Source organism: Poecile atricapillus, chromosome Z (assembly GCF_030490865.1).
Source record: "Poecile atricapillus isolate bPoeAtr1 chromosome Z, bPoeAtr1.hap1, whole genome shotgun sequence".
Taxonomy (NCBI): Eukaryota; Metazoa; Chordata; class Aves; order Passeriformes; family Paridae; genus Poecile; species Poecile atricapillus.
Window position 1 is genome coordinate 95,148,517 of NC_081289.1, and position 62,873 is coordinate 95,211,389.

At 39.4% G+C, this 62,873-nt stretch overlaps 1 protein-coding gene across 3 annotated transcripts; it reads right to left on the minus strand.

Annotated features, from left to right (window-relative positions):
• Positions 1–33,563: 33,563 nt before the first annotated feature.
• Positions 33,564–53,276, minus strand: CAAP1 (caspase activity and apoptosis inhibitor 1). Of its 3 annotated transcripts, none has more exons than XM_058827347.1 (6): positions 53,091–53,276; positions 52,059–52,259; positions 50,417–50,501; positions 49,741–49,816; positions 40,210–40,283; positions 33,564–36,383 (listed from the first exon to the last, which is right to left on the minus strand). In XM_058827347.1, the coding sequence occupies exons 1-6, from the start codon at positions 53,220–53,222 to the stop codon at positions 36,040–36,042; spliced, it is 912 nt and encodes a 303-aa protein (XP_058683330.1). In that variant the 5' UTR covers positions 53,223–53,276; the 3' UTR covers positions 33,564–36,039. The 3 variants fall into 3 exon arrangements, with proteins under 3 accessions (XP_058683330.1, XP_058683332.1, XP_058683331.1); XM_058827349.1 differs by lacking the exon at positions 53,091–53,276 and adding an exon at positions 52,848–53,074; XM_058827348.1 differs by lacking the exon at positions 53,091–53,276 and adding an exon at positions 52,795–53,074.
• Between the last annotated feature and the right edge of the window lie 9,597 nt (positions 53,277–62,873).

Genomic DNA, 62,873 nt, shown 5'->3' on the forward strand with positions numbered 1-62,873 from the left:
CAACTGTATGGAATGAAAACTTAAGAAACTGCATCATAATAATATCAATTCATTTGCAGCTTCAGTTGCTCTCACCTGTTTTTATATTAAAGAAATAAAATAGCATTTCAAAAGTAATTTTTCTATATTTCAATGCAGCCAGCCTGATGAGGAAGGACAAACACTTGAAAAATGAAGTTGCACAAGGTGCTTGAAGATAGAAATTGTTTCTTTAAAGTGTTTAATCATGCTTTTCAAAAGCACTTCCTCTGGTGACCTAATCACATAAATCATAGTAAAAGGTTAAAGACAAAGTTCAATTGCACAAAATTATATGTGATAGTTTCCCTGACACAGATTACTTTCCATTAAAGAGTGCAGTTATTCCACTAAACAATCATACTCTTTGCGTGGCCTCTGGAATGAAAGCTTTTTCACTTGTATGGATGGACTTCTTGGCTGCTTAAAATTCTGCTACATGGGAAAATAACAACGAATCATATAGCTGTGGTGTTCTGCAAAATAATCACTTAACTCATGACTTACTCCATGCAATGAAAACATTATATGTGACTTATGATTTCTGCAGAAACTCCTTGTAACTTGCTTGATTTACAACAGGGCAAACCAAAGCATAGAATTAAGGTGGAGAGCATGGATCTGGGAGATGTCCCACCCCGAGACCTGTGCCCCAAAGTAGGCAGAAAGAGATTTGAACAACATCTTCAAGTTAGGGTCTTAGCATGTAACTGACAATTTGTCTGCTAAAAAGCAGACACTTCGGTAAAACTCCATGTGTTTGAAAGATTTTAAAGTATTAGGTTTAGACTAGTGCAAGTACAGGGGATGGCAGAGGAGAGGTAAAAATGCCTGGGACATATTTGGTTGATTAACTTGGATCATTTTTTTAAATTTGAGTCTCTCTTACTCTGTCATCAAAACTAATAGATTGACCAGTCTTTTATGCTAGTAAAAGTCAGGATTAAATTCATTAGCTGCGCCAAACACATGTTAATACCAGCATGCCTCTTGGTAAAGTGGCAAATAAAGTCTTTTCCTTCTCTGTTTAACATTATCCAGTATAACTACAACAAGGAGATTTAACGAGTCACAAGCCTGCTTTTCTTTAATGAAGATGTGCTCTTCAAGAACTTGATCTTCAAGATCTTTCTGTTTCTTTTCTCCTTCTTTCTGCTTGGCATTTTCAATGTCCTTCTCAAGCATTTTATACTGAATTCATGTACGTATTTTAAAGTAAAGAACAGTCAACACCTTCTGGAAGCAGTTCTGCTGTTGTGTCTGGCTGGGGAGATAACTTTGCATGTACTGTTAGTTGCCTACAGGCAGACCCACCTTCTAACATAGCCCTTAAGAGGTCCACATCATTTTCCAGGTGGGGTTCCCAACTTGGAAATTATAGCAAGACCCTTTGACATAACTTCTGTAAGAACTCATTTTGGCCATAGAGGTATTACTTCAAGAGTCAAGAGATGAACTCTGGTATAAGAGAGCATATTGGAACTGGTGGTAGGACCACCACAAAGGTTGTTTCCACAGATGGGTTTCTTGGCAGCATTTTCCAAACTGCACACATAAGCCACGTTTCCTTGGTGGTTGTGCTAAAGCACATTTGACATGACCTTGGCCTATCTTGTCGTGGTTTTGAACCAGTAATTAACAAAAAAAAGGGGAAAAAAGAATTATTTCTCTCTTGCTGTGAGATATGGATTAAAATGAGAGCAAACCAGGCATAAAACTTAAAAGGAATAAAGAAAGTTTATTGACAAACTATAAGAACACCAGAATAAACCTTTAGAAAAAAACCTTTTCATTTCTCACTGTTCACCATTCTTTTGTTCACATGACAACAGAGACAAAAACTTTATAATTTTGATGGTTTAAATAATCTCAATTCTCTTTACAGTCTTTCCATCAGTTTCTGTAAAGAAACAGAAGTTCCTTTCTGTTAATTTATGGAGTTTGTCACAAGAAAACTATTTTTGTTATAGTTTCTCGTTTCTCTGATATCAGCTGCTCAGAGCTACTGTTATTAAAGCCCACCCCTCCCATTCCACATCACTCTGAAATGTGTTATGGGCCATGAGTTTGAGGATAGCATTTTTAAGGATAAGTTAGTCAAAGGCAAAAAAGTATTTTTCATCTGTTTCGGTATGCTTCACTAGAAAACAGTTTTCTCATTGCCTCTCAAGGCTTCAAATCTCCCAGCACTTCACTATACCACAATTACTCCACTTTTTACTCAAATTTACACTTTGAACACTCTATTCCTCCCCATACTCTATTATGAATTAAAGGAGTTCTTTTCAGGACTTCATTGTCCATCTCCATAGTTTTAACAGAAAGATATTTCAGCTTAATTAAAGCATCTTCTTAATTCTCTACCTTTCTTGAAGTCTCTTTTCTTTCTTGCCACTAGTAGTTTATAAAGTCTCTTTTCATGTTGATCACTCTCCTTTTCTCTCTCTGGATGAAAAGATTAATCCGCAAGTCTCATCTGGATAAGAAAGAGTTAAAATCTTGCCCAAGCTTTTGTAGATGGTTCGGTGATCTCTGCTGAACAGGAGCTGGAGCCGTCTGCGATGGAAAGTTCTTTATAGCTGCTTCAGAGAGCGTGGTCTCCGTCTCTGCTTGCAGCAGGCTCAGAGCTCCTCTCCTTCTTCACTCAGCAGTTTTCTAGTGAATGTAGCTACAGCAAAACCTGCAGCCGAGCCAGAGATCGGGCCGGGCCCGGCCCAGCCCGACCTGGCTCAGGGCAAGCCTCATCTCCCGGCCGGGAGACGAGAGACGCAGCGGGCCCGGCCCGGCCCCCGCCCAGCCGCATGGCTTGGGCAGGGAACCGGAGGCCAGCCGGAGCTCCGCCACCCTTCACAGTCAAGAAACAAAGAAGCACCACAGACTTCTGGTTGTACACTTTAAGGTGGGGTTCACAAGTTGATTCTACTTTTCAATGGCTAAAACTGCTGTCAATTCTCAGCAATGACCAATAATTGGTCAGGAGAAAAGACTCCCAGGAGTCCCCAGCAACTTTAACTTTTTTTAAGGTAAAGGAACCTCATGACATATCTGAAAAAGGGAAACTTGTGATACCTGCAAGGAAAGCCAAGAGGTCATGACTAACTATTTACATCATAAGAATTTTTAAGTAAAATTTGCATCCAGTGATATTTCAGCTGCTGAACAGCCTAACCTTTTTGGTCCCTAATTAAAAGGAACCTCCCCACAAGTATTTAACTTGGGGTGCCTTCTTCTTGCTTATCTGTGAAAATATTTATCCAGCTGTAGTCAGGAGTAACAGGTTGAATATAGGCTCTTTTCCCAATGTTCCTCTTCATATTAACCAAGTGAAAATATTGTATCTTCTTTTCAGTTTAGCTGAGCAGGCTCCAGAACACCTAACTGGTGATTTTCTGGCACAGAACAGATAAAAAAATGGTCAAGATTTGTTTAGAGAACACTCTTGGCTGACTGTTGTTAAAATTAAACTTAGGGCCAACATCAATTAAGCTATAACTAAGGACTTTTCCAATCCTACTAGCCAAGAATCTTGGATCTCCCAAACCAGACAGCTGCAAGTTTCTACAAAAATTCCATGGCCACACACATTGAATCCTAGTCCTATTAAAACAATATGAACCTGTGAACATTTCAGTGAGACCTGAATTTCTCTGTTGAGTTCAGGTATTTTAAGATTATATTTTATTCTGGAATGTCCTATATTGACAGCCATTAAGCTGCAGCTAAGCAGAGTAGACATCACTTTTAAGAGAGTGTCCTTTTCCTCCCTGGTTAATGAGACAGGTTTTTTCAGTGACAGCCTTCAACAGAAGGTCACTGATCAGTTTGACAACTGGTACTGTAAAACAAGTAATAACACAGCATGCTGTAAATATTGCATTTGATCCAACTAGAGCTGCCTTCACATAAGGGTCACAGCCCTGATTTTTCTACCCACTGCAGCAAAAAATGTAGAAAGTATCAGCTCATATTGAGCAGTCAGGCTTCCATGCAAATGTTGCACATCTAATATATTTGCACGACCCTTGCAGAGAAGCCTGCACTTACATTTTTCAGAGACATTTGCGCCCATTATGCTCCAATACTGTTAGGTTCTGAAAATATCAAGTTTAAGGTAATGAAGAGAACCCTGCTGAGAGCACTATGTCAGGATAATAAAGTAGCATGGTTTTCAAACTGATGTTTCCTCCCATTACTTGTCTTTGAAAGTAACTACAGAGAGAGCACAAGAGAGACTGCAACTTCCAGACTGTCTTACAGGAAGCACACCTTCACCTTCAGGTTTGAAACTGACTTTAAACAAGTCAACAGGGCAGACATCAGTCTTCCACAGCATGTGCATTCCCGTGATTATCAGTGAGAATCTTCTGATTGAATTCAGATCCCTCTTTTGCAACCAAAAGCTTTCAGGAACATTAGAGGAGACCACCTGGAAATATATCTAAACATTGTCTTCTACAAACAGCCTCTACCTCCAGTCCTCTACCTCTAATTCAAAATGAATCAAGGAGATAGTGACGTGCACGATATGCACTCAGCACACTTCTCTTAAAACAATTATGAGATTAAGAAGAGACAAAATAAATTAACAAATCTCAGAAAAAATTATTCAGAAGGTCATTAATTGTAGGTAGCAAGCTACCTACACTCTGTATTATTTTATGCTGCCTGGTCTGTTTTTGTTATTATTTCCCATATAATAAAAGTGTGGCTCAGGCAGTACCATAAAGATACCATAAAGTTAAAATTTCTGGTCCTGACAGGAACACTTTTGACTTCAATTCCCTCTACTCCATTTACATGTGAGTAAATTACCTGGAGTATTTAGAAATATTTCACAACCTCAGAAGAACTGTATGTAGGGCTCAAAGACTGAAAATTCACACACTACACACGTGTGGGCACTCAAATACTTCAATCATGCAAGGGGACAATGTGCATCCTCCATCCACACTCCTCTAGTCCTATATTGTCAGGTCCTGCTTTCTGATTTTCCCATGTACACTGAATTTCAGCCCTTTAAATGGCATCATGTCCCTGTGGAGCAGATTTTGCTTTAAATGGGTCATGTTCCATTCAAAAAGAAAGGAAAAGCACCTCTCTGCTCACCTCTCTGTTAAGTTCTTGTTTACCAGTTTTTCCTGAGGAGGTAATTCTCCACACTTCAACAGCATTGGCAGCAGAACATAATTTTTGACTCTTGGTTCATTTCTATGTTGCCACTGTGGTGTGGTGGATGAATACTTCAGGTTTTTGTATGTTAGGCGGAGTACTCCACATGTAAGAGCTCTTCTGTAATATTCTGCCCTAGTTTATGCATTATGATGTATCCCATAAAGGCCCAGGGTTCTCTGGGCTCATCTGAGCAGCTTGCAGTGCCAAAGGGATTCACACATGCTACCAATCAGTTGTATACATGCATATTTAGTAGGTCCTGTGGTGGGACTATACAGAGCCTATTGCTTTCAAATCATACAGGCAGACCGGTCTTTACACTGCGTGTCAAAAACTGTGATGTGCTCGGAATCTAAAAACACAAGAGGTACCAAAAGTAGTCTACAAAATCTGGCACAACAGGAAAAAGGACCTCTTGGGAGGAGTCCTTGTGGGTACAGCTCCTTGAGAGTATAATGCTTTCAAGTTCTGCCAAACCCCATTTTATTATCCAGTGAGAATTTTTGTACTATGTCCTTTCTGATGCTGTCTCATCTTTGCTTGGCTTGCAAGCCCTTCACAAAAGAATTTTCACTTTTTCTTCTGAGTCATCATGAACACCTAACACAATAAATAGATGTTCACTAAGCTGGCAAGACATAATTTGTTTTAACACTAAGTGACAATTGGCTGCTAGGTTTAATACATGCTGAGCCTCAAAACAAAGTGCAACCCTATGTGTTACTCCAGTTCATCACTGATTTATAGCAGCATAGAGTCAGCTTGCAAACACTGGGCCCATTTATATCACCTCAGGAAAAAAGGCTTAAGACAATATTTTATATTTTTCCCAGTGTTGTCTAACCTGGCAGTTCAGCATGTTGTGTAAGATTTTTGCTCCAATATCTCTGCTGTGGTTGCATCTGAATTTTTTTTTTCTCTGTTATACACATCTGTCAGCTCTAACTCTCATACAGCTGAGACAATGTTCTCGGTGATGCAGGAGAGCAGGAAAAGATCTATGTATCTTGTAAATAATCACAACAGTTCTTCATACATCACGATTACATTGAGAAAATACTCATCTTTAATTCAGATTGACCACAATTAAGGGAAAGGCCACTTAGCACTAGTTTGAGACAGCTGATAGGTGAAACGATTGTTCCCTACAGGTTTCACCTTTCTACAGGACTAAAGGACAATGTACATCAGTAAGTCCAGTGGGAAATGTATCAAGCTTCAACCAACCTGACATCATCTAGAACAGGAAATCATTTATTTCATATCTCTGCTTCCAAATGTAACCAACTTTAAAAAAGAAAGCCCTGTAATCCAGTGAAAAGATCTCTACATAAAATGAATTTAAAGTATAACACTGTAACACCTGAAGCACCTGGGAATAAAATAGGCCAAAACATAAAACAAATAACACAGCTTGTTTCCACACCACCCAGAAGATTTCAACAAAATGTTTTCTGTTTAGAGATAAACTGTTGCTAGTATTTGAGCAGGAGTAACAATAAGTATGAGCATAATTTTTGGTCATTATGTGCTGCTTCAGAAACTAAAATTCTCTATGCAATTGAGGGTAATAATTTTGTTAGTATCTGTTTTTCTACTACATTTTAAAAAGAATGAAAGAAAAGGTATGAGATAACCCTATAGGTTTTAGGTATATAGGTACACCCTAGATGCAAAGAAGAATGTCATGCCAACTTATTCCTCCTGATGAGGTCTGGTTTTATTCACTTCTGGAGTGAGTTGAACAATGAATAGCATTTCTTTAACAAGAAAAAATATTCCTTGCCTCTTCAGCTAAAAGCAAAATGTACATGCCGTATTCTTACACAAGCATAAATCAGAACACCTTCATTAATATCCAATAGAGTGTGACTATTTATAACTAAGAATACTATGCACCAAAACATAGAAAAAACTTGCACAATCACAGAGTTTCTACTTGCTGTATTAAAAATGTCAAGTAGCATTTTTTCCTATGGAAAACATAATTGATCTTCAACTTCTGGTATTGGAAAAGACCTACTCTAGGCTATATCTTATAAAGAAAAGAACCAATTTGCAAATTTGTACATTTATGGAATCAATGTGTGGCTCAAAGAGTTTTACTGATACTTTTGAACCAAAAGTACAAAAATGATACCAGAACAAAAATATTATTGACTGTATCTTCTAACCCGATTAAATTAGCTGTGTGGCTTAATTGAGAAAAGTTCACCTCCACTAATTCTGTACCCTGAATCCTAGAGAAGTTTTTTTTTATTTTTGGCATTATCTCTGTGGCCTAAACTTATCTATACTTTTAAGCACAACTTTTAAAAGTCTTTTTCTTCCATGGACAGTTAAATTCATTACTAAACCTGCTTTCCACCTACTTTCAATTTTATAACAGCACATTGCTCTCTACCTGCCTTCTCTAGTAATATTCAGTTTAAATATAAACAGATATACCAGATATTGCAATTTTAATGTTTTAAAACATTAAACAGAGTCTCATGTTTTTCTAATTTTGTTAAAATATATTTCAGAACCAAATGTAAGAGACTTTTCAGATTGCCTTCCCATTCCTGCAATGGGATTACCCTAGAGCGGGACTGAAGTTCCTAATACTTTGGTCATTCTATCACCCTTCAGCTGAAAATAACCTTCCAACATTAGCAAAAAATCCAGTGGCAGGGCTCACTGACATAATTCCACTACTTGATATACCAATATAAACTATGTTAAGTGGAATATTTTGTATATACGCACATATGTAGGAAAGCCAGTAGGTAAGTAGGAATACAGATATATTGAACAATGGATAAATAAATATATATAGTCTGCTTCTGAACTTTTGACCAGAACCATTCCAGCACTTCTTTTTCATCAAATCAGATGTGACTTTTCTGCATTTAACACTTTAATGCATCTTGTACTTACTTATGTAGAAAAAATATAAATGAAAATTAATTGTTCATTATGCCCAGCAGAAAAAGCACCTCAGATTATATATCTCATCTAAATCATTACTCCAAGCAGAGTGCAACTTTAATGTTCAAATCCTACACTTTGATGAGGGGATGTGGGATTTTCAGTTTTCTCCCTCACAACATGTGCCCTCCAAATACTCTTTCAGTAAAACACCATTATCTTTGATGGTTTCAGAAGCAAAAGTTTAAAGAAACTGCTTCTTAATTTGTAATGTTTGAGACATCATTTTCTATTATCATTGAGTCAGGCCCACCACATCTTTCTTTTCTCATCTGTTATTGTTTGCTAGAAAAGCTGCCACTGCTGAGGGGGAGGGTAAATGTAGACATTCACCAGAGGAGAAAATGCAGTTTTCTTGAAATTGATCTGATTTTTGCATTCTTTGGTCCTTTCCTTTCCTTTCTTTCCTTTCCTTTCCTTTCCTTTCCTTTCCTTTCCTTTCCTTTCCTTTCCTTTCCTTTCCTTTCCTTTCCTTTCCTTTCCTTTCCTTTCCTTTCCTTTCCTTTCCTTTCCTTTCCTTTCCTTTCCTTTCCTTTCCTTTCCTTTCCTTTCCTTTCCTTTCCTTTCCTTTCCTTTCCTTTCCTTTCCTTTCCTTTCCTTTCCTTTCCTTTCCTTTCCTTTCCTTTCCTTTCCTTTCCTTTCCTTTCCTTTCCTTTCCTTTCCTTTCCTTTCCTTTCCTTTCCTTTCCTCTCCTCTCCTCTCCTCTCCTCTCCTCTCCTCTCCTCTCCTCTCCTCTCCTCTCCTTTCCTTTCCGCACCTTTCCGCACCTTTCCTTTCCGCACCTTTCCTTTCCGCACCTTTCCGCACCTTTCCGCACCTTTCCTTTCCGCACCTTTCCGCACCTTTCCGCACCTTTCCTTTCCGCACCTTTCCGCACCTTTCCGCACCTTTCCTTTCCGCACCTTTCCGCACCTTTCCTTTCCGCACCTTTCCTTTCCGCACCTTTCCGCACCTTTCCTTTCCGCACCTTTCCGCACCTTTCCGCACCTTTCCACACCTTTCCGCACCTTTCTGCACCTTTCCGCACCTTTCCTATTTTTTTCCTCTTTTCCCTCTTTTTCCTCTTTTTCCTCTTTCCGTTTTCCTTACGGTGTTCTCCCATCTAAAAGCACAAGTTCAACTTCACCTCAATTCAATACTGGTAGCATGACCCTTAGTAGAATTAATAAATCCACCTATAATTTACTAAAGTCATTCACAGTTGTCCTCTCAGACAGCTCCCAAGGCCTATACTTTTAAGGAATGTTTCTGTCACCTGGTAAGAGAGGATACAAATAATGGACAGAGCAGGATAAGAGTGACTGTGTTTCATGACTGAACTCCCAAGAAGCTTTATGGCAGGCATCACCAGTGCCATCCTATTTCACCACAGCAGAAATAAAGCATTGACGTATTGGACTGCTGACCCTCACTTTAATCAGAAACAAGCTCAAATCAGAAAAAATGCGTAAAACAAGGGGACCGCATCTTGCTGAACTAAAGGGCATGGCTCTTGAGAGAAATCACAATGAATCCAAATCTTTCAAAGGGGTGAGAAAAGGAGGAGAAGCAAAAATGGTTTCATGCTACTTCCTATGACCATATCACAAGTCTATTATGGATTTCATTCTTAGGGCACATATTCTTCCATGGCACTTTGTTTAGACCAGCAACAATCTCCTTGGAGAGATTGTCACTCCTAGTCACATGGCAATATGAGGAATAAGAATGCAGCCTCCAACTTATTGGCTGTTACACTGCCAAAGGGGAAATAAATAAATCAATCAATATGTGGTTGAATGCATAGGATATTCATTCAGGACCACATGCTATTCCCATGGCAAGGCATGAGAGGAAGCACTGAAAAAAGGGAAAGAAAGGAAAAAAGGGAAAGACTTTTACAGAGTTACACCAGAAATAAGCAGAATTACCTCATAATCCAGTGATTAATTCACAGTGATGGTAAGGTTATTGATTATTCAGTGTCTGCATGTCACATTTTGCATAGTGGTCCTGGTGATCTTTGTGATTTATGCTGTAAAAAATTACAAACAACAACAACCAAAACACAAAAAACCCCAAAAATCTACCAAAAAAAAGCCCCAACAACAGCAACAACAAAAGGCCTTACAGCAGAAAGAAAGGTGTTGCACTGCTTGTTTCAACAGGGGCAATATCCTTAAGGATGAAGCACAGTGTTTTGTGCCTTCTGAATCTGACAGATTCAGAAGAAAGAAGATAAATCAAAAGATTTCTTTTCGAATAAACCTTCTATCATACCTGATTTTAAGTCAGTAGTATTGAAAACTGAAATAAATTAGAACCAAGAAAATTACAGAGGTGTCCATTGTGTTCCTGCAACCAAAATGTGTTGACAACAAACCTTAGGGTTGAATTGGTTCTCAAAAGAATTAAATATGTCCACCATTCCTACAATAAAAACAGTAATAAGATAAAAAAATAAGAACAGTAATTTTTTTTTTTAAATAAAAAATAAGAACGGTAGTGCTAAAAAGTGAAAACTTAAGCTTCCTTCTTAAATAACTGAATGATTTGACAGATACATCACATCATTCATGTTTGCTTAAACCATTCCGAGTGAAAGCTAAAATTAACTTTAACTTCAAACTCTCCCTGAAATCTCCATACGAAGTAAACACAAGCTTCTTGCATCTGGTTAAAAATAGATGCTGCTTTGAACATGTTCATTAAAGCTAATTATTTGCATATGTGTTTAATCTCTATTTATAATGGAAATTTCAGGAGCATATATATATATATATATATACATATATATATATATATATATACATATATCCCTTTTTAGAATTTTTTTTTTCCATTCAGAAATTATAAAATTTTAAATTTAATTTTCTTCAACTTCTTACTGTAGGTCTCCAAAATTAACTAAAATATTTACACCCCTCTGAACATTCTTGTTATGTGTTGAGAGGAGCAGCTTGAAGAAGGCAGATACACACAGGCAATATGGAAGTCAAAATAAATAGCTTCACAATTTCTATGGATTATGTGAATGGGGTTTTTTCCCCCACTTGCACATACTTTTCTATTGTGACGCCACAATACACATCTTGAATTAGGGATACAAAAACACTCAGGAACTTCTAAATTTGAACATTTCCTTATGCTCAATTCATAACAGAAAATTAAAGAAATTTGGGATAGATGGCTTTGACTTCAACCTATCTGTTTCCTCTTTCCATGTGTTACTGTACACTACATCATCCCCAGGGTTTGCAGCTTTATAAACCCGAGTGCTAATTTATATTTTTCATTTCTCTATGTTTGGCTGTGCCTATCAGCCTATTAAGAAATTAATAGGGTCTCAGAATCTGTCATTGCTATCTTTAAGCAGGAAGAAGGACATGCTGAGCCATAACTCTGATGCATTTGTAAATATGTTAATTGTGCCTTTCTCGTTATTTAGCTTACTTAACTACTTGCCAATATCACTTTACTAAATACAAGTCATGAGAGATTACTTCAATATTTTAAAAATTATATCTGAATTCCTTTGAAATGCCAGACATTTCTATTAATTGAAAAACAGTTTTCATGAGGATTACTGTAGAGAGATCACCAAACAGAGATAAAAGCTAATGTAAAACTGGTACACACTACTGACTGCTTTTTAACCTCAAATACTAATGGAAGTTAGGTTTCTGAACTCAGCAGAGTGGTAACTAGCTTTCAGTACCAGCAGTTCTCAGCCTGGGTGTAGAGCAGCTGCCAACAGTTCAATCACGCTTTTGTGGCAAAGTATCTGGGATAGTTGTAAAATGGGATGCAAGTAAGGGAGTATATTTTTCTCCCCAGCACATCTGGGTGACACCTACTAATGCTAACACAAGACTCTACAATCCCTTCAGACTGTAAAAGGATGGTGTTACTCCGTAACAGTGTGCATGAGGAAGCATAACAAATACTAGTGATGATTTAGTACATAATTTTCCCCTTTCTATATGGAAACCTGTGATCCTATGGAGGGTCCTACTCCATTTTAACTTTTGAGAGGACACTAGATGCAGATTTTTTGGATGTGCAGGGAGTAATAGCTCTTTTAACATTTAAATGTCAAGTTTCCCATTCCGATATTTCATGAATGGGCTGCAATATCTTATGGGTTGACTGAGGTCTTATCTACACAAAATTTTAAAAATCCCCTTCCCTTTCAAGAGATGAAGTGAGATGGCAGCCTTTCGAGCAAGAAATCAGGAAATGTCTCCCTGACAGTGAATGTGAGCAAGAGAGGCAAAGAGTTGTGAGGGGGAAGAAGGGGGAAGAGCACATGCCTCTAAGAGCAAGCTAGTAATTTTCACCACTGGTATGCGCTTAAAAATAAGTGATAACCATCTTATGGGTTACAACTTTTTTGTCTCTATTGCTTGCCATGTTTCTGTACCTCTCTCTTCCCTGAGACAGAAAGAAATTACTTTTCCAAGGGGTGCAGAAAAATTTCACTCCTTAGCACACCAAACAACACTCATGTTATATGTATCCATGCACATAAGATCACAAGCTGAAGAAGAAGAAAAAAGAAGGAAAAAGGAAGAATCAACCAAGATATAGATGGAAGAGGAGGATACGGGTTCAAAATGTGAAGAGGGGAGGAATTATGTTTGTTCAAGTTTAAAGAAAAACAATCCCAGACCTAGAAATTCTCTATAACTTAAGTATCTAGTCTCTCATATTCAAAAAAACCTTTGCATGATCTGACACTCAAATTCTCCCAAGCTGCACATAAGATGTTTGATTCTTTGCACATCTGCTAAAATAATCCTAAATATCAACATTATTTTTGATATTATGTATCAAATAATATTATTTATATCATTATGTATCAAATATTATTTATAATACTGCATTCCATGCATTCTCACAACAGTGCTATGAAGGAAGGAAAAAATTCCTAAAAAGCCAAATTGACCATTCTACCTGTGATCTTAGATTAGCAGCCATCCAAGGAGTCCATTTGATTTGAGGCCATGACAGAGCTGATGAATTTACAGCTTCTGGACAGCAGAGAATTCAGGGGCATGTCCAAGCCCAACCAGACAGTGCTGGTAACTTATACTTCAAAAGTTTCAGCATCTTTTTGTTGATTGCTAATTTATATGCCTTAGCGTGGAAAAGAAAGTGTGATAGAGTTTCTTATACAGATGAATTGTAAATGAGTGTAAGTTGCATATTGACTCCTGTTGACAAGAGCTGAACCATTCATACTCCATGTGGAATTTAAACAGGATTTTTGTGTCGTGACGGTGAGCATCCAACACCAGATAAAGCATGAGGCTTTTATCAGATGGTGCAAGAAGGTCTGCCATGTTCCATGTCTTTGGAAACTTGTGCCTAGATTCCTTCATGGGACTTTTGTCCATGAGTGGTCTTGCTGGACCCCTAAATCAACCTTAAATCCAGACCTAAATCTAGCCCCAAGTTATGTGCCAAACCAAACACATACTTAATGTTTTCAGCCTATAAAGGAAAAGCAAAAGAGAAAGTCACAGATCCACAGAATTCACTAGGTTGGAAAAGACCTTGGAGATCATCAAGTCCAGCCTACGGTTAAACACCACCTTGTGAACTAGACCATAGAACTGAGTGCTACATCATTCTTTTCTTAATTACCTCCAGAGTCAGTAATTCCACCATTTCCCTGGGCAGCCCATTCCAATGCCTAATGACTCTTTCTGTAAAGATTTTTTTTTCTAATGTCTAGCTTAAACTGGTGCAGTTAAGACTGTGTCCTCTTGTCTTTTCATGGGTTGCCTGAGAGAAGAGGCCCATCCCCAGCTGGCTACAACCTCCAATCCCTTTCAGGCAGCTGGAGAGAGTGATAAGGCCTCCCCCGAGCCTTCTCTTCTCCAGGCTAAAAAACCCTAAATCCCAAAGCTGTTCTTCATCGGGCTTTTGTTCCAGGCTCTTCACCAGCCTTGTTGTCCTCCTCTGGGTGTGTTCAATCATCTCAATGTCCATCCTCAATAGAGGGGACCAGAACTGGACAGAGTATTTAAGGTGCAGTCTAACTAGTGTTGACTACAGGGAAAAATTATCTTGTGAAAGGGGAGAAATTAGACATATATGCCTTAGAAATAGAAAAAATGTTGCTAGAGTTTGACTCTATCCAATTCCCTTTCCATCCTTTAAACCAAAAAATAGTGTGAATGTTATGAATACAGAATGTTCCACTAGTTAGAACTTTTTCCAGTGAAAAAGTGAAAGATTTGTGTCTTATTTCATTGCAGCCCAGGCTTCATACTCTTTATTTTGGTAGGCCATGGCTAAAGACACTTAGTGTTCTGGTTGGTATTAGTAATTTTTTAAGCAATGGTAACATATTCTTGTATCAAAGAACAAGCTGTGGCCAGTCGCAGCAGTAACTTCATATTGGGTCCCCCAAAACTGATTCCCCTGCAGTCCAGGGCAGGTATAATGCAGTCAACAGCACTGACCTGTGAAATACAAAGTCCTTGTAACCAAACACTGCAAACCAAAGGAACATCAAAATATACGGGTACAATGAAACTTGAATCAGAAGCATTAAGGGATGGAACACAGAATAAACACAGACTATATCTCAACTCTGTGGCACACGTCTTCTAATACAAAGAAAGAATTTATGACAAATCCTCCTTCATCTATTTTCCTTGTACACAATGGACGCCTATTTGGTGATTTCCTTGTACACAATGGATGCCAATTTGGTGATTGATCCACTGTAGTAAGGAAGCAGTACAAGAATATACTGTCCTGACAGCGAATTCACTGTCAGGACTACATTGAGTGTCCTTCTCCAAACTTAAGAAATCCATGTTTTTTAAAAATTAAGTTAAAAATATGCCTATATATGTGTTTCACAAAGTTTAAACATATGACAGGAAGCAGTACAACATTTTAACTTCTTTTCTTTGCTCTGCTATTTGTTTGTGGTGGCACTTTGGTCATACCTTCCATGCGTGTTTATCTTTTTTTGCCCATAGTTGAAATGGGTTTGTATAAGATAAATAAAGTTTTATGTGTTCCAGGTCTTTGAACTTCCTGATCACTGGTTCAGCTCTGTTATCCCTTCCTCTCTGATGGTGTAAGTGTACACCATCAGCCAAGGAAGACAGTAGAGCCTCATCCCCACTCCTTGTCTGTTCACTCTTCAGGAGGCAGCAGGTAACAAAATGCTGCATCTAAAAAGGTGAGGGAATCATAGGGGAAAAATTTTACAGGAAGAGCTATGTTAGGTCTAAGCTGTAAATGGGAGTCTAAGATCTCTTTTTTTTCACCCTTAACTCAGAAAGCAGGAAAGGACAAGAAATAGTCCTTTTCTAGTTCTGCAGTTATTGGTGAGGATCATGTGTTCTTATTTCATATGTGCCAGTTCATGGGAGACAAAATGGTGCTCGGACTGCATCTCATGAAAAGAAGCCTCAATGTTATTGAAGAGCAATGAGTAAAATGACCACTTAAACTGTGTTAACATAAAAACTGCCTTGTCATTAATAGGATAATGTTGCTCTCCAAGGTGCACATCTCTCCTTCAAAATCTTTTATTCTAGAGTTGGTGCACCTTACTATTAACCATGTACATGGGGAATGGCACCATTTGTTTTCAGGTTTTACATTTACAAAGAACGCTGATCTCTGATTGTAGAATCTCTCTCATAGTTACATGCAAAATATCTGAGGTGTGGTCAAAATAACCTCAGGTGTGGTCAAGGGGGAAAAAACATAGCTGTGGAATATTCCCTTTCTTCCTCATAAGAATGCCTCTATTGTTGCGTGGTTTTAGCCATAGTAAAAGGTTTTCTGCTGCCACAGTAAGCACAGTCCTGTGATGTAAAAGAAAAGAGGGGGTGGGGGAAGGTTTGCATGACATTTTGTTCAGGGGCGAGCATGTGGCTCCCAATATACTCTGGAGACAGAGTCAACCAATTTGTTCTATGCAAAGTCCAATCACAAGCTCATTAATCAGAAGCAAATGAGCTCCCTATACCCAAGAGGTGAGGCAAGTGATGTGATTCCTGGAAGTAGCACTGCCTGGGATGCAAAATCAGAAATAAGAAATTCAAGCAGCTCCTCATCACTGATGCCTGCATTAAAGCAAGATGTGAAAGAGAAGGAGAGGGTAAGGAATAGAGATAGGCGATGGGATAGGGAAAGGGAGGAGAAAGAGAGGAGAACATGCATCCTAACATGATTTTGGCTGCTGCCACAGCACCTGCATTAACAGCAAAGACTTGCAATTGACAGATGCATAGAAATAGAGGACAGGCAGTATCCCAGTCCTATAGAGCACCATCTTTACTCTGATGTTGCTTGAATTGTATTGTTTGTATTTCTGAATCTGCAGGATGTCCTAAAGGGCATCAGGGTGCCACTGAGTGCAGTTGAATGCACAGATAAAGTCTTCCACAAGTCACTCATCCAGAGATTGCCAAACACAAAAAAGTTTCTAGTAGTTCTCCGCTACATATGATGGATCCCAAAGCCCTGGCAGCAGCTGCAGAGGACATAGATTGATGTGTGACTGCATGACTACTGCAGAAGGGCTTGGCTCTATTTACTACAACCAGCCAGGGCAGCAGGGCACCTTCCTCCTCTCCTTTAATTTGATGTTGTTTTCTCATTCTGGAAAAAAAGAGGTAAAAACCAAGTGGTTTTCCACTAAAAGAGGCACAGCACAGGAAGAGTTAAAATAAGAAAGCCTGAATGTTTAATCTGCCAGAAACATATGAGAAGAGCAATCAAATCTGGGATAAGTAGCTCTGAATGAGGTATGCCTGATTGCTTTAGACCATGCTGTTTGTCAGCCTTTTAAAATTCAAGTCATTACCAGATGCTGATCTGCTCTAATATTGTGATATTTTATCTGATTACACTTATGTGATTGTGCTATATCTGCTATTTGCCTTCCCATTTTTCCATGTATATTAAATGCAGGTGGTTTTATTATTCAAAGAGATAGAAAGTGTTGACTGCTCTGAATATAAATGGGGATATTTTATCATTACCTTGCTCTGAAAGCAGATTCATTCAGTGTGTTAATCATATGCAAGGTACCTAGTGGAGACACAATAAACCATAATGTCTTGAGAGAGAGAGAGCAATGAGAAAGAGATAAGGAGATAAAAATTTAAGGCATTGTTAAAGAAGGATAATCTTCATAATCCTATTTAGTTCTTTCAAACCACCATTTGATAATATAACCTTTATATTAAAAACTTTTTTTAAGTTCATTGAGTATCTGTTGGTGAAGTTATTGTTACATGGAACATTATCAATATTGAGACTGAATAAAAACAAGATCACCAACCAACCAGGCATCTTAGCCAATTTCAAAAAATGCAGAAGAGGCCCACACATTTCTGCAAAGGCTTTGTGGACCCTTTTTCTAAAATAATGTCTTACTGTGGGTACAGGGATTTGGGATACCTTGGAAAAATATTCAGGAATCACTTACAGAATATCTGAAAAGCAGTTCAGGATAACAGGGCAATCTGGGAATCCCTTTTTCTTGCAAGCAAGAAAATTCCCTTCAACATTTCACAGTGATAAATTGAAAGCATGATAAATCCCACTGTGAGGATGTTTAGAAAAGTTACTGGATCGTAGAAAGGCTGAGACTAGAGACACCTCTGAAGAAGAGCTAGCCTAGCTCCCTTGATGAGCTAGAGTAGGTTGATGAAGACAGTGTGAAGCTGCATATTGGATTCAGGGATGCAGACTCCACAACCACTCTGAGAAACCTGTCCAATTTCTCAAAATCCCACACAGGAAAAAAGGGTTTTCTTATGTTTAAATGAGTACTCCTGGTTTTCAGTTTGTTCCCATTACATTATGTCCTGTCACTAGGCACATCTTCTTTATCTCCCCACGAGGTACATCTTGATGAGGTCAGCCCCAGCCTCCTCCTCTTCAGGCTGAACAGCCTCAGCTCTCTCAGTTCTAAGAAGAGGTGCTCCAGCCCTCTGATAATCTTTGTGGTGCTTCTCTGGACTTGTTCCAGTGTGTCCATGCTACTCTGGCAGGGGGAGCCCAGGACCAGGCATTCCAGGTGTGATCATCTCCAGATGTTGCTCCTCCCCTTTGGCTGTTGTCACATAACCTCTTGTAATCTTGCTCAACCTCCAACAGCTGTGACAGATGGATCAAAGTAAATGCACAACAGACAAGTGAAAAAGTAAAATAGCTAATGCCTCCCCATCACTGCCCCCATCAGTTCTGCTTGCATCTGCTTCTGCATCAGTTCTGCTTCAGGACGACACCAGGGCTGCCAAATCCCCTAAAAAGGTTACAGTACAGAGCCCCACCTCCTCTGTGTTACAGGAATGATTTCAGAGATTACAGGAATGATTTCTAGGAGTCCAGAGAGACATAGAGTTGGCCAAATGAGCAGTGTCTCTAAGTAAAGCAGGATAACCTTATGTAGATGCTGGTGGGGAAAAATGTAGAGAAGGCAGACAAGGGGAGGCTATACAATTAACACATATCAGACATCAACTTTTCTGAAAAATAAGAATACGAAAAAAAAGAAAAATATAAGGAGAAGGGGCAGCCAGTGCAAAAGCCATGGATGAACAGTTCAGAGACACAGAAGCTTAAGAAGAAAAGCTAGCAAATAAAGAAAAACAAACAGGAGAGAGCCATAACTATCACAGGTTGGTTTAAGCTTGCAGGGTAAAGCATAACTGCAACAAAAGAAAAGTAAACTCTAGTGTAAGGTGACAGAATTTAAAGTAAAGGTGGCTTGAAATCCAAACTGAGGAAACAGAAATGCTCTCCAGTCTGTAAAGTGAACTTTCAGAAAGCAGAAACCAAGAAAACTTGGGAAAAAAAAAATAGACATAGTCCTCCAAATAATGGCAAGAGTCAGATGGGCAAACCACTGGCTAAATACCTCTCTCATGAATCTTTACTGGCAGATTTTATCTGCCTGGAAAATTTTAAGTAACATCCTATTGAGATTGATATACAAATCTGGGCACTAAAGGAACTAACTGCCAAGCTTGAAGAAAAATGTGTGATTTTATCACAAATATCACAGAATCTTATGTTGATAAAGCCTCTGCTACTGCAGCCATGTGGCACAGGGAAATCCTTGTTTTGAGTTTGTATTTCCAAAGTAAGTTTTTAGTCCCATCTGTGAGAAGGATATTAAAGATATCAGCTCAACATTAAAAGTGCATAAAACAAATAAAAAGTACTTCATGTTTAAGCAACTATGTTTTTTTAACATTTTCCAGAATATAATTTTCAAGAATTTTGAAATCTTGATTCATCATGCTTGAGCTCAGTTTCACTTCTTTCTCAAATCTCCTGCACAGAAAAGCTAACAAGTGTCATACTGTTTTTCCCTGATAAGCTGTCTTGCTAATCACCATCTCATACATACAAAGCTGACCAATAGTGGGAAAAAATGGAGGACGAAAATATGAAGACAGTTCAAAAACCTCAAGAGCTAATGGTTGAAGTGCAGTGTCAGTTCAAAGTATAGAGATTTCTGCAGGCAAAACACTTGCTGAACTGAACTAGGGCATTTTTAGAACTTTTTATCTCCTTCTGTTAGCAGTTCTTCAGAGGAGGAGCACTGGTTTTACTCAGTCTTCAGAAGGCAACTGCTTGAGCTAGCACAGAGGTTCATTCCCATATCTGCTTGGCTGCAGCACCAGACCAAGCATTTAAAGAATAAAACATGACCAAATGGAACCATTTTTTCCTGCTATTTGACTTCTAAGATTGGAAAATAAAGGGAACATGGGACTAGAGGGACTGTATTTGAATGTTGATAATGCATTTTTGTGTTTTCAGGTTTCAGGATTTTTAAGGAAACTTACCTCAAAACTCACTCAACTTTGTTTGGACAAAAACCAATCTTTTACAGAATCTGAATGGAAGAGTTAGGAGTGAAAGACAGTGCTGTAAATTTTCAAAGGTACCCAGATACTCACGGAAAAGGAACTGTCAGTCTTGGCTCTATTTAAAGCCTTTCTTGTATTCCATTTTAGAGTGAATAAATATTACATTTGTGAAAGGTGCAAATTATACTAAATGTAGAGGGTCTGTAAACATCAATTAAGTCAGAATGAGGTCAAATCTCTTTTTAGGAGATTAGAAAGGCAGACTGATAAAATTTACTACAACGGTCCGTATATGTTATTCTGAGGTGGTGCACTCAAGGTTAGAGGCTTTCCCGAGGTGCAAATGTGCCACCACAAAGACCTAAGAAACCATAACAGGTAATCCTGGGTGGACTTACATCAGACTTATTGGTCAAAAGGAGACATTTGAAACCTGTGGGTTTCAGATCCCTCTCTCAACTATTTTTCCTCTTGGTATAAAAGAAGATGGGAAGAGCAAGCTGGGCATTTCTCAAATGACTGTGACAGGCACAGAAGAGTTTGTCAATTCTTATTCACATTCATATGCAATAATTTGCCTTCCCCTAGAGAAAAGTCAACTCATTTGAGAAAATAATATCAGAAGCAAAACAGCTTGAACAGTTTCTTGTCTTTCTCTTGCATTTTTTATATGCTAATTCCTGTAATATCTCTGCTAAAAACACAACTTTGTTTTGATTATTAAAGAGCAAGAAGCATCACTACAAACAGAGCCTACAAAGTTGTGCAGTTCATTCTTCCGCCTTACAGAAAAGCCCTTCAGGCACAGTGTTGCAAAGCCTGAACAAGCTCTCCATCAAATCCACCAAAAGCACACGTTTTCCAGCTACACACTGTGAATTCTCTAAGTACTGTCTTCCACTGCTGTGGCCAGGAGTGACTCTAGGCTGTATAGTATCCATTTTTATTTGATGAGAAAGCTCAGTCAGCTTCTTCAAGAGACCTGTTCAGACTGCTGTGGGAATTTTACAAAGACTTAATCTGGTTAATACATGTCCAGGAGTGTCATTTTCCAAAGGCCTCAATGACCTCTGAGTAGTGACAAAAGCGACTTTTTGGCTTTTATCACTCAGGTCATTCCTAGCAAGAAATTACTTCTGGAACTTTATAATTCAGCAGCTTGATATGTTATAGAAATGGTGCATGCAGGAAATGGACTAACAATTCCTCTGCTAAAAATTGTCATTGGGATAAACAGATGAATGTACAGTTCCATGAGGCAATGTGTATTAGAATTAGAGAATCGTGGAATATGCTGGGTTGAACGGGACCCATCAGGATCATCAAGTCCTGCTCCTGGCCCTGCACAGGACATCCCCAAGAGTCACACTATGTGCCTGAGAACATTGTAAAAATGCTTCTCAAGCTCTGTCAGCATTGGTGCTGTGACCACTTCCCTGGGGACTCCTTTCCAGTGCCCAACCTCCCCTCTGAGTGAAGAACCTTTTCCTAATATCCAGCCTAAATCTCCCATGATACAACTTCAGGCCATCCCCTCAGGTCCTGTCACTGTCATCACAGAGAAAAGAACAGTGCTGCCCCTCCTCTTCCTCTCATGAGGAAGCTGTAACTGCAATGAGGTCTCCCCTCAGTGTCCTCCAGGCTGAACCAGACCAAGTGACCTCAGCCACTCCTCATATGGCTTCACCTCAAGGCCATTCACCATCCTCATGCCCTCCTTTGGACACTCTCTAATAGCTCAATGTCTTTTTTGTGTTGTGGCACCCAGACCTGTCCCCAGCACTCAAGGTGCTCAGCTCAGAGCAGAGCAAGACAATCCCCTCCCTTGCCCGGCTGTGATGCTGGGCCTGATGCACCCCAGGTATGGGTGGCACTCCTGGCTGCCAGGGCACTGCTGACTTGTGTTCAGCTTGAAATCAACCAGGTCCCTTTCCATGGAGATGCTCTTCAGCTTCTCATTCCCCAGTCTATACACACAACCAGAGCTGCCCCATCCCAGATGTGGAATCTGGTACCTGGACTTGTTAAATTTCAGAGCTTTGCAAATGTTAAGATACCATGCCACAGACTGTTGTTCCAAGGGAAATGTCAGTTTAAGGAGTACCAGATGCTGGGGCATTATTCCCTGTGCTGTCCCACAGTTACAGTGACACAACTTTCAGTAAAGAATTTCCTTGTAATATCTAATTCAAACCTACTCTCAGTTTGAAGCCATTGCCTCTTGTCCTATTTCTACGGTTCCTGATGAAGATTCCCTTTCTGGCTTCCTTGTAGGCTACCCTGGGATACTGGAATGATGCTATGAGATCTCCAGGCAACCTTCTCTTCTCCAGGCTGAACAGTGTCAACTTCCTCAATCTGTCTTCACAGAAGAGGTGTTCTACTCATGTTTTAATGTTCCATTAGCTCTTAAAAAATTATGAATGCATTGGTGTAACACCAAATCATTTTATTAAGAAAGAAATACATCCTGCTTTGCTCACATCCTACCATCAAAATACATAAGCCAACCTTATTTCTCCCATTACTTAAAATGTTTTTATTTACAGATGGAGAAATTAAAATGTACACCAAATCTCTTGCAATGTCTTGACTATTATTCCCTCTACAGCTATAGAGAAACTCATATTAAGCAGCTACTAAAATAAACGAATTTTTGTGGAATCTATGATTCTCCCTGACCCTCTCAGCAAAATGCAAGGATTCAGAAGAGAATCCTGCCTAAAGAATATTTAGTTCAAGCATATTCATCAAATGAGTCCACTCAGCTTTCATATACTATGGCAGTGGGTTTTCATGGAATGAAAACATTGGCAGCCACTAAATTTATCAATCCTGGCCATGAGTTGTTTCTGATTTTTCTTTCAAGAACTTTTGTGCAGTGAACTCATCCATCCAGCATCCCATATTGTTTTCTAGTCATTCCTTTCCCAAGGGCAATCTTTGCTACCTCCATCTGCTGGTAAAAAGAGAGGCTTATTGTTTATGTACTTATGAACATATATGCTGAGCATATTTGAACACATGGGAACCAGTAGTAGTGTGCTTTTATTCCACTTTAGCCACATGGAAACAGGCTTTTGTAGCTGTTAAAACCTTCACAAGCCAACACTTCTGCTGCATTTCTGAGCCACAAAAAAATTTGCAGACCTGAAATAACAGCATGCCTAAAATTTGACAAAAGAAATCACCCCTCAGATGAATTTTGCAGTATGACTAGCATATAAATTCAGGCAGTCTAAAAAAGTATGTAGAAATCTGTTCCTGATTCTTTGCAGATGGCCCCTGAAATATATATCTAAATATGACAGCAGTGTATTCCTTAGCAGTGTCATCAAAATAAATATTTTCAGTGACAATAATAAATGAAATGTAAAGGAAATATTGAGTCAGAGCATCATACTGTATAAACAAGCACAACACTGTTCAGAAATTTTTTCTCTTTTTATATAATAATCTATAAATGCAAGTAATTCAAACAGTATGGAGAATGATAGGCCAGTCATTTGGAAATAACTGGTCTTATGTGGAAGAAGAGGACTTATGCTACAGTAAGGGACATACGACAAAGACTTAATGAGGAGTATGCCCTTCTAAAAAAAAAATAAAATGGGTTCCAAGCTATTGTAAACACTCTGCCTCAGTTTTTAATTCTTGACTAGTAGAAATATATACCCTTAAATATTTTTTAATGCTATTCACTACTTAGACACCTCATGATAAGCTTTCTTTCTGCTTGAAACTGCACCATCTGGGTACCAAAACATGCTTTGAACACTGTAAAGTAAAATATGTACAGCAGAAAAACTTTTTATACCCAATTTTGAGAAAAATTCTACTATACTCTACTAGTCCTAAGAATTTATGAAAGCATATTTTTCTAAAGGTAAATGCATATTGGAATTTTTCAGTTCTGTATTAAGGACAATATTATATTAAAAACACCAAGAAATCTTATTACCACCTTCTTTGGAATTTATAACTTAGGTCACAAATCCAACCAATTCTCTGTAAAAAACAATATAGCCTCTTTTTTCCTCTCTTTCACCTATATAAAACATCTGCTCAATACCTTTTTCCCCATAGACCACATATTATGTTAACCTCTAGTTGCTGTCAATAAAAGCATTGTTGGTATGAACAACAAAAATCTTTTCTCATTAGCTGAGTGAAAGATAGGGCTCATTAAAACTAGACTCTTCTTCTCAAACAGAGAAGGAAGAGAAAAAAAGATATGAAAGGGACAGGTCAGGAAGAATGTCTGGCAGATAGGAATGATATTTCTAATTGTTTCCACCATAAAAGTCTCAGGTTTACCTCAAGAACTGGCTGTATTTTAATGACATTTAGAAAAATTTCTATTTGTCTGGGAAGGTGTATAGGGTGGTCCAAGAGACCAAAACATTGCTAGCAAAAATCTTCACAGGGAGATTGAACCATAACTTAAAACCAGAGAGACAGGAGCAAGGAGGTACGAGAAACAGGTGCAGGGAAAGTAAAAAGATAATAACCAGTTTGAACACAACTGCAGAGGAAACTGACCTGTGGAGGTGCATGAGTTATTTTACCATGAAAACCTCACTTGTATTTACTGTAACTGCACAACACCTCTAGTCTCAGAGGCAAGTCTGAAAGACCAAAATTAATATGCCAAAACAGGAAGTTTTACAGGTTATCAGTTTTCACATAAGAGAGTGTCAGTTTTCTCTCATAGGTATGAAAGAGGTAGTTCTGCCACCACCAAAGAGTAGACTGAGAGCAAAGCAAGACATCATGAAGACACAGTGAAAAGGATGCCTGATGCCTATTTTATTGAGAAAATAAAGAATAAGGTGGGAACCTCAAGCTCACAGAACAGCAGCTAAAAAAGGATATTCACTCCAATAGTCAGCATGACATTTGGGTAGCTTTGTGGAGTGGAATTCAAATTTCTATGCCCTAGCTGACCAGCTCAGTAAAAGAGATCTTAGGACGCCCTGCTCCACAGCACAGTTCATTCAAATTCTCATTCGTTCTGAATGCAGAGCTCTAAATCAAGAAGAATGAGGATCTTTCATCATGGGCTTACAAAAATAAAACCAAGGAGCTGACAAAAAATGCTGTGGATCCCAGATCCAGGACAGTTGCAATTCATAAGGTGGGACACTACTGCAGGAGACCATGCCTGAGTGGAGAAAATTAACAAATTATCAAGGAGTGGAGAACAGATGTACTTTCTAGCTGGCACGTGTGCTAGAGCTAATAAATAATCTCTCTAGTTATCATGTCCATCACAGAGACCAGGATATGCAAAAGAAAGGATCCACCATGCCTCCCATACACTTGAGGCAGTAGCACTGTTCAGCTGTGTTCCAGTCAGACAGAGCCCCAGCAGCATTGCCAGTGGGGCCTGGCACAGGCCTGAGGATAAGGTCCTGTGTCCTGCTGGGCACAAAGCCAAACAAGGACAGAGAACCTGCAGATAAGGGAAACATTTTTCTCCATAGGAGAAGCCACAGCTGGCTGTGTGGTATGGGAGGTGGTGCTGTCTCCCTCCTTGGAGGGTTTCCAGCCCCCATGGGACAATGCTCTGAAACCTGGTATGACTCTGTGGCTGAGCCAGGTGGAGGGAGTTGGAGCAGAGACCTCCTGAGGTCACTGCTGGCCTTAAGGATCGTACACTGATTCAGTGTTCTCAATTCCTCCTCAAAACAGAGGATATCAGCATGTTAGAGAGGATTCCTGAAGACCTGATTAAGGATGAATTAAGTAACTGGAAAAGGAGCAGTGCACAAGAAGGTTTTAGGGATCTCAGTCTTTTTACCTTATTAGAAGCAGGTTAATGGATGCATTGGTCACTGTTCTTAAGCACGACTTAGGAAGCACAAACCTGATAATTGAGGGCTCTTCAGTCTGCCAGAAGTTACAACTTCTCAGTGACTGAGACAGAAGAAAAGCTACAGAAAGAAAAAAGTATGGACATTTATAAAAATTAATATAATTAAATCAGGATTTGTGACAATCCTCTGGTCTCAACAGAATGTAGGTAAGCTCAGTTACAATATTTGATCCTTTTATTCTGAGAACCTTGAGCACTAAATAACTTTTAGGTTTTTTTAAATAGTAAACATGGGTCAGAGGTTTTATTCTAACCAAAAAAATTAGAAAATATATATATTAACCATTGGGTAACAAAGAGGCAAAAATAAAGTCTAGGAAGAGAGCTTATGGAGGGAAAGAAACCTAAGTCAAAAGGAAACAAAGGTATGGAATTGTACAGGTGACAACTATAAACTGGCATAATACAGAAGACTGAAAAAAGAGATACTTGTACTAATTCCGTTCATTCTGTCTTTGTCATGACAGGGCTGTAGAGTTATCAAAAATTCACATGCCCAGCAAATCAGGCATTATGTCTATAACTTTGCAGCATACACGGAGAAGGAAGATTATGTGGAGCAGGAGCAATCTTTTTGTGTTGAGAAGGTGGTGTCCCACCTGTACTACTATTGGGCAGTACGATTAGGAGCTGTCAAGGCATAATAACAGCATGGCTAATGCTGATGCACAGGCAGAGCAGTCCTTTATTGTGTTCTGGACCTGAACCAATGTTGTACAGGGCAGAACTGTGCCTTACAGTTCCATAACAACTGGATGGAAAGGCAAATCAGAAGGTTAGATAAATGTCAGACAATAATAACAGCCTGTACATGGTTAATATTTATTTTTAAGTACAAACACAACAGAAAAGAGCAATGATTAGCTGAAAATGCAGCAAGAATACTGGTAGGCATAAAACACAGGTGTTAGAGAGAAATGTCACAAGTAATGAGTAATTTCAATATCGTTTGCAAGTCTGGTGCTGAGCTAAGAGCAGAAGCTACAGTCAGAACCTGCCCTAATACCAGAGTGATATTAAGAATATATTATACAGAATTTTAGATGTGATCAGATTCACTCTTTAAAGGATACAGAAAATAACTAGGAAACTTTTCTCTTTGTATTACAACCAGTGTTGGCTGGTGCTTTAGTTAGGGGTGTTTGTGTGGTGAGTGGAGAGTTTCAGCAAAGGAAAATGTAAAACTGATTAAAAAAAAATTAGAGTTGGCAAAAAAGTTTGAGGATGCCTTCCAGGATTTGAAACTGTCTTTTGTAGCACTTAAGAAGCCAAGTGGCAAGATTAACTTTATCTGAAAACTGTACTACATCTGAAGTCCCTCTTTTCCACTAACATTTTTCTGTTTCCTAAGTGCTGCATGGCAGGCAGTATGGTGCCAGTACGTGTCTCGCCATGTAGAGGGTCAGGGTAAGGTTTCTAAGAAAGAGCCAGGCAACAAGGAGCCTGCCATATGAACAAGCTCTGCCATCTCCTCTATAAGCATATGCTCACAACTACCCCAATTATCTTTGATGAAATGGGTTTGGGATCAGCTGGGTTCTTCAACATCAAAAACCTGAAAGGAATCAAATTTTTAAAATTACAGAGTATAAGCATAATTTGTCACTGAATGAAAAATGCAGTCTGAATTATAAGATCAAATTGTAATTTGCTTTCGGCATCATCCCTCCAAGGCTACTCTATCACACTGCTGTTGGACTATGCAATGGAAAGGTCAGAAAACCTTGTTTAGAAAAGACCTCTGAGATCATGTCGTCCAACTTCTGACTGATCATCACCTTGTCACCCAGACACCACTATCCAATAGTTTTGTGATCATCTTCACAGATGATGACTCCACCACCTCCCTGGGCAGCCCATTCCAATGTTTAACAAACCTTTCTGTGAAGAAATTTATCCTGGTGTCCAGAATTCCTTCTGATGTCCTGATATCCACATTCAATACCAAGAATCTTTTCTTCTGTAAAAGTTGCCTATCATCAGCAATGTTTCTTCCAGAAAAATGCACAGAATCACTACAATATGTTTTCTTGCTAACTGATTCTGCAGATTTTATTTGTAAGTCAGTGAGGAGCCCAAGTTCTGTTTAATTGCTGCATTTTTATTTATATTAATTCAATGCATTTTAAAAGCTGCTGTGGTAGGAATTAAAAGAAGGTTGTTACAGTATTGAACATTTCTCCTTTAGGCTGACAAAAAGAATCTGTCACTTAACCTGATAGCAATGAAAGACAGTGAATGAATCACTGCTTGAGGAAACCAATTTATTTAGTCACTGTGTCACGATTATTTATTACTTATCAGCACATGCTGTTAGTTCAATTAAATACAAAAACCTAAAGTTCTCTTCCAGTCTCCTTCCCTTCTCAATTTTTAAAAGCACACAACAAACCAGAAAAGTATTACTAGAATCTGCAGTGCTAAGGATGGAACCTTTAGGTTTATTGTGCTTCTCTTGTTGTAATTAAACTTTGTTTATTAAACTTCTGCAGCTAAATGGGGATTATTAATCTTATTCAGTAGTTAAAGATATTAGTAGAGAGAGGACAAAAAAAAGAAATTAATATTAAGATAAAGTGTTGATTGCAATATTTTACCAATAAAAATACAGGGAGCTGCAAAGAGCAAATATTTTCTCCCATCTGCTTACAAAGGAGTAAGAAATATAAGTTCCTAATTTTTCTGTATGTGCATGTATGTAATTTAGAATGTTAGTAGTAAATGTATATGCCATTTCACAATATAATCACAGATATATAAAACCAGCTACAATCAGTTCAGTACCATCTTTCCTCCTGCTCTTTGTTTCCTATGTGTTCTTTATTTGAGACATGATGAGAACAGAAAGCAGAATTTTTGCTCCTCGTGAGAGGATTCTGTGTTCTTTGCTTAATGTTACAATTAACATGGAAAGACTTTCTCATTAATAATTCAAATATAAAAGGTAAAATAAGTAAATGTGAAACCTTCTGGTCTGAAGACCAAAATTGGCACCAAACTGGCATTTGGAGATCTGCTTAGGAAGTACCATTGCTGAAGTAACAGTAAATTAAAATTACTGTACCCAAAACCATTTTAGAAGATTAAAGGGATAGTCTGAATCGCAATTCCAACTAGGGTTACACATCACCTGTGTCAAACACTGCCTATTAATTCCTGACCCTGATTCCAGCTTGCAATGATAAACACATATTATATCCCAACAATTTCAGGGGCTGCCATTCATCACTGGCCCTCACTTCAGGTAAATTCATTCATTTTGGACAGTTGATATTTAGTGAAAAATACTGGCAACACTACCTTTCTTCTGCAGCAAGCAAAGGTATAATTAGGGGCCCAGGGGTTCCTTGTTCTCACCTTTTTTTCTTCTGTTTGGCTTCCCAATATAAATTTTAGAGTTAAGTAGCAGTGAAGTAATATATTTTTTGCAAAAAACAGTCCACTGAAAAGTGTTTCAGGCATTCACATTTTTGACATGCAATTCTTTTAATGAGACAATAAAAATCTTAGTTAACTTCATTCTCAGTTGTTAGGCAGACAATGTTTTTATTACAACATCCCAAATGGGAAAAAGTAGAAGGAACAGGATTCACCAGGCTGTACCCTACCCAGCAAAACAGGCAGAGATGCCTGCAGAGCCTCATTATTTATGCTAAGGACACAAGATGCATCAACCAGAAATTCAGTAAAACCATCATCTACCAATCTCGGTAGATAGTTTATTTCACCAAATGAGAGTAATTTACTTATGACAAATATCACTATGACAAGATATGTATGGAGGCATTCTTCATGAACAAAGAAAACACAGAAATTCTCTCCATGTGCTCTATTGCAAAGTATATATTACTTCTATATTTTTGAAAAGAATATGCAGATTAGTTAGTTAAACAAGTGAGGAAACTCCACTATTATGTGATCTAATGCTAATATTTGCTAGGAAGAGACATATTTGAATGGTCTAATCCTGATACCTGACTCTCACTGATAGGGGTTCTAGCTCTTCAGAGGTATCCAAATACTGTAAAACAGTAAGGCTCAGTAATTTAAAGGAAATTTATATTGCCTAAATAAGGTCCTGCTATAGTAAATGCTGCCTATTTTAACTTTCTTGCAACAGCATCAACACCTTTTCAATATTTCAATACAAAGATATATTCCATAAGAAACCCATTTCTTTAAAACACCCTTTTCTCACCCATTTTTAAGAAGGCAATATATTAATAGAATTTTTTAGATCCATTAAGTGTTTAAAAGGTTAAGTAGAAACTGAGGATAGAAAAGATATTACCCACCTTTACAGTGACAGGAGGTGACTTCAGTTTATTTTCCAATACTGCATCCACTTGAGTTCCAGTATACCTCTATGTTAATGTCCTGATGAGGCCTGGAAAGCAAGTTAGAGAAGATACCAAACAATGCATCTCAATTTTATGTGGGATATAGAGCAAATTGCTTCATAAAATGATAGTTTAAGGAGTGCCATATCTGTAGCAAAGCAATCTTACATCCTGTAGTGACAACATGTGAACTGGTGCAGTCAAAGACACAGGGGACTAATGCAGAAGCACTGGGATATGCAGTGAAACTGGGATATGCTCAGTATAGAAAATCCCCCTTTACAAAGAAAAAATGCTACAGGTTGCTAAATCTTGATGAAGAGCAACCTACCTGTCCCCAGATCCAGCAAACTGGGTTACTGCATCCTAGATGTAAGGAGCCATGCCATGACTGAAGTAAACTGGTCTCAGCCTTTCCACTCATCTCATGACAACAAGAGCATTACTTCATCCTTAAACCTTTCAATTTTTTATCAAAGTAAACAGATAATAAAGTTTCTTTGTTCCTATACTATATTTGTCTAAATTGCAAGTCATTCCCCTTCACTATTCTGCTCCCATTCATTTTATTATTTAGGGAAAAGTACTGCTTACAAGTTGTTTGGGCTCTGCTTAGTACATTACTGTTCAAAACAGACATTGTTAAAACAACACAGCCCCCTAGTGTGGATGTAATACAAAAGTTTAATTCACATACAATTATGAGGCACTAACTTTCACCAGACTACAGGTAGTAACAACTACAGACTTCAACTAAAAACCTCTAACCAAGCAAAAACACCAATGAAAAACCCCAAACCCTACACACAGAAAATCTGCACCAGCCAATAATCAAGAATGTAGATTTAATAAAAAATTAATAGATTAGATAGTTTATATTTGGAGCGGTTCAGCTAGCATTTTTGAGTTAAGATCTACATTGCTTTCAAAAAGATGTAATTAAGTCACGACCCTTAATTCTGATGCCTCATATCTTAAGAACTGGAAGAACATGGGGTATCAGTTGTGTAATATAATCCAGCATTATTCAGCAGCTGGACTTTCATTAATCATTCTGTTGTGCCAACACAGCAAATTCAATCAGAACGGTGCCCCAGGTTAGAAGCAGATAGGCAGGATTCCCTGTGTGAATGAGTTTCCTGATGTGGTTCTGTACATATCCACATAAACACTAGCTGCACAACAGCAGGGGGGGGACCAGAGACAGACCGGGAATAAGCAAACCAAAATGTATGCATAGTTCTTCACCAGCACTCATACTCAGCTTAAAAGTCTTTCCCAGTACTCTGTTTCTGCCTGCCTTGAAGGCTAGGTTCAACATGCTTAGATTAAAACACTTTCCTAGTTGTGGCTCATGTCCTGTACTCTTCTGGAGGCCTTGGAAGACTTCTTCATCTGTTCCACTCCCAGTAGATACACCTTCAATACAGCTGTGCAGAGCTGCACACAGTATTCCAGTGAAGTAAAGCCAAGAATTCTTAAGTAAAGTAAGATTGACTGGAATCTGGAAACACAAAATGGAATGCAAGGCTTTAGATTAGACAAGTCATGGCTTTGTGGAACCATTAGATACAAAAGACAAAAAATCAATTTTGAGTTTGACAATAATCAGTGATCCCATGGACAAAAAGTAACCTTTACACACTGTTTAAAAAAATGATGATATGAATGAACAAACGAACATGTTCCATTTTCTGGTTATTTTTGGTTTGGGGTTGCTTTTCATGTTTAATAAATGTGCTGTATAATGCAATAGTGTGTAATATTTAAACTTTTGGGATCTTTCCTTCCCTGACTACAGTCAGGCTGATTAAGTGGTATGTGGCTAACCCTTCCTACAAGCAGTAGATCTTTTCTTTTACACCTTTTATGTATTCTGTTTATATTTTGCAATATTAATGCTAAAAAGGCCCATGAAACATGAGATTTCACACCCTTCCCCACAAAATCAAGCATTTTAACATCTGTATTTTGCCACAAATAAGGTGAACAAATTTTTTTCTTCTTCACATATATTGTAGATTGACTTAGCAATAAACATGAAGGTTTATACTACTGGGATTAAATTGCAGGGCTTTATAACCAGTTTTTAATTTGGTGCCTATGCCCTAAAGTAATGCTGTTCTTATGTTTCTGGATCAATTAACCACCTCATCTCCCTTCCTGACTAAAGGGCTTATTTCACAATTAATCTTCAATTATCTTCTGAGAAAAGGGCATATTTACCAGCATCAGTGATCTCTGTAAAGCTAAATCAGTTTTTATAATTTTAAGATAGGCAGATAAAATGTCATATAATAATTTACTCTGCACTCATGTGCATAGAACCTTCCTTCAGCTGCTTTCTTCAGTTTCCTTTCAGCTGCTTCTTTCTTCATTTAGAGAATGCTTTAGCCACAGAAGGGAAAAAGAGTAACTTTAGTTACAGTAACTGCTTTTGTAAACTAATATTTTTAAAAAAGTAGTAGTAACCAAGCAACCATATACAAACCTTAAAGCTCTGACATTGTACTGTATCAGCTGGTGAAAAGACATTTTGTCCCACTAAAAGGTACCCTGAGATGGCTGCTGTTTTTGAAACTGTGCTCCATTAAATACAGACAAGGCCGCAGTAAAGTGCTATCCAGCTGACTCTTTTGGCAAGACTCACAATGCAGTGCTGAACTCGTGTTTCAGGTGGCATTTCAACAGTATCCAGTTAGAACAGCAGCATCCTATATCACCTACACAGATTATCTGACTCCCTGTTTTTTCAAATACACCTAGAAACAACCTGTAGTTACCAGTGATCAAAATTTCATTTACAATTAACAGTTATAGTAATTTCAAACAGTAAAGAACGTATTTTATAAAATAGCTTAAAGAAAGTTATGGTACCAAGTCTCTTAGGCAAAATACTTTTGAGAGTAAATACAATATTGAAAAGTGTTACAAGGGGAACTAATTCTTTTCTGTGGAAATTCTATTTCTGTGGAAATATTTGTGATTCGCCTCTCAAAACTGGCATCTTGCTATCTATTTATTATTCTCTATAAAATCACTATAACAGCAAAGCCTCCAAACAGAGATAAATGCTTTTGGCTCTCTTTGGAGTCATACTTTTTTATTTATCTGGTACACACCCAATCAACCCTCCTCCTCCTCCTCAAAAAATCCATGAGGACAGCCAGAATTTTTTAGAAAATATTGTTGTTGCTGTCCAAAATACAATCAAGATCATGCTGACCAACTCCCAGTGCTTAATATTTGTTTCCTGAAAAAAATGCTTGATCAAAGCCCAGTAATACTATATTAATGTTTCATAAATAATTCAATATATTCTGCATACAAATTGCCTCTTCTTCCAAATGCAATAATAAATTTATTTTTCAAGGAAAAATCACAGACATATTTAAAAATGAAAAACAAAACAGCTATATAATAAATATTTTAAATACACTGAATATTTTTCTCTTCAGTGATACAAATCAATGCAAGAACACATGTAATTTAGCTGATCTGTTTTCAAACTAAGCAGCAACAGTACAATATCCTAAAAATGAATTAGCACTTGTGTAACCAATCACAGCAAGTATCTCATATGATTTTTTTTTTATTTTATTTTTGTAAACAGCTTAATTGAATTTTCTTGGAATACTTCTCATCTTTTAATTTTGAATTTAATTAGTCTGTAATTACAAATCTTCTCTGTCATATGCATAGTAAACCTGTTTCATCTCTGTCACACTACATGCTAAAATTAGCACTTGCAACTTTATATAGAGCTTGAAATAACCTTTAACAGTTCAACATGCTATAAAAAAAAAAATTTAAGGCTGACCTGGGAAACCAGTAGGAAAATAATAAGTACCATACACCTCCTGAAAGTAGTCAGTAGAAGGCAATTACATTCTAGTTTATCATTACTTCTAGCAGTGTTTTTGTGTTGCCAAACAACTGAAGTGTGTTGTTTTGCAACTTCACCGAATAAACCTTATACATGTGGCTTCTCCTGGTGACACAGGAAATGCCCCTGCAAGCAAGCTTTTCACTTCCACCACAGCAGGCAAGGTGAGGTATTTGGTGCCTTAATGATCTAAGTACAGCAGCACTAAAATGTAACTTTGAAATCTAACATAGCTCCACCAGCCTATCAGCACATGTAAGTTTTGCCATCTGTCTTTCTCGATTACTTCTTTAGTTTCTCTCAACTCAAGTAAAACACAAGCTGACCAAACAGCTAAATTAAATCAACGAAAGACAACACCCACAGATTTTGAGACAGTAAATTTAGCTTTTGAATTGTGTGTATATATTTTAACTTACACCGTCCATTTGCTACAAAATAATAGAAAAAATGTTGAGGCTGTGGATAACACCAGAGTTAGGTACACTTTACCCAGGTCACTGACATCACTTAGTGGATGCACTCTGTAATTCTCTCAGCTGTATTTAATGAAAGTTTTAGTTTATTATCAAATTTACACTGCACTAGCATTTTACAATAACGTTGATTCTTGAAGAAATCAATCATACTCAAGAAATATAGAAGAAGCTTGCTACAGAAACAGGTTTAAAAGGAAATAGGAAAAAATAAAGGGAATAAAGAGAAGAAAAGGGATAAAATGGAAGAATAAAAAGAAAACTATAAACCTTAAAAGAATTCAAGACATAATATCTGAACAGACTAAAGTTTGCAGTAATGTTACACAATAGTAGGGCAAATTATCTCTGCTACTGTTGCAATGTAACCAGCTTTCTAAGTAACAACCAAGGAAAATTAATGAATTAAAATACATAATACATTACTTTACTTAACAAAGACTACAATTGTAAACTTCATACCTTTAAAGAAAAAAATTGATATCTGCATGTGTAAACAAACACACAAGTATTTTAACATGCTTTGATTAGCAGCCAGATATAAAAGCAGCACTAATTCTAAAAAAATTACTTTAATTGTTGTAACATATTATAGCATGAAAATTAATTCTAAAATTCAATTTATTTATAAAGGAATGCCATGAAGTGGATAAAAATAGAATTTATATTTTAAAACCTCATAAATCAAATGCCTTTTCTAAAAAAGCATACTGAAATTAGGTGGATTTTTCTACTTTCAGGGGACATGAAACAATTCATCGGTTGAATGCTAAAAGTTCAAGGTCTTCTGAATGGTTTGATTTGCTAAATATTATACCAAATATTCAAAAGAAAAGCTTTACAGTTACGAAGAAATTCTGCTTTCTTCATTTATAATACAAAAGATAAGAGTGGAGAAAAGTGACAAAACTACATGGCAGTGTAAACTCTGTTCTGTATCTTTCAGGCACTTTCATAGCTCTGAAAATAACATGTTCAACTGTTTATTTATAAGTTAAAAATCGTTCCTTTTAGGAATTCAAATTTTAAAAAATGAGTATGCTTTTAAGCAAATCATCACATTTTAATTAGAATATCTACATTAGGATGAGATGGGCCCCAAGAAAAATTAAGCAGTCTCAAATCCCTTCCAACTGCAACCATTCTATGATTCTAAGTTTCTACAACAATCTTTTTGGAAGGACCAGGCTCCTGGCACAGCTCTGTATGTGTTGTGACTCCTTAAGGAGGTGACACAGCACAAGGACACCATCTCAGGGAAACATCAGCATGTCTGTGCATGTCATGGAAGCAGCACACTAAAGGCAACAAAACCACTGGACCACGGGTCAGTATACACAGCACAGTCTGAATGAGGAATGTCATATCCAACCCAAACATACTATAGCACTGAAGAGAAACAGACATCACCTTCTTCAAAACAAATAGTGAAAATGAAAGCTGAACAGTCTCAGGGATGTTTTTTTACATCACCAGCTTTCATCAGAGCCTTAATAGCTCTGGCTCTCATCTCGAGTTCCAGAAGCTCCAGCTGTTGTGCTGACGGCTGAACATCTTCTGATGGAGGAACAGCTAAGGTTGCTGCCTTGGGCTCCTTCGGGCTGGACTCTGCCAGCCCCAGTATCTCATTCACACTCTTCTCAATGTCCTTCTGAAGGTCATCTATCTGACCAGCTCCACTTCTGACAGCGCTCTCTTGCACATCTGGGCCATCCTCTTCATTGCATGGGCCTTCTATATCACTATCATATGCATCTGCATTTATGCTGAGGACATCACTATCTTCTCCCTTGCCTGAAACACAAACATAACTATCACAGAGTTGCGTAACAGGACTGTTTTTACCTCAACTTACAAAATCACTTCTGCTTAAAGTGTTACTCTTCAAATTAAAAGAGTGAAAAAAATCTATAAGATAACCAATTCCTCTTCTTTTTCTCCTCCAACTTTTAAAACTAATTTGTAATACATTTTTATGCCAATCTAAAAGAACATGCAGTATGGCAAAGCAGCAGTACCAGAAAAATTTATTCCCCCTATGAAGTTACATGATCTCTTTTCCTAATTGAGTTGCCATAGAATTTTATATTAAAGAGAGCTTTTGCAGTACAAAACTGATTTTTATTTTTTTAAGCAAACCTAATTTTCAGAATGCAACTTCAAAAATTATGCTCAACTATCTTATGTATTTTAAGAGGAGTGGGACTATAGTGCGATGCAACAGTAAAAATTAATAGAAACTCTAATGCTTATAGTGCAACTACTCAGATTTTATCACTAGTCTTCAAGATGTATTTAACACAGATGTAAAAGCATGGAGGAATTTATTCTTTTGGTTTTTAATTGTGGGTTAAAGTTGGAGTTTATTTTTAAAAGCATAATTAGAAGAAGGAGCCAAATAAAATAAAAGCAAAGCTCTAACAGAACCTGATTAATTGTTCTCTCAATTTACCTACAACAAGACTTGCTTCTGTCACACTGGCCTCAGAAGCTCATACTCTTTCAACAGCTTTTGTAAATGTAGAATCTTAGAGCAGGATTGGTTCTAGCTTTACATGAATAATGTAAATGTACTCAGATGATGGAAAAGTTACTGATTATACAGACTTTATATTACTTTTTATTACTTATGGTAATACCATTTTTACCACTTGCACAAGAAAAACAAGGCTTTATAAAAATGTTACACTTTTTTAACATTTTAATATGCTCTATGGTACCTGTATGCACTTGGTATTAATACACGAAAAGTGCCAAAAAACCTTAGGAAGATCTGTTTTTCTTGGGGGTTACAACATTCTCCCATCCAGAGGGTGTGGAAAAAAAAATCAATACTGACTACTTTGAAAGCCATAAATGTAATTTCTCTACTTAAAAAACAAATAGAGGGAGGAAAGGCGGATCAAAACATCTCAAAATGGTAACAATATGTAAACAATACAAAATGGTAAACAATAGTAATATTTTAAAACATTAGGGTTTTGTTGTTACATCACTGAAAATTTTTTGTACTACAGATACTTAATTCAGTTACTTGCTCCTGATCACTCTGTATCAGTCTATGACTGTCACAGCATTTAAGTTCAGATTTAAGAATGAACACTCACTCTGAGAATGCACTCACATACACAGCTAAGGTATGTGGCATCTCAAAAATTCCAAACAAAGCTAACAGGAAAGCAAATTCACATCAAGAAAATGTATGGTAAGACATATAAAAAGAAGTTTACAGATCACTTTTCACCATTTTTTTTTTGCAAGGTAAATCACAATTTTGAAGTAATAAAATCTGAAAGCCTAAAATATAAACAAAGCTACAAAAAAAAATCCTCCTCACAGCAATGTGTATAAAAACAACTCATGAAATGAACATACAAGGGTCTTCTTTGACTCTAAGTAGTCTTGGTCTGTTTCTACTGTGACAGTAACTTCAAGATTAATACTGATGTTTCATAAGCAGTTTCCCCTATTTCCCATATCATTTAGTCATCTTTGAACAATATCTTTCTAACTTTACCTTGCAAGTCACAACCTATGTGAAAGATCAGACCATTTTTTTCAATGGGAGTAAACAGGATTAAGAAATTATAATTCTTCTGTCTTGGTTCACAGTATCAGTGAGTATTTACATATCATGCTGGTCAACCAAGCAGCATTTCCATGGATCAAAAAATCAGCTGCATCACTGGATCACAGGTCAAAGCCTGAAACTCAACATCTGAGCCTGCTCATCCTAACTCACTTCCAAAGTAAAACTGACCTGTACTGATTCTGGCTGGGATAGACTTAATTTTCTTCACAGAAGAGTGCATGATGCTGCTTTTGGATTTGTTTTTTCTGAAGCAGTGTTGATAACATACCAGTTTGGCTACTGCTGAAGAGTGCTTGCACAGCCTCAGGGCTTTCTGTTTCTCACTCTGACCCCATAGAGAGTAAACTGGGGGCGTGCAAGAGGCTGGGAGGGAAACAGCCAGGAGCAGCTGAGACAAACTGACCTTAGGGATATGCTCCACCATACAACACTGGCATCTGCCTTTCCAAGTAACTGTCATGCATGCTGACTCCTCTGCTTTCCAGGAACTGGCAAATAATCTTTCTGCCAATGGGAGGTTGTGACTAAGTCTCTAATTTTGCTTTATTTCAATGTACAGTATTGCTTCACTTATTGAAGAGCCTTCATGTTGACTCATAAGTTGTTTTCATTTTGTTTTGTTGATTGCCACCTTTACCCCACTGTAATTCAGGGACAAGTAATTCAGGGGTTGGCATGTGCCTACTGCTGGCTGGGGTCAGCCCACCATTGGATTCTTTTTGGAATCAATTGATCACATTAAGAAGGAACAAAATATTAAGTAATTCATGTCTGTCCCAGACTTATTAAGGATGAGAAGCTGGGCAGAACAACCTTGAGTTCTATTTAGAAATTGGAACATCCAAATCTATGTAATTCAGTGTTCATACAAGCTTTTTGGCCGACAGATGTTTAATGAGCTAAAAGGCTTTATTTCCCTCTTTTGCACCTGTGTTTTTACAGAAATAAGGATCATGGTGGGCATTTCTCATTATCTTTTTCTTTTTGTTAACTTTTACTTTTTACTTCATCTACAGTTGCAAAATTCATTTTAGCACACTAAGTTCCATTTTTAAATTTTATTTTATCCACTTTTGCTTATTCTCTAATTCTCTCTTCTTTTTCGCACAGCTTCTCAGGCTGCAGTGAAGGAGAATGACTACACAATATTCTCACAAGTTCTTTAAAGCTAACACCTTGAGTGGAGCCACTGTTATAGCCCAAAGCCATCATGATACTCTGGTTAAGTCATAAAAAACAATGACATCACTTGCAACAGCTGTCAATTCCCTTTGATAACACAGACAGGGAGGAATCTGCACGAAATTTGTCAGTTCTAAGATTCCTCCATATAGTACAGCAAACAACATTTAAAAGATCATTCAGACATAGCAACTCACTCCTATGAGTTTTGATGCTGTTATTATGTATGACTCTTTGACTCCTTCCTTTCCCATTTAACCCTTCTCACTAAGCAATTCAGAAAAGAAACAAGTTTCACAAAGTCATTCCAAGAGAAATCTTTTAGACAGCATTCTGAATTGTGAAATAGCAGTTGCAAGAAGCAAGTTAGATCTTTGCTGAAGAGAAATGTAGCTCAGAAGAATTTGCAACATTCTTTTATTGGAAAAGCTATTTCTGATCTTTCTGCTTAGAGCCAGGAAATATGAAAATAAACAGACTGAGACAGAAACATCTATAGTTCTAATGCTTCATTCACAAACTAACATTAGCAAATGTTGTATGTGCCAATTTAATGACTGAATAAAACAAATACTACTGCAGGCTAAAAATACTGCTTTCTTGAGTAGAAAGTACAAATGTGCACCAATAACTTACTTGTCTTTGCATTTTCTATCCTGCCAATCACTGTAGTACTTGAATGTCTCACAAGCTGCATTTTTGCATTTAAGAAGAGAAAGTACACAAGACAAAATATCCTTTCTCAATGAATGTTCATTCCATGTTCACAAGAGAGCTGTCAGCTACCTGGAATTAGTCACTGGCCAACATCAAGAGCACAAAATTTCAGCTTTCTCTACTACATACCTTGTTTTGATTCCTGACCTTCCAGCTTGCTGTCTTCTCTCAGAGAAGAAGTTGAGTCTACACTGTTATCCTGTCTGGAAACAATTAAGAAAACATTTTAATCACTGTCATTTAACATTTAAGAGAACATTTTGAAGAAACTGAAAAATTATTAGCTGGTAGGCCAGTAAGCCAGCTACAGTAGGAATAAGGGGAGAAGGAATATACAGAGAGCTAATCTGAGCACTGGAAAATTAAGTTTTTTTGTTTTGCTTTGTGATACACAAGGATAAAGCAATTACTTCCACTACATCCTTGCATTTTAGAGTAACAATCCTCAATGGCTATAACTGAGGAACTACAGATGAGCAGTTATAAAGGAAAAGCTCCCCATATTAGGAGTTTTCTAAAACTCAAATTGTCATATAATTAAATGGTTAGGGAAAACAATAGTTTCTGCTGCACTCAAATACTATTTACTGTCTTATTTTGAAAGTAAAAAGATATTTTCAAGAAATCATCATCAGCCCATCATCAACCTTTCCCAAATCAGAATCTTCTTGTTTCACAAAGGTATACTTTTTTAAATGAAACTGTTTACAACTCAGCTATTACAGTGTATGCAGTACCTGCATTTCTCTATTTCTCCTATTTAAAGACTTCTACCCTTGACATGTAGAGTTTCAACTCTTTCCACAAGGGTAATGAAGAGACTTCAGTGAAATGTTAATGTCCATCACATACTTCACACATACTGGTTACACAAACTGTGAAAATAAGGTAAAATACAGGAAGGCCACAGGTGAAGGAAGGATCCAGAATCACAGGAAGAGTTCAGCTGCCACATCCCATGAGCATTTTGACAACAGAATATCCAAATTCCTATTTGAATGTTGGTGTGGCATTGGTTTAATCTGTATTAATATGGAATCCATGCAGCTCTCCTGCCCATGGGAGCTTAACAACAGCATAAAAAAGAAGCAGTATTCCGGTATCACAGATGTAAATATAATGACTAACTTGTTTTTCAGTAATGGTTTTTAGGGTTTTCCTGAAAGTGAAGACGTATCTATTTTCCTCATGCTCTACAAGCTGGGTTTTTCCCATGTGTCTAATGGTTTTATCAGGAGGAGGAATATTTCTGGCCACCGTGGCCCGAGGGTAAGTTATTTTCATTTCTGTTTGCTTTTCTGAAGTGGCAAAGGCTACATCAACAGACTCTCCTTTTAGATATAATAGATATAAATAGCTCATTAAGGAGAATAAACAGGTCAATACACTTGCCTAGCAAAGCCCTGGACATGGACCAACAGTCCATTTATTAAAGCACATCACAATACTAACTCCTTCTCCAAACAAGATGAGAACAATCTAAATATGCCCACACATGTGCCAGCAACTGCAAAGGGAACCACAGGTCAGAAGGGCCTACAGGACTGTGCTGCAAGAAATCAGACTGAATGAAAAATGTATACTTTCTCCAGGATTTTCAGTGTCATGCAGCTCTAAGTAGATACTTGTAATTCACCAGCAAACCTCAAGCTACTCAAGATAACAAGCATGATGTGTGGTCTGGGACTAAGGTATCAAATAGACTATAAGATCAGAGGTCAAATTCCAAAACAGATGAGGTTCTGCAAGTAAGCATAGGGGACCATAATTGAGGGACCATAACAGAGCACTAGATACCTCAGAGATTAACACCATTAGCTACTGGGGACAATCACAGGCCTGCACTTGCCATCAGAGAAGCCCGCATGCACAAGGTCTGAGCAGCAACTACAGCAAGGATACAAATCCTGCAGACTTCTGTGCCAGCAGCCAGGGAGAGATGTGGATTTCAGACCAGGTACCAGTCAGCAGATGTGGATGGAACCACCTGTTTTTTTGGCTTTCTTTCTTTCTATTTTTAAAGCAACTCCTAACAATTTGTTATATTTAATTACTTAACTCTTGACCAAAATTAGTTTGTGATATACCCTCATCATCACTAAGAGCAGAAACAGCTTAGGCTGCCGTTGTCCTGTCCTCCTTCACACACATACTTCACCATTTTGAACTCAGTAGTCATGGCTGCACTGGACAGCAGTGTCACTTGAAAAAGCCTGATCTTGCACCAAGAGTATCCAGACAATAGATTTAACAACTCTGGTATCACCTTGATGTTTGATGAGGAATTGTAATCATCTCTGAGAGAAAACTCAGTGACCTCTACAGTTCAAACATTGACTGTGAAACTATCCACAACCATTTTAACAGCCATGTAAAAAGAAATTACCAATCTTAAAAAAATCACACATTGAAACTTGGAAAGTTTTCTCCTGATGCTTTGACTTTAACAATTACAGAAAACCAACACTCCTTTAGAAATTATCTACTATCAGCAAAAGAATTTTTAGGACACAAGTACTTTTACAGCATATTTTACTCCCTCAGAATTGATTGGATTGGACTCCATTGCTAGTGAACCTTCATGGCTTTCTTTCATAGGCAGGCTTTCTGCACCATCTACTGGCCCAAAAGATGCATTTTAAGTTCTCTGTTCAGTTTGGCTTTTAACTTGCTAGCCTTGTTTTATTTTTTTGCTAGTGAGAAACAATTTTTCCCTAATTAGCTGTACAGTGGTATACATTTAAGAAAGGGTAGCACAATACCATGTCTTCAAACAATGGGAGCAGAAGACACGTTATTCTAAAATTATTTATTCTAAAATTCTAAAATGTGCATATTACCTTATACACATTTCACACTCTCTTCTTTAATGCTCACTCTCTTCTTTCACGCTATGCTGGCAAATGACAATAGTAATTTGGAGTTTATCTCTTTTGTCAGCCCTTTTATTTCTCCCTCAAGATGACAGTTAAGTTCAAAGTCCATCTTCCAAGCAGTAAACTAAGCATTTTTAATTTACTTTTTAAACAGAATACCATTTTCACAGTATGATCTTTTCAGTAGAAAGAAGCTAACTGCAGTTACAATTTGTTGACAACCAATGTTGTAAATTTAAATTTACCTTATTTTACAAAGAGCATGCATTTCATGTTGGCATGCACCACATTAGTGTAAGACCTAACTGGGTTCACACAATCAAGTTTCTGTACACAATTTGCTACAGGAATTTGTACAGCTCTCAAAGACCTCTGGGTTTGAAGGTGATTTGGTACCTGACTCCAGTAGATTATGCAAAGTGGGGTAAAAACTCAGCTAAGGTTAGGAAAAGGAGTACTGGCAGAGGAGCAGATGGCTAAGGATTAAGACAGCAGCTCTCCAATACTGGTGGTGGGATACCATGTTTCAGTGGTAACTGCGGTTGGAGCCCAAAAGGAAAAGTATCATTCACCTAAGACTCCAGTGAGACTTGAGATCAGGACCTCTGTTATTTTTGACATGATGTTATTTCCTGGATTAACATTTGCCTTTGCACCTAGTTTCAGGCCCAAAAAGCATTTCCACGAGTCCTTGAAAGATTCTTGCAAATTTTTGTTCCAATGATAGTTCTCAATGACAAATGAGAACTAAAATAATTAACAAGCAATAAGTAGCAAGTTAAAAAACTTAGTTAAAAACTGAAAAAAGGAAAAAAAGTCCTTACAAAGTAGTGTTTCTCAAGAAAGGGATCTCAAAAGACAAGTGTTAATCAAATAGTTTAATGAGCTATGAAAAGTCCATTAGTCCTGTTAGAGGTGAAGTTTGAGGACACCACAAGAACAGAAGGCAGAGAAGCAAATCAGCCAAATGCTAATGTATTCCAAATGATGAAAATACCCAAACTGTCCTACAGGGGTAAATATCAGATGGCAACTGCATGCTTGTGAACAGCCCAGTAGCCAGGAACACAACACATTATAACAAGACAAAACTTTAAATTGCTAACCTTTCCAAAAGAAAGCAAGCAAAAACTGCACTTTCGACTGCAAAGTCAAAAAAGGCTATAAATTCTTGAAAGAGCAAATGTTAAACTGTGAATTTTCATTCGGTGAAAAAAATAAGCCCATTATGATTTTGAAGGCAAAAAATCATTTACCCATGTGAACAATGATGATTATAATGCTATTAAAATGCTTGTGCTTTTAATAATATTTTACTACTACAGCATATAACTTACTTTCTCTTATTCTGCTGGAGGATATTTGAAAAATCAATTCAGGTAAAAGAAATAGCTCAAAAACATGATAACAACTCTTGAACGAGATGAAGAATGCCTGCTTGGTTTTACAATTTATTATTTGGTTCCTGTCAATTAAATATCTGATATTTAGTTGGAAGCTTCATATACAGTAATACTCTTCGTTCAACAGCATTCCACTGTAGATAGTAACACAGAAACAGCAACAAAAATCTGATAACTGCTCTATACAGAGCTCTCAAGTAATGAAAGATATCTATTGCAACAACATTTTCCAGTTACTGGCAAACATAGGCCCTGCCTCTTCAGTTCTTTTGCATGGTTATTGCAGGATTTCTAGTGCTTAACACGGAACAAGCTGGTGACAAAATAAAGGAACAAGTGTTTTACATGCTAATGTAAGCATGTGAAGCTTTTACCTAGCTGAAATTTAGAAAAAGCCACAGGACTTCCAACTCTAGTAACAGAATGAGGATATGTGCAAAAACCATAAAAGGAAGATTGCATTCACAATTAGATGTGACACCATCTAAAAGCTTCACATAAAGATCTTAATTTTGCAACTTTCCTGTACCTGAAGAAACTTCCCTAAATTCCTGCTACTTTTAGCTGGTACAGACAGGAAATAGGTCATTAGAGACTGAGAGTCATTTGCTTATTCAATTTGAAATTTCTTTATAAGTATTGATTCAAGCTTTCTTGAATTTCTGTTGATACATGTTTTCTGTTTGATCAATTTCTGTTGATATATAGAAATTGCTAAACATATGTTTGTTGAATTTATTTTCTTCAAAGGACAATAATGAAAGAAACAAAGGGATGTTACCAAACAGTTAAAACATTTCTGATGAGAGTACAACTTGCTACTCATTTTTTCCCTTTCCACATTTACATTTCCAAGAAAACAATTGTGCTGGTTCTGCATTAATTGATATTTGGTGAGCAGGGAAGAAGCCACTTACAAAAGTAATCTTTCTGAGAGAAGCTGCTAAGAGCTTCCTCTGTGCCTGGCAAAAACCAATAGCTGGCTAACTCTGAGAACCGACAACCTATTGAACTCTTTAGAAGCTGGGTCCACCTCTGTGAAATGCACATTTTAAAGACAGGAAAGTCCAGGAAAGCTCTCTTCCTTCAGGCTTTGAAGAGGTGTGGACTGACCCCACTCTGCCGCAGCCTGTGTGGCCCCATCGGCTGCCGGGCAGAGGGAGGAGAAGCCATCAGCCCGCAGCTGAAACTGAGGGAAGCAGGGGCTGGAGATCAGCCATGCAGCCAGAGCAGCTGCCACCCTTGTGGTCAGGCCCCTGGGATCTTGGCACAGCCCCCAGCACAGCCTGAAATCCATCACCGTGACTGCTTTGGCCACTGCCCAGCAGAAACCACCATGACCATCCTCAGGCCCCAGGTGAGGTATTAACTCTTTCACAGCAGCGATGAAATTTGTGATGATGAAAACATTGATCCTCTCTAGAGTTAAAGACAGAGTGAAAACATGTAGAGGACAACATGAAGACACCAAAGTCACCAAAGGAGTTGAGTCCCAGATGGAAGGAGAATGAGGAGATGCCTTAGTATTGGGCTGAAAGCTCTTTTGGCAGTACCATGGAGATGGACAACTAAAATATCCCCTTTACTTCATGAAAAAGGTTTGGAGGGCTGGAGTGTTCAAACTGTAGATATGAGCAGAGGCATCCACAATGAAGCAAAGCTGATGTTGAAGTAGCTGTGATCCCATGAGAAGCTTTAAAAGAGAGATGACCGTGATGATGAACCTTTGCCCCCCAGGGAAAGAAGACCTCTGTTCCCAGAGATGAAGATGATCGCAGAGATAGATGAAGAAAACCTTTGTTTCTGAGCAGCTCACCCTTAAAATAGTACCCCATAATGTGACATGGCCCATTAACTCAGCTGCACGAAGGCTGTGAAAATGGGACGAATTTCACAATTGCAGATTTTTCCTAAGCAGCTGCTATTTGTGGAAATCCAAATTCATGAAAGAAACATTTCTTGTGGAAAAGTGTCCATGGCATGGCAAGAGAAACTTTTCTCCCTACAAGAACTGATGAAAGACTATTTGTAGAGGTGGTAACTGATTTAAAATCCCAGGTTTTGTCTCTACATTGTGAGTTGGGAAAGAAGCTGGGCAGAGGGTGAAGTGCTCTGTACCAGGTGCCTCAGGGAAGCAAAGATTTAGTTTCAGATAAGCATTGTTAAAGTGAGAGGCGTGGCTGTAAAGCCCAGCCAGTGTGAATTCTGAACTTCTGCCTCGGGGGCTGGGCCCTGTGAGCCCAGGGAGTTCTGATTGGGTTTGAGCCCCTGGGGTTTCTCCCTTATGGTGTTCCTAGTGGTCCCTGACTCTGAACTCTACCCTGGTTCTGTCCCTCAAAACCCATGACCCTGCCTCTGTTCAGGGCTCTCTGTCTCTGGATCTGAGCTTGTTCCCGTGCTGAATCAATGGTTTCCTGAGCAGAAGCCCGTCTTGTTGGTGTCCCATGCTAGTTCCTGGTAACCGTAGCTTCTCTGGACGTGATCCTGTGTCTGCAGAATGCAACAGTTCTGAAGGTTTTATTCTGATTCTTCTTATTTTAGTTTTGTTAATAAAGTTTTCTTTATACCTTTTAAGTTTTGAGCCTGCTTTGTCTTCCTCCTAATTCATATCTCACGGCAGCAAATGAGTAAATAATTCAAGTAGGTGCACTGGTGATTTTAGCTAGCACTAAACGCACTACATTATTCAGTGCAATGGTCGGGAAACTCCAATTGGTGAACCTAAACCACTACAACAATACAAGTCAGATTTAGAACAAAAAAGCTGTAATAGAATGCAAAAAAAGAAGTCATTTACATGAAAGCCACAAGTAATTAAGATGACCTAGGAAGAAGTGAAACAGAGAAACTGCCCTGTTTTTTTATGAAAAGTCTTTTTTATTCTCAGGGCAAACAAATTCACCTACTTAAATCCAGATTATAATTAATGATTACAAACAGTGCTTGCTTATCAATACAGTTTTCACTATTTTTTTACAGTTGCACCTTGAACCTCTCTGGTGGCTGACTTGTTGCTGAAACAGTTTTCTGAAGTTTGAAAATTTGCATTTATAATTATTTACACACAGGTAATAAATAAGATGACCTAAGGCTCAAAGATTTACTTAGTAAGAAGGACTTGTGACTGTTTACAGTTGTAAAAGTATCATATTGGTCTACTTACTGAGCACTGGACTTCAAGATTAACATAAAACCTTTATTCTCCTAATTTCCTCCTATCCCCTTATTTTTCAATTATCCAAATAGCTTTTCTGTTTTGTTTTCTTTTTGTTAATGCTAGCACACAACTGAACGATGGAGCTAAGGTTCTCAGACAGCACCCAGCTATGCAGAATGGTTTTTGAAAGGGAGAAGAAAATCCCCAATACTTAAAACATCCTGTCTTGCCTGCCCAGTTTGGAGAGGTCTGAAATCCTCAACTATCAGGATACAGATTCAAGAAAAAGGGGCACCTCAACCACTGTTTGTCAAAGGAAGCAATTTGCTCTACAACTATGACCAACATAATTTCTTCTTGATTTACTGCCAGTTACTGAAACCATCCTAAATGACATGGGAAAATAGGCTGTCTTCAAATACCCACTAGCTAAAAATTGGTAAATTCTGATTTTTCCTATTTTGTAGTTTTATTCATTTATTTCCTCTTTTTGAATTTTCACCAGCTCAAATAATTTCCATATAAGAATTTACCCAATCTACTGCATCAAAAGATCATAAATACATGTCTCAACAGCAGCTTTGAAACATCTTGCAACACAGAACAACCTTACTGAAATCCAGAAGCATTACTCCTGCCATACATCTTGAAGATAAAGAACATTTTAAGTATTTTTCAATAGTAAACAGCTTGTGAGATAGTCCTTAAACAAACACTCAAAATGAAAAATCACAACATATAATTTCTCCAGGAATCAAAATCCTAGGGTATTTTTTATGGCTTATTTAATCAGCAAGTCTGTCTTCTAATTCTATTTAGAAGTTCACTGGCAAATTATCAATCACTTAACAGACACTACTCTACATAAACAGACCACTACACTACATAAAGAGACAAAATATTTAGTATATTTTGTAGTTTTTTAATTTTTCTATCTGATTTTCTAAACAGCCAGCAGATGTCAATGTCCAAAATAAGAAAAATAATTTTTAAGGCTGACTAATGCTGACCCCATTCAGAGATCATGTAGGAAACAAATATCACAGAGGGGTACATTAATAATGGACTCCAAAAGGAACCTTAGAAGAAACAGCATCAAAGGGTATTAAAACTGTATTACAAGGGAAAAAAATGAAACATAACGTTGTATTCACTCCATTTTCTAGTATATTTGTATGATGAGAAGTCATCAAAGAAAATTATGCAATAACTTCAGAGCTTTTTCCGAATCAAAAGACAGGACCAGAAACCAGGTCTCTGCTAAGGAAAAATACTGACCAGGATGTGAAAGTTGGATTAGTGTTAGTACCTTTCCCATCCATTTGTTCTTATTCAGAAGGTTTAGATAAACTAACCAAACCAGTAGCTAGGAGGTTACTTTAATCTGGTGCATTGTCTCTTACTGTCTCAGAGGTTTATTAAGTGTATCCCGAATCTGTGAATCACCTGTAATCAGGTCAGTATTAAAAATATAAAAGCTTATTAGTCTTCTAGAAACAAATTAGCCTCACTAAATTCGATGTATTGTGCGTTAAAACTAGTAACTTTCTTTTTCCTTTCAGTACTTCCATAGAAATTATCAAACAGGTGAACTCCTGACAAACAAATGGTCTTTAAATAGCAGAGAAGCATTTTAAGAAAAGGTTAAGGAGTGCTGTCTTTTACAAAACTTACAGATGCCAAGGTAAGAGCAAGAAACCAGAAGCCTCTGTTCTTGAAACTACATTCTGTAGCACCTCTTATACAGAGTACATTGAACAGGCAAGTGTCAGTGCTGCTTCAGCTGGGGCAGGAATGAAGGACCAGAATAAGAGTTGAAGAGAAGGGGTAAATCTCACCTGAAGTGAAAGTACATTTAAACAATTCACTGACCTAAGTGGGAGGGGTTTACTGCTTTAGCTCACACAAAGACAGTTAACCTAAATCATACCACTTCTGTTGCAGGACACAAGTATAAATGTTTAATTATCATAACTCAGCTGATGGGTGGTATGCCACAATGAACCCAGCTATGTGCCCAAGACACAATGTCACAAAGTGACAAAGTCATGTCTGTAAGTTTACTGCTTGCTAGTAGTCACAGTTCATTGTCATTCAACTAGAGTAATTAATTAAGGATACAGAAATTGGGTCTCTTAATGATATATTTGATCATTTCTAATGAAAAATCTCTGAATTGTTCAGTCTCCTTAAATTAAGTTTAAGTGTTTTGTCTTTTACTCACTGACTGACTGAATCACCTCCAGTCTTGTCTCCTCCATCTGCCTCCTCGTCAGTATCAGAATCAGCTCCAATCTTGCCTAGATATACACAGTTTCAAACATGAAAATTTAGGAAAGGGATATAATTAATACTACATAATTAGGTTTACTCTTAATAATTAACTCTATTGCAATCAGCAGAAGAGGATTTTTCCCAGTTAAAGCAAAAGTTCTAAAATTAGGCTTAGTTAAAACCAAAACCCTTATCTGTGAGTCTTCTGTTAGCTACACATACATTTATACTGGATTACAAAAAATCTGATTAGCTATTCTTACTACAATATTATGGGTGCTAAAAATAAAGAACAGATTAACAGCAAGATACTCTGAAAGCACTCAGATGCAAAGAGTTTCTCTTCATTGACAAGACAGCAATATGTTTAAAAAGAAGTTCTATATCCCTTAAATATTAAGTGCAAATTCAATAAAGCCATGAAAAACTGGAATGTCGTATCCTTAATCAAAGTACATGAACTGTGTGCCTTGTTGGAACTGGGGGATTATATACACACTAATATATACTTTGTAGTGCGTGTCTGTATATATACATATATATATTTAAGTTGCTAGAAAAAATGAAAATTCAGCTGAGGCAGACTTTCTCTAGTGTACAGTGGAGTCTCAAAGTTTCATTCATACCTTCAAGTATCTTCAACAGTTTTTTTTCAGATAACAGCTCCAACTGCTCCATGCAAAGTCTTTTGATTTCGTCCATGGAACAGCTCTAAGAAGACAGATAAGACAGACCACAGGCTACTAAAAATTTCTGAGAAGAGAGTAATTAAAAATGTAAGGAGTAGTCCAACTGCAATAGTTAACTTGGATTAAAGTCTCTCCCATATTCTGATCTGCATTAATGCAACTGCTGTAGAAAACCAGGTCTTTCAGTTGTGACAACTACAAGAAATAGCATGTGTGGGTGCTGTCTGAAAAATCAAGCAATCCAGACTATCAGTTATTTGACCTATGGCTTGGAGTTTTTACTGCAGCTGCAACACTGAGCACCGGAAACACCAGAGCATATGTGTGAAGCATGGAACATCAAACAACTCCAGACCTGGTTATTCTTAATTTTCCACCACTTAGGGGAAGATGGTTAATGTAATTAAGCTTGTAAAGACCAGAGGCAGCTGTTGAATCTAAGTCCACAAACTGGAGAAAATAATGCTATTGACAACATACCAACAATCACATATCACAACACAGAAATAAAATAGAAATAAAGAAAATAAAGGACGTATGTAAACTACAATCCATTTCTCATGCTCGGTACATACCGTACATTGCCACATTATTTTACTTGTATTCCAGTTACTTTCACATTTCATACCTTCTGGTGACATTTGATAATTTCACATGTTCAAATGAGCTATGATACCACATACACGTACCAAAATTAGGAGGTGCTAAACAGGTTGGAACACTCACAGTCCTACTGTAAGTTTGATTCTACACTACCAGGCAATTTCCCTACAAACTTAGTAATGTCTTTCCTTGCAGCTTCTCAACTTCCTTTTCTTCTGCCAGAGATGAGAAACGGACAAGCCTGTGTGCAATGTACCATGTGTTTAAATGAAGAAGTCCTGTTTCACTTATACTAATAATACAACTCCCCAAGATAAAAATTTATGACAGAAAATTTATAACTACTAACAAACATTAAACAGATGACATTTCACTTGCAGCCTCTTCTTCTGTACAGGTTGCTAGCCTAATTTATTTTCACTAAGTCCTATTGTTCATAAAACTCAAGAGGTTTATGTTCTAAGCCAGTAAAACTCCAGCTTCAATCCATAGCAGTTACAGCTTCAGAAGCTGTTTATGAAGAATGGACTTTATTTTATGTCAGAAATTGCTTTAATACCATACAAAAAAAATAAGTTGCCACAAACAGAAATCAGTATTTTATTCACAAATCAGCATATTGATTATTGAACAACACTACTGAATTTACTCCTCACAATCATTAAAATCCTTTTGCATTTAACTAACCAGTACAGAGTAACAGTCTAAAGCTAAACCTGAAGTTCAAAAGTGGCTGAGCAGTAGCAAAAGGAATAACCTGAAATAACTACAGCAAATCTTTAAGAAGTCTCACTTCCAGACACATGATTGGGAGTTACTTAAGAAAGGTACTTGACTTTGTAGAAACTTCTTTAGTTGAGAAACAAACAGGCAACTTTTAAAATGTAAATGCACTAGGTTTCAGAGATAACTATTCTTTGTTACACAAGCATTCAAGGTCATGGTAAGTATATAAATAGTAAGTCTATTTCAGTACCTTTAAAGTATCAGGCAGCATCTTCTGTAGTTTCTTCTCCCCTATGACACAGAAACATTGTTGAAGCATTTCCTTTTTGTCCCCAATGTAGAAACTGACAGGTTTGAGTGACACAGTGAGATCTAATCCTCCTTCTTCTATATCACTGGGTTGTTCAGCTTCTTCCACTTTTTCTCCAGAAAGTACACTGCATTTTGTTTCCTAAAATCAAGGAAGGCATATTTTCTAGTGAATTAGAGAAGACAGAAACTTACAGCTCTACCTGTGCTTGCAATAATTTTCCCTTCGTAAATGCAAGATACATCTTAATGTGGACTTCTCAAGTTCCAGTGTTTCATATTGCAAGGTAACTGCAATACAGAAGTTACTTTTTTTTAATAAATGAAAACATTCTTGTGCTAGGAAAATTTTTTAAAGCTTCAAAAAGTGAAAAGTACTCATAGATACTAAGTGGGAAATACTATCTTTAAATACGTCGGTGATGCTTACACATGAAAGCATACTTTAAATCAGAAGATATCCATCTGATTGGCTGGGCAATTAAATCATAAAGCTCATCATTTACAATTATCCCGCTAAAACAGAAATTGGCATACGATTCCCTGTGTGGCATAGTCTTCACAGAATTAAAATGAGCTTCGTATTAGAAAATATGTCCTCCATACATCAGTGGAAGACCTCTAGAATTTAAAAAAAAAAAAATTAAAAAAAATGAAAAAACACCAAAAAAACCCACCAACAAAAACACCACGACTGGGACCACCCGAACTTGAAAGCCACATCTCTTACACCTGGAAAACACCTCCCGGTGTTCCCGGCTCGGCCTGCCCCCGCCGGTGCCCGTGCCTGCGCTGTCCCTCTCCCTGTAGCCGCACACCCAGCACTGCGACTGGACCCGGCGCTTCCCGCAGCCAGCCCACGGCAGGGACCGCAGCCAGGCCTCTGCCGCCAGGACGCCGAAGGATCGGGACGCGCCCGGGAAGGCAGTGGCGGCACGGCACCGGCCAGACTCCGCGACTCCGCCCGCGCTACCTCCAGGGCACCGTGGCTGGACTCGGTGCTCCGCCGCTTCCTGTCGCTGCCGTCCGGCCCCGGGGCTCCCTCCGGGCAGCAGGAACGCGAGCGACGCCGCTTCTTCTCCTTGGAAGACTTCCTGCCCGGCATGGCCGCGCCGCGCGCACACCGCGCGCCGCCACACGCGAGCCGCTTCCGGCGGGAGCCGCGGGCAGCGCCCCCTGCCGGCCCCGCGCCGCTGCCTCCGGCGGGGCCGCGCCCGAGGCCTGAGATGCCCTGAGCATGTACGGGAACATGGCGCGGCGTTAGCGAGGCCACAGTAAAACTGCAGCCACACCTGGGCAAGCCGCCTGTTTACATAAATATCGGTGATCTAGGGCCTAGAAAACACGTCTTATGAGGAGCGGCTGAGGGAGCTGGGGTTGTTTACTCTCCAGAAGAGGGGCTCAGGGTGACCCCATCACCCTCCAGGGCTCCTGAAAGGAGGGTGAAGTGAGGTGGGGGTGGGTCTCTCCTGCCGTGCCTGCAGTGAGGGGACAAGAGGAAATGCCTTAATCTGAGACAGGGAAAATTCAGATTAGATATTAGGGAAAATAAGTATCATTATTATGGTGGAGTCACCATCCCTGGATGTTTTCAAGATGTGTTTGGATCTGGTGCTGGTGGTGTGGTTCAATGGTTCAGTGGTTACAGTGATAATGATGGATGAATGGTGGACTTGATGATTACTTGAAGTTCTCTTCCAACGTTGATGACTCTAGGATGATTCCAGTTCTATCCTCTGTAACTGCTGTTTAATTCTGACCTTTTCCCTGACTTGCAACCTGTCTCAATGGTGCAAGGACCTGCATACTCTTCTCATGGCAGCTGTTTGGTATTGCCAATAACTTTGGAATAACAATAAGTTTTAATTTTTCCATGATACATAATGAGTACTGGAGAAATTTTTTCATGGGATGCAAACAATAAGGAATTGCAGCAATTGCAGAAGCCTGTTAAAGGCAGGTGACTGCTCTGTGCAATTCAGTAAGACACTGGTCAGCTTTCTGCCACCAACAAGATTAGTTACAGAGGGAACTCAGTCTATTGTCCTAAAGAGGTTCGTCAAAATTAAAGATTAGTAGAAAAATTGTCCATAATTATACAGAGAGAATTTGTATTAAAAATCTCCTTTTCTGTGCAGAGATATGAAATAATTTTCTCTTTTATTTAATAGAACATAATGTCTGTTCTTTTGTGTCTACTTTCTTTGCCAGAGTCAAACATGTTGCCATCCATTATGTCCATATTGTGTTGGATCTTTGTCTTGGTTCTAGAAGACAGGTGTCTGCTAGGGAGAGCAGGAGCCTCCCTTGGGATGAAAGAATGTAGACTCCCTCCCTCCGAATTATTATAATTTTGAAATCAAGGGGGCTTTCAGGCAGAGATCTGGGGATAGGAATAACAGTTCTTTACTAGTATAACTGGGTAAACAAACAAACAATAACTACAGCAATAACAAGAAAACAGAACCAGGGACCCCGGGACAGCTTTCTCGGCTGAGACGGGATGGAGGAGAGGCTTTGTTTTCACAAACCCCCTCGGGCAGTCAGTCCCGGTGCTCCTGCAGGGCTCCAAGGAAACAGTCAGCTGGAACAGCAGGGATGAGCTGAGATCCTGGGCTGGTGGATGAGGTGTATCAGCAGCTCCACGGCGATGCCTGGCAGGACAGCGGGTGCGAGGCCACCAACCAAGAGGGGAGAAGGAGAAGAAGCAGCTCCGCGACCCAGCGCACGAACGTCCTTCTTCCCCGAAGCCGAGGAAAAAGCCAGCTAAAAACTGTCCCCACCCTCCTTTTTCTGCCCCCTTCCCCGCCACCCTGGGCCCGGCTACTCTTTGTCCTTTGTGAGCACCCTTAAGTACCGGTAGTTAGGTTTCCCAGCACATAATGGGTAAAAATTCCCACCTAACCCTCAACACTATCCACCCCGAATTTTTTCCCATACCAGAATGTTACATCAAATATTAAACCTTTAAATTATACACTAACACATACTACTTTAACTATATACATATGTACATGCAGATACAGATACAAGCACAGTGTCATGGGTAGTTCACCCTAAAACCAGGTCCCCTTGAGGTATGCACCGGGTCTCTCCATCTTTTTGCATCACCCACCAAGTGCAACCTGGTCCTTGAGCAAAGACAACCCCACGGATTGGATTGTCTTTGCTGGAGGCAGAATTAACCCAAACAGTTTTTCCCAGCATACCTCTCATATGTACCACTGGAACTTTATCTCCATCTGTCGTTCTAAAGGGCTCAGATTGGGCAGGGCCTGCTCGGTTAGTGGAACCTCGGGTGTTCACTAACCATGTGGCTTTTGCTAAATTAATCTCCCAGTTCTTGAAAGTTCTCCCGCCCAGTGCCTTCAAGCTGGTTTTAAGCAGGCCATTGCACCGTTCAACTTTTCCAGCAGCGGGTGCATGGTAGGGGATATGGTACACCCACTCAATGCCATGTTCCCTAGCCCAGCTGTTTATAAGGCTGTTCTTGAAATGAGTCCCATTGTCTGACTCAATCCTCTCAGGGGTGCCATGCCTCCAAAGGACCTGCTTTTCAAGTCTCAGGATGGTGTTCCGGGCAGTGGCATGAGGCACAGGGTAGGTTTCCAACCATCCAGTGGTGGCTTCTACCATCGTGAGCACATAGCGCTTTCCTTGGCGGGTTTGGGACAGTGTGATGTAGTCAATCTGCCAGGCCTCCCCATACTTGTATTTGGACCAGCGCCCACCGTACCAGAGGGGCTTCAACCGCTTGGCCTGCTTGATCGTGGCACACGTCTCACAGTCATGGATAACCTGAGAAATACTGTCCATGGTTAGATCCACCCTTCGGTCTCGTGCTCACTTATAGGTGGCATCTCTACCCTGATGACCTGAGGCGTCATGGGCCCATCGAGCTAGGAACAACTCTCCCTTGTGTTGCCAATCTAAGTCTGTCTTTGACACCTCTATCTTTGCAGCCTGATCCACCTGCTCATTGTTTCGGTGCTCTTCATTAGCCTTACTCTTGGGGACATGGGCATCTACATGACGGACCCTCACAGACAGTTTCTCTACCCTGGTGGCGATGTCTTTCCACTCATCAGCAGCCCAGATGGGCTTTCCTCTGCGTTGCCAGTTGGCCTTTTTCCACCTTTCCAGCCATCCCCACAGAGCATTGGCTACCATCCATGAATCTGTGTAGAGGTAGAGCTTTGGCCACCTCTCTCTTTCAGCAATGTCCAGGGCCAGTTGAACAGCTTTGAGTTCAGCAAGTTGGCTTGATCCACCTTCTCCTTCAGTGGCCTCTGCAACCTGTCGTGTGGGGCTCCATACGGCTGCTTTCCACTTCCGGTTCATCCCTACAATGCGACAGGAACCATCAGTGAACAGAGCGTAGCGTGTTTCTTCTGCTGGCAGCTGGTTATACGGTGGAGCTTCTTCAGCCGGTGTCACTTGTTCCTGCTCCTCTTCATCAGTGAGACCAAAGTTTTCACCTTCAGGCCAGTTTGTAATTATCTCCAAAATCCCAGGGCGATTTGGGTTTCCAATACGGGCGCGCTGCGTGATGAGGGTGATCCACTTGCTCCATGTAGCGTCGGTGGCGTGGTGAGTAGCAGGAACTTTTCCTTTGAACATCCACCCCAGCACTGGCAGTCGGGGTGCCAGGAGGAGTTGTGCTTCTGTGCCAATCACTTCTGAGGCGGCTTGGACTCCTTCATAGGCAGCTAAGATTTCCTTCTCTGTGGGAGTGTAGCTGGCTTCGGACCCTCTGTAGCTTCGGCTCCAGAATCCCAGTGGTCGGCCTCGAGTCTCCCCAGGCACTTTCTGCCAAAGGCTCCAGGACAAACTATTGTTCTCAGCTGCAGAGTAGAGCACGTTCTTCACATCTGGTCCTGTCCTGACTGGGCCAAGGGCTACTGTATGAGCAATCTCCTGTTTGATCTGAGCAAAGGCTTGCTGCTGTTCAGGGCCCCAGTGGAAATCATTCTTTTTTCGGGTAACCAGGTAGAGAGGGCTCACGATCTGGCTGTACTCAGGAATGTGCATCCTCCAAAAACCTATGGCACCTAGGAAAGCTTGTGTTTCCTTCTTGTTGGCTGGTGGAGACATTGCAGTGATCTTATTGACGACCTCAGTGGGAATCTGACGCCGTCCATCTTGCCACTTTACTCCCAGGAACTGGATCTCTCGAGCAGGTCCTTTGACTTTGTTCTTCTTGATGGCAAAGCCGGCTTCTAGCAGAATCTGGATGATCTTTTCTCCTTTCTCAAATACTTCCACTGCTGTGTTCCCCCACACAATGATGTCATCAATGTACTGCAGATGTTCTGGAGCCTCACCCTTTTCCAGTGCAGCCTGGATCAGTCCATGGCAGATGGTGGGGCTGTGCTTCCACCCCTGGGGCAGTCGGTTCCAGGTGTACTGCACTCCCCTCCACGTGAAGGCAAACTGAGGCCTGCATTCTGCTGCCAGGGGAATGGAGAAAAATGCATTGGCAATGTCGATAGTGGCATACCACTTCGCTGCTTTGGACTCCAGCTCATACTGGAGCTCCAGCATGTCCGGCACGGCAGCGCTCAGCGGTGGAGTCACTTCATTCAATGCACGATAGTCCACAGTCAATCTCCATTTTCTGTCAGACTTGCGCACAGGCCAGATGGGGCTGTTGAAGGGTGAGTGGGTTTTGCTGACCACTCCTTGGCTCTCCAGTTCTCGGATCATCTTGTGGATGGGGATCACAGCATCTCGATTTGTCCTGTACTGTCGGCGGTGCACCGTCGAGGTGGCAATTGGCACTCGCTGTTCTTCCACTTTCAGGAGTCCTACCGCAGATGGGTTCTCTGATAGTCCAGGCAAGGTGTTCAACTGCTTGATGTCCTCTGCCTCCACAGCAGCTATTCCAAAAGCCCACCTGAGTCCCTTTGGGTCTTTGTAATAGCCATTTCGAAGGAAGTCCATGCCCAGAATACACGGGGCCTCTGGGCCAGTCACAATGGGATGTTTCTGCCACTCTTTCCCAGTCAGGCTCACCTCAGCTTCCAACAGAGTCAACTGCTGCGATCCCCTCATCACCCCAGCAATGGAAACAGGTTCTGCCCCCACATGTCCTGATGGCGTTAGGGTACACTGTGCACCAGTATCAACTAAAGCTTCGTATTTTTGTGGCTCTGATGTGCCAGGCCATCGGATCCACACCGTCCAAAAGACCCGGTTTTCCCGTGCCTCTTCCTGGCTAGAGGCAGGGCCCCTCTAGCACTGGTCATCCTCTCCTCCCTGGGCATACATGCTAGAGGTTCCTTCAAGGGGATCATCCTCTTTTCTGTAATATCTGGCAGTTTCGTCACGGGAGGTTGAGGCTACCTTCACTTTAGTGGAACCTTTCTGGTTACTGGTTCCCTGCCTGAGTTGACGCACTCATGCTGCCAGGGCAGAAGTGGGTTTCCCATCCCACTTTCCCATGTCTTCCCCATGGTCACGTAGAAAGAACCACAGCTCAGTTCGTGAGGTGTACCCTCTCTCTCTAGCTGGGGGACGTGGGGCTTGGAGTTTTGGGCTTGTGACCCGCACTGGTGCCATATGGGAACTGCTCTTCCTCATCTCTTCCCTCATTTCCCTCATCTCCTCTTTGAGTTCCTTAATCACAGCAGAAATCTTAGCCTGATGTGGGCCATGGACCATACTGTCATAATTTCTAAGCCTGGTGGCAACAGAACCCACCGTCTCTCGGCCGTTATCGGCATTAATCGTTGCAATATAGGTGGTGTAGTCACGTGGCCCTAGATTTGCCAGACTCCACAACATCTGCCCAGTGCACCTGACTTTGTCGGGGTCATTATCATGCTGTCCACCCCTTCTAAAAAGGACCTCTAATATCGCCACCTCTCTCAGCTGTTGGATCTCTTCCTCAATGGTTTTCCATTCCCTTCTATGATAGTGCTCCTCCATTCTCTCTCTATGGACAAACCTTTCTCTTACACTCATCAAAAGCCGCTCCCAGAGGGAAAGGGGCCCTTGCTCTCTGACGAATATCTGATTCACACCTGAGTCCTGCGTCAAGGGTCCCACATTCCTTGCCTCACCACCATCCAGCTGCACTCCTGTACCCATAATGTCCCAGACCCAAAGTAACCAGGTGGTATAAGGCTCACGCCCCCGCCTCACAATGTCTTTTTGTAACTTATGGAGACTGTCATATGTCAGAGACTCAGTGATGATTTCAACTTCTGGCTCCCCTGTGGGTTGTGAGGACCCTCCTTTCTTATCCTTACCAACAGGGTGCTGTGACTTCATCTTAGACTTCCTCGTTTCCACAGGGGCAACAGCTGCTGGCTGTGACTGCCCTTGTGGTTCAGCTGGAACCTGGATGGTTGTAACATCTGTGGGTTCTACTGCTGCACCATCAGACTCTCCCTCTTTGGGGCAGGGGGAGGGTTTCCCAGCAGCTGAGTAAATGCACTCCTTTAGCATCTGGCCCATCTCACGTATCTCCTTCACCAGCACCCCCACCCACCCTGGGTGGTTCATTTCTGAGGTGGGCTGTGGGGCAGGGGCAGGCTCTGGAGCAGCACTCCCTGGGGCAGGGGCAGGCTCTGGAGCAGCACTCCCTGTCTCTGGGGCAGGGGCAGGCTCTGGAGCAGCACCCCCTGTCTCTGGGGTTGTGCCAGGCTCTGGAGCAGCACCCCCTCGCTCTGGGGCTGTGCCAGGCTCTGGAGCAGCACCTCCGGTCTCTTTCCCTTTGTCTCTGAAGGCTAAGTAGAACAGGCCTATCAGCAACACCAGCCACTGTATGATGTCATTAGCATCCAGAGAAGATTTTAACCCTTTGAAAACTGGCGGGGTAGGCCCAAGGAACTGGGTGAAAGGTTGGGAGAAAATTTCCCCAGCTGTCTTTTTCTCCCAGTAGGTACCATTATTAAAGTAACCTGAAAACCATCCAGTTAGTGTGTGACAGCTCTGAATCCATGAGCCCGCCGTCCAGAGGACGTTAAACATCCATGAATTCCTCATGGACCTTATCAACCCACAAAACAAGCTGGATAATAGCCACAGTAGCCTTAGTTATAGGACCCATATTTAGGTAAGGTGCAGCAAATGGGAGAAATATAGCTGTGAACACATGGCCCACGAACCTGGGTAAGCTAAACAACATGGTTCTACTTAACAAGGTTTCTAAATCCAGCACACAAAAGTTAGGTTATTTAAGAACTGTTATTCCTTTTTTGCCCTTTTTCTCTCAGTGCCCCACATTGGGCGCCAAAATCTGTCTTGGTTCTAGAAGACAGGTGTCTGCTAGGGAGAGCAGGAGCCTCCCTTGGGATGAAAGAATGTAGACCCCCTCCCTCCGAATTATTATAATTTTGAAATTAAGGGGCTTTCAGGCAGAGATCTGGGGATAGGAATAACAGTTCTTTACTAGTATAACTGGGTAAACAAACAAACAATAACTACAGCAATAACAAGAAAACAGAACCAGGGACCCCGGGACAGCTTTCTCGGCTGAGACGGGATGGAGGAGAGGCTTTGTTTTCACAAACCCCTCGGGCAGTCAGTCCCGGTGCTCCTGCAGGGCTCCAAGGAAACAGTCAGCTGGAACAGCAGGGATGAGCTGAGATCCTGGGCTGGTGGATGAGGTGTATCAGCAGCTCCACGGCGATGCCTGGCAGGACAGCGGGTGCGAGGCCACCAATCAAGAGGGGAGAAGGAGAAGAAGCAGCTCCGCGACCCAGCGCACGAACGTCCTTCTTCCCCGAAGCCGAGGAAAAAGCCAGCTAAAAACTGTCCCCACTCTCCTTTTTCTGCCCCCTTCCCCCGCCACCCTGGGCCCGGCTACTCTTTGTCCTTTGTGAGCACCCTTAAGTACCGGTAGTTAGGTTTCCCAGCACATAATGGGTAAAAATTCCCACCTAACCCTCAACAATCTTCAAATGGGAGGTACTGGCCCATTTAGGTAGAGGTCCACTGAATGCAAGTTGCACAAAGCTAGAGGTTATCAGAAGTGCTGTGGACAGATGATACACATTGCATGGTCTGATACTGTTTTCAAAAAGGTTTGCATTGACTAAGTATCATTAGTTCTTTTTTCAGCTAGTATGAGTTCCTGCAGAGGTGGATATTGGAGTCCTGATTAGTCTATGTTGTTAAGATTACCTGGATAGGTGGGAATAGATGCTTATATTTATCATCAGCAAATAATAGCCTCAGCATAACTCTGAAGGTGGCAGAGGTAATGTAATTAGGAAACATTGAAGAGGAGTCTAAGTCTGGGATGAAAATGGGATCCCTTGAGCAATTATAAGGAAAGTAAAAAGTTCAGCAATGGATGCTTAGGCATGCAAACTGTGTTTTAAAGGCATACAGAATACAGAAGCTAACTGGGCTGTTGATAAAAATATTTGTAACAATATTCAAATTTTAGTGCTTACAGGCTTCAAATTCTGCTGTCAAAAAGGGGTAGTTCATACTTTAAACTATTTTTTAATGTGTTTTCTAGAGACAAACAGTGGTGTTATGAACATTGCAAATTTATCTTTGCAACTGGAAAGTCTAGAAACAAAATTTCCCACCAAAATTGAAACTTCAGTCTCTAGAGTGAATAAGCATCAAAAAACCACTGGAAGAATAGGACATTTGAAAATACCCAGTCTTCAGGCTGTCAGCAGCTGCATATGGCGTCTTGTTGCCAAACATTTAATTTCAGTCTATTCAGTACACTTTTTGAAAAGATGGGAAGCATCTACTGTTCATAGACTTTTGATTTGTTGATAGTTCAAGGAGAGACAAAAAGAGGCAAGTGATTATAGTATATAGTAATGGATCACATTCAGCTAAGAAGCTTAGCTAAGTATTTATAAACAAAAAACTTCAGACAATTGAAAGCAGCAGGTTTTATTTCCTAAAAGCATTCTGAATTGCCCCTGTAGTACTGATCTATGGTAGGACTCCTCCTGTAGATTATAATAGCATATTACATTATAGAAAAGTCACTGCATCCAATGATTCATGAATGTATAGTTCAGTGTAGACAGCATCTAATGAAATAGGCTTGCAGACTGAAGTTAGTCTATTTCTGGCTGTAGCCTGAACATGACTGAGTAATTAACAATGCCTAACTAGGTTCTGATATGAGCAAGGTGCATCATAATAAGACATTACAGAAACCTTGCGATAGATTAGCCTGATTTATGTTACTGCAATCTTCTTTAATCTTGGAAAGTACAGCAGTTGGTGCTGACATGTCAGCTTTGACTCCTTATTTATATATTCCTAATGTTCTTAGGAAGGCATTTTATACTTGTCCTGAGTTTTGATCTAAGCAGATCCCAAGTTCTTCCTCTTCATAAAACTTGAGCCATGCCTAATAACAATGCTTTAATGCGAGATGCTACTGTGTGCTGTTGGCTGTTCTTTCTCAAAGCTTCCTTTCAATCTTAGGAAAAGATGCCAAAAAAATTCTGTCATCTACTGAGATACTTTGAATCCTTAACAGAAGACACAACCTCTCTTCAAGGGGCCCTTGAAATCTCTCAAACATATTTCAACTATTCCCCTGATGAATGAAATCAGGAGCCATTAGCACATAGATCAACTTAATCAAAATTTACTGTAGATAGTAGATAGGAAGATGTAGATAGGAAGCCAGCTGTAGACAGGAAGCCAGCTCCCAGTTGTGTGCCAGGCATGTACTTCTTTTCAATGGCCTCTGGTTTCAAAAGATTGTACACTGTGAACCTCATGTCTGGAACGTTTCCTCACTATAGATACCACATTCTTT

Coding starts and splice junctions, on each gene's coding strand:
- CAAP1 (XM_058827347.1), bottom strand. CDS start 53,222: ATGCCGGGCAGGAAGTCTTCCAAGGAGAAGAAGCGGCGTCGCTCGCGT. Junction 50,502..52,058: donor TGCTGCCTGATACTTTAAAG/GTACTGAAATAG, acceptor CTGTCTTCTTAG/AGCTGTTCCATGGACGAAAT. Junction 49,817..50,416: donor ACTGTTGAAGATACTTGAAG/GTATGAATGAAA, acceptor GTGTATATCTAG/GCAAGATTGGAGCTGATTCT.